At 43.4% G+C, this 72089-nt stretch overlaps 3 long non-coding RNA genes across 4 annotated transcripts; 1 reads left to right on the forward strand and 2 right to left on the reverse strand.

Annotated features, from left to right (window-relative positions):
* Positions 1-18283: 18283 nt before the first annotated feature.
* LOC144295648 (uncharacterized) lies at positions 18284-23697 on the reverse strand. 2 transcript variants are annotated; one of them, XR_013362713.1, is made up of 4 exons: positions 23088-23697; positions 22266-22474; positions 20756-21064; positions 18284-19747 (listed from the first exon to the last, which is right to left on the reverse strand). It is a non-coding gene; the product is annotated as an uncharacterized LOC144295648 (long non-coding RNA). The 2 variants fall into 2 exon arrangements; XR_013362712.1 differs by having other exon boundaries at positions 18284-21064; positions 23088-23691.
* LOC144295649 (uncharacterized) lies at positions 22918-31945 on the forward strand. The gene is made up of 3 exons (XR_013362714.1): positions 22918-23221; positions 31279-31347; positions 31717-31945. It is a non-coding gene; the product is annotated as an uncharacterized LOC144295649 (long non-coding RNA).
* Positions 31946-49066: 17121 nt separating this feature from the next.
* LOC144295650 (uncharacterized) lies at positions 49067-56015 on the reverse strand. Its single transcript, XR_013362715.1, has 4 exons — positions 55577-56015; positions 51337-51667; positions 49690-49904; positions 49067-49131 (listed from the first exon to the last, which is right to left on the reverse strand). It is a non-coding gene; the product is annotated as an uncharacterized LOC144295650 (long non-coding RNA).
* Between the last annotated feature and the right edge of the window lie 16074 nt (positions 56016-72089).

Genomic DNA, 72089 nt, shown 5'->3' on the forward strand with positions numbered 1-72089 from the left:
GCCTCGTCCTGTTTGAGAACTGTGGGCCTTTGGGGGGTGTGGGGAATCACCGCCTCCAACCTTGAATTTCTGCCTCTCCTGGTCTTTCTTCTCTCTATTTATTCTTCAGACCACCTGTCCTCTTTACTGGAGGACATCTCCCTCGGATGACATTCCCAGAGCTGTTTTGCCAGACTTGCCTTTTGAGTGTTAAAGAAGGGTGGGTAAAGGATGTAGAAAATCAAGACAACCTACAGAATGGGAGAAGATATTTGCAAATGACATATCAGATAAAGGGCTAGTTTCCAAGATCTATAAAGAACTTATTAAACTCAACACCAAAGAAACAAACAATCCAATCATGAAATGGGCAAAAGACATGAACAGAAATCTCACAGAGGAAGACATAGACATGGCCAACAAGCACATGAGAAAATGCTCTGCATCACTTGCCATCAGGGAAATACAAATCAAAACCACAATGAGATCCCACCTCACACCAGTGAGAATGGGGAAAATTAACAAGGCAGGAAACCACAAATGTTGGAGAGGATGCGGAGAAAAGGGAACCCTCCTGCACTGTTGGTGGGAATGTGAACTGGTGCAGCCACTCTGGAAAACTGTGTGGAGGTTCCTCAAACAGTTAAAAATAGACCTGCCTTACGACCCAGCAATTGCACTGTTGGGGATTTACCCCAAAGATACAAATGCAATGAAACGCCGGGACACCTGCACCCCGATGTTTCTAGCAGCAATGGCCACGATAGCCAAACTGTGGAAGGAGCCTCGGTGTCCAACGAAAGATGAGTGGATAAAGAAGATGTGGTTTATGTATACAATGGAATATTACTCAGCTATTAGAAACGACAAATACCCACCATTTGCTTCAACGTGGATGGAACTGGAGGGTATTATGCTGAGTGAAGTAAGTCAGCCGGAGAAGGACAAACATTATATGTTCTCATTCCTTTGGGGAATATAAATAATAGTGAAAGGGAAAATAAGGGAAGGGAGAAGAAATGTGTGGGAAATATCAGAAAGGGAGACAGAACATAAAGACTGCTAACTCTGGGAAACGAACTAGGGGTGGTAGAAGGGGAGGAGGGCGGGGGGTGGGAGTGAATGGGTGACGGGCACTGGGTGTTATTCTGTATGTTAGTAAATTGAACACCAATAAAAAAAAAAAATAAAAAAGGATGTAGAAAATCCCACTCAGTCTTGACTAAACCTTTCCAGGGATTTGATAATCCTATTATGGATGTTAGTAGTTGAACCTGGATATTTTTTCTTGGTTCTCAGTTTAACACCCTAATATTCTTCCCCACTACTCTCCCCAGGCCACTAGGAAGAAGGTCATTTAGAGAGAAATGCACGAAAGGGAAGCACAGGGATGGGACCCCAAATATTACTCTTACCTCATAGATTGAACTATAACTTTCAACAGGTTCTGTAAGTTTCCTGAGTGAAGTCTCCTGAGCCCCAGGAGCTGCCTCCGGGATGACGGGAGTGGCAGTTACTCTCTGGGTCTCTTCCACTAGGTGCTGGGCAGGTGCCAAGTCCATTCCTTTCCCTGGTGGTTTGGAAAATCTCCAGAGAAAATTGGTAGAACTAATTGGAAACAGGTTATCATGGGTGTGAAGAAAAGCAGAAGGCGTGCAAACAAGCAGCCGTGCAGTGAGATGTCGGCTTCCGAAAGGTAAAAGGAGCAATGGATAAGGACACAGTGTGCACAGTGGCAGGGGGCTTCCAGGACAGGGTGGAAGGAACCTGGCAGGAAGAGAAAGCACCACAGACTCCTGTTGTAACCAAGCCAGTGCCAGTTTGGAGCATGGGGTTGGCCTCTTGTCCAATGGGGCTGGAAGGAAGCTTGGACAGTGGTGAGAACAGAAGCTGCGGCCTTTCGTGCACACATTGCCACTCAGCTGCTGTGTCATGAACCTCTGAGAGCAGTTTCTTTATCAGCAAAATAGGAATCATATCGTACTAACTGCTGCCCATCCCACCTCACATACTTCTCAGCAACAAGGGCCTCCTGGTATGTAAAAGGACTGCATAAATTCCTAAATTGGGACAAATGAAGAATGGGAGGCAGAAGTTAGTGAAGGCAGAGACATCATGATTGATAGTTTCTCCGACAGCCCCACCCAGGAACCCTGGGGCACTTGCTTGGGTCCAAGGGTTCAATGGGCTGCTTATCTCTTACCAGAAGCAGCAGTATTTGGTGGTAAGTAGAAGCTCTTTGTGGTGGCCTCCAGTGGGAGTTGGCTGGGTCTGCTGAATGGGTCGTCCTGGGGTTGACATTGGCTCTTAGCAACACGCATTTCAAATGCACAATGCATGATTGTGGCCCTTTTGGAATACAGCATTTTTGAGCAGCGGTCTACAGGAAGTCAACTGTAAAATGTTGCTGTGTTCACACTAGTGCTAAAGACATGGGAAGAGAAGCTAATATATTACTGCTAGAATTCTTCTATATTAAGGGGAACCTTGCAATTTACCCCACAGAGCCTTCTGGAAGAAATTAGGATCATTTTTAAGAGACCTGCACTAATGCAGTGGGGCATTCATTCCTTTTATTTTGTTCTTTACACATTTGCAATTGGAAAATTGTATCATCCTGGAATTATTAAGTAGTTTGGGAGAAGGCTTATTTATTTATTTATTTATTTATTTATTTATTTATTTATTTATTTTTAAAATTTTTAAAGATTTATTTATGATAGTCACAGAGAGAGAGAGAGAGAGAGAGAGAGAGGGAGAGACACAGGTAGAGGGAGAAGCAGGCTCCATGCACCGGGAGCCCGACGTGGGATTCGATCCCGGGTCTCCAGGATCGCACCCTGGGCCAAAGGCAGGCGCCAAACTGCTGCGCCACCCAGGGATCCCGGATTATTTATTTTTAAATCTATTTTTTGAGAGCACCTTTCCTTATTTATTTTCATGCTAAAAAAATTACCCTCTTGGAAGCCAAGTGTGTGTGTGTGCACACGTGCTCGCGCTTAAAAAACCTTGGCGTGAGCACGAGAGGCTGACCTTTAGTTTCAGAGGAGGAGGAAGTGCAGTGAGGGGCGGCTGCAGAGGGCATGAGGGAGGGTGGGATGAGTCAGTGTCTTTGCAACGTCCACCAATCCATCCAATGCTGTCTCGGAAGAAGAAATCCTGTCGAAGTGACCACTGTGTTGGTGACAGTATAAGTAGTTCCTCTTTTGAAGTCTTGGTGCTCCTGGAGCTGTGGCAGCAAAGGTCAGCTTTCATAAGCCTCCTTCAACTGCTGACAAGCCATGAGGAATTGTGTTTTCTCTCCATGATGTAGGAGAGTGTTGGTAACTCCCAAGAACCATAGGCTGTAGGAGCTGGACTAGAAGGATTGGAGACGGATGAGTGGAGAGCATTTCAAGGTGGGCTCTCAGTGACCATGAACCATCACTTCAGTTTTTGGCCACTGCCTCTCCAGAAAAGGGGAACACCTACATTCATTATCCGAGAACTGTGGTCTCCTTCTGTGTAGGAGCAGACCGGGTCACCATCTATGGGGCATCCCATGGTGATCTCTCTGCCAATGGAAGGTGCTCTTGGCTGCTTGCCTCCTTCTCCTCCTCTACAAAAACTGTCCTACCCAATGGAAATGGAGGCCTGAGTCTCCTGCTTCCACATTTCTAAAGCTCAACTCATATATATACCATCTTATCCTTGACTTTGTAACAGTAGTGTTGGGAATGGTATCATTCTCACCCTCATTGGTAATGGCAAAGTTAACAAAATGTGCACTTTTTTTCATATAGATCTGGTCCTAGGCACAACACATGAGAGACAGAGAGAGAGAGAAAAAGAGAGAGAGAGAAAGAGAGAGCGTCCTTGGAGGGTTTTACAAAGTATTTGGGCAGTAAATAAGAATTTGGGCATGTAAAGACATGCATTCTTCCTTCAGCATGCCACTAAAACTCTTCTCACCAAGATCGTGACTTCCTAACTGCCAATCCCAGCAAATACTTCCCAACTTTTTTCCTGACTTGGCTGACATGACCTCATGTTTGAACATCTTCCATTAAATCTCTAAGACAGCATCCAGCCTTGGCTTCCCTGCCACCTCTCACAGTAAGTCTGTAAGTCAGTTGCTTATAGGGCACCTGTCTTGTTAATGTCACTGCTCTTTCTCAGAGTTCCACTTTTGGTCTTCTTCTACTCTTCAATTTTTTTTTTTCTTAGCAACTTCATCTTAGGTCAGAGGATGTGATTCTACATTTTCATAAACTTCCCAGGTGTGCTGATTCCCAAGCAGTTTTGGGAATTTCTGGACTTCTTAATTGCTGTGGTTCTTAGCTTCCCCATTTACAAAATGGGGTAATAATGATACTTGCCCTGGACTACTGTTAGGATTAAATAGGTTATATATATGTAAAGCACTTATAAAGAGTGCCTAGCACATAGTCAGGTTTATATAAAGGTCTGGTTGTTCTTATGTTTAGGCAGAGGATGTAAGGAAATAGGAAATAAGTTTTCAAAGGAACACTGAAGTCTTTTTGCAGAGACAGATAGTTATTCCCTAAAATCTAGTCTCCCTTTCCCCCAAATCTCCACAGCTTCCCAGCATTCCTTGCAGCTAGGTATGACCATATAGCTAGGTTTTGGCAAACAAAGGCCAAGTGAAAATGTCTTGTAGCATTTTCTGGAAACTTCCCAACAAGTCAGCCAGCTTGTGCCCCTTGTCCTTTCTTCCTTCTGCTCTTCTGCTGCCTGGAACTTGAGGTGGTGGCTGTCATCTTGAAAGATGAGCATGAGGACCATCTATCAAACTTGGTGGGATAGTGAGCTGGAAGTACATGGGTGCTTGAGGACCTCGTGGAGAACAGTCTCCTTAACCTCCTGCACTATTTATTTACATCTGGACTTTCACACCAGAGGGGTGATAAACTTCTGTCTTCTTAAAGCCACTACTATTTGGGATCTCAAGTTGAATTGCAGCCAACCTAATCTTACCTGATACAGAATGCTGACATAGGTGGTGCATGTGGAATTAGGCACCAAAGGCCAAAATATGTTTTATTTGGTGGACAGTAGAACTACTGAAGGTTTGGGCTAACACAGTGGGAAATGCACTTTAGGAAGGTTAACCTTCCAGCCATGTAATGATAAGGAAAGTGTCCAGAGGTGGTGAGACTAATCAGGAGACTGATTGTGGGCAGGACAGGTGGCAGTGACAGTGACAGGTGGGTGATAGTGGGGAAAATGGAAAGGAGACACTGGATGACAGAATCCATGTTAAAAGAGGCCCAGTGGCACTTTGCAGCAGCCAGGGTGTCTTGGTGAGGATGTGGGAGGGGGAAAGGTGACTTTAAGGTTTTGAATGAGATATTTGGAGGATGGTTCAGTGGTTTGCAGGAACTCTCTTGTACTGGTCTCTTCCCCACTCCACATTCAGTGAGTTCATGTTGGCTTGAAATTGGCCATGGTGGGAATTTGGGAACTCCATGGAAATCAACGAATGCTACAAGTCAAACTCATCCTTTTCCCCCACAGAGTCAGTTTACCAGCACATCACTGGTTCAAGTGCCCACAACCTGAAAGTCAAGAGGACAGGCTGGTTTGTGAGACAAAATGAGCTTCACCTCAGCCATGAAGATTTTACATGTTGGCTAGCTATAGGGAAAGTGGAAGCTAGTTTGGAAGGAAGCACACAGCAATAGAAATGCTGAAGCTACGGGTGTAAGAAATCATTGACAAAGAAAGCAAAAGCCCTCAGGAGTAGGTCCTTTCAGGACTCAGGAGGAAGAGGAGCTAATGGAAACAGAAGAAACAGGTGGAGAGGGAGTAGGGAGAAACAGTTTTGTGCCATGGGAATGAGGAGGGAAGAGAGAGAAGCCAGGAGCTGTAGCGAAGCTGAAGCCAATGACATCTGAGAAGCGGCTGCTGGATTTGGGAGTCAGCGAGCCATCAGAGGGATGACTGTGGAAGCCATATTCCTCAAAACCTGAGCCCAAGAATATAGAGCTAATTTGTACAGCATCCAGCAAAACTTCTAGTGAATCCCAAACTATAGATGAATGCACTTTGATGCATTTTATAAATGCAAAGATTGGAGATTACTTGACCTTGTGTGAAGAAACTGATTTTTAAAACTGCATGAAGCCTGGGCCTAATTCACCATGAGAAGAAAAGTGATCCTGGGTGCAGTGGAGATTGTGTATGGGTTGTATAGCTTGGCGCACCTGGTCATGTTGTTATCCGTTGGCTAAGGAGATGAGCCTGTCTGTATGCAGGGGCTTTGGAGCTGACCACACTGTATGTGCACCAAGACTGCTCTTTGATTTGTAGCTGATGTTGCTGGAGTCTTCTCTCATTGGCTCCATGGCTCGGTCCAATCCTTTGCCTGCAGTGGTCACTTTTTCTTGGGCAGTTCTGTGTTGGCCTCTACACGCTACAACTGTGGTGATGCTTTCCTGCAGTTCACTACCACCAGAATTGTGCATGGAAGTCCTTAAAATACTTCTCTATTTCATTGTTACTTGTGTCTGTTAGGAAGGTAGAGGAATGCAAGAAAAGAGGGAGAAGAAGCAATCATACTTGCAGAATGCCCACTAACTTCTTTATTCATTTAACAACTATTTATTGAGCACCTTTAATTGCCAGACCTTTTATATCCCATATAATTCTTCCAGGAGCCTTTCTGGAAGGTTATCATTCTGTCCATTTTATGGACGAGCACTCCTGTGTTCATTCATTCCTGATTATGTGTTGGAGAGCTGATTGTCATCCAGGCTTTAGGGTGGGTAGTTCTTTTTGTTGTTGTTGTTGTTGAAAGATTTATTTATTTGAGTGAGAGAGTGAGCACATGAGCAAGGAGAGGGGGAGGGAGAGGAGGAGGGGGAGCAGACTCCCTGCTGAAGGGAAAGCCCAATATGGGGCTTGATCTAACGACCCTGAGATTATGACCTGAGTCAGATGCTTGACTGACTGAGCCACCCAGGCACCCTGGGTAGTTCTTTCTTAGCACAGTATAGGTTTTATTCACAGCTGATATATAGATAATGGAATTCTCCAATACTGCATGTAACATCTTCTGTAAGTCCAGTCCTGGGGTTATGACCATGCGTGGGCTTGGACATCGTTTAGAGTTCAGTACCTAATCATGTTTACATACTTGTGGATTCTGCTTCCAGTCACATGCTCCATATAAGCTCTGCATGCTTTCTGTACCTGGGTTGTTGATGTCGAAATATAGAACTTGGAACACTGGCTCAAACTCGCACCCATTTAACTAACATCTATTCATTTAACAAAAATGTCATGAATAAACTCTGACTCTGCTAAGCACTGGGATTATAGAATTGAATTATCATTTGTTTCTGCCCTCAAGGAGCTTGAATGTTAAATAGCAAGTTCAAGATGAGAGTATGTCCTCCTCAGCCAAGTCAAAATCAATGATCAAATACCTAGTAGTTTGTTGTGTCTACCTGTGGTCTCTGAGCAATTTTGCTCTGTGGTTATCCTTACAATATTTTCTCTATTTATTTCATATGACACCAGGTCCCTTGAGGAGTAAGTGCCTTGAGAGTTGGGACTGTGTCTCATGGGACTTTGTATCTCTACTACCTAGCACAATTTCTGGCACATAGGTGTTCACAGAATTAATGTTGACTTAATAAAGTACAAGGACTGTTTATTGATTAATATTAGTATTTATCTTTTATATCAAACATGAGGCCCAAAGATGTTAACTTATCAGTAAATTTGGCACTTGCTAGAATTCAACTCTTCTGAATTCTAAATGCTACTGCTTTACTCTTTACTTATGTAATTTATTTTTGACCTCAGGTATATAGAGTTAAATTCAATATACTTCTTGGGTCATGATTTTCTAAAGTCATCGTGCTGTGCAAGGTCACTCTCCCCTTTGTTATGTTTTATATTTGCCTCTTACTTTTCTCATCCCCTGCTCACTACCCCCTGACACCCACTCTAATTTGTTGTATGCATGCATTTTTGAAGAATAAATGTTTTTTGAATTATGTATGTGTTGCTTGATTTCCAAGCATTTAGACATTTTCTGCTTACCTTTTTTTACTGGTTAAAGAACATACACTGTAAGATTTCAGTCCTTTGAAATGTACTGAATCTTGCTATATGGACTAAGATATCCTCTATATTGGTAAATTTTTCATGCATATTTCAAAAGAGTATTTGAAATATATATATATATATATATATATATATATATATATATATAACATATAATGTATATTTCTGCAGTTGTTGGGTACAGTCTCAGGTCAAGTTTATTAATTACATAGTTCATATTTTTAATATCTTTATTTATTTTATATCTGCTTGGAGAATTGTGTTAAAATCTCCTGCAAAAGTCTATTTGCTTTGCATATTTTGATACTATGATTTTAAGTGATTAAGAATTTAGGATGGCTGTCTTCCTAGTAGATAGAAGCTTTTATATTCATGATATTTCTCAATTTCTAGAAGTGCTTCATGCCTTGGAGTTGATATTGTCTAGTATTAGTACAGCCACACATCAGCTTTCTTAGGGTGTTTGCATGGTATATCTTTTTCATCCTATTACTTTCAGTACTTCTATTTCTACATATTTAAAATGAGACTTTTATAAGCAGCAAGCAAACAAATAATTGGGTTTTGTTTTGATTTCTCAGTCTTTCAACTGGAATGTTTAGTCAGCTTGCATTTACTAGTATTGTGATATATTTAGAATAAGAAATATCATCTTTCTATTTGCTTGAAAGCAAATATTGAAATATATTTTACCTATTCTTTCTTTTTTCTTCTTGTTTGCCTGCCTTCTTTTTGACATTTTTAAACATTCCATTTCTTCCTCTATTATAGTATAGTTTATGTATAAAATAATACATTCTTTTTTTTTTAAACAATGCATTCTTTTACTGTTGTTTAGTGCTTGAGAGGTAACATGAATCTTTGTCAATTTAAAATCTAACATACATTCATACTGTTAGTGTTTTCCAGACAAAATAAACCTTAGAATTGGGGTTAAAACCCCAATTTCAATTTATTTACTATTGTTGTCATGTCTTTTATTTTTTAGAGTGTGGGAAGGGCAGAGGGAGAGGGAGAGGAGAGGGAGAGAGAGATGGGGAGAGAGAGAGAGGGAGAGAGAGAGAGAATCTTAAGCAGACTCCACACCCAGCATAGAGCCTGATGCGGGGCTTGATCTCAAGACCCTAAGATTATGACCTGAGTCAAAATCAAGAGTCAGATGCTTAACCGACTGAGTCACCCAGGTGACCCTGTTGTCATGTATTTTAATTTATATGTAATTTGAACTCCACAAGACTATTGTTATTTGATATTGTCAATGTTTATTTAGGTAATTGCATTTATTATGACTTATGTAAATTGCATTTATTTAGATTTACCATTTGCATTGTTCTTCATTCTTTCCTGCATTTCTGAATTTTTGTCCAGGATCATTTTCCTTTTGTGTAAAGAAAAGCACTTAGTATTTTCATTGGCATTGATGTACTGCTGATATTCTCAGTTTTTTGTTTGAAAATATCTTTACTTTTAAACTTTTTGGGAGATTTTTTTTCTGAGTATAGAATTGTAGATTGGCATTATTTTCTTTCAATACTTTAAAGATATTATTTCAATGGATTTTGGATTCCATTGCTTCCTCTGAGAAGTAAAGTGTCAGTTACCTTTTTTTTTCTTTCTGATTATGTCTTTGGTTTTTAAGTAGCTTCACTATGTGCAAAGATACAGTGTGTGTGTGTGTGTGTGTGTGTGTGTGTGTGTTTCTGGTGTTTGTAGCTTCTGGAGTTTGTGGCTTGATATCTTCTTATAATTTTTGGAGAATTCTCAGCTATTCCTGTCTTTTCCTGGGATTCCACACACATTAGGCCATTTTCTTATATCCTTTTCCTATACATCTATACTTCATACATTCTTTTGTATTTTTCTTTCTTTTGTCTTTCCTTGCTCCAGTCTGGACATTTTCTTCTAAAATTCTCTAGTCAACAAATTCTCTTTTGAGGTAATTTCATTATTTCAGGTATTCTATTTTTCACTTCTAGAATTCATTGATTTAAAAAAAATGTAGTTTCTTAGTTTTTAGCTCTTGGCCAACATTCTCCATCTTTTTTTTTTTTTTTTTAATTCTGAAAATATACAAAGCGTAGTTATTCTAAAGTCAATGCTTAACAACTTCATTATGAGGATTTCCTTTAAGCCAGTTTCTATTGTTTTCCTCTTGGGTCCTTGGCAAATTTTCTTCCCATTTGTCTGGTCATACATATATGTATGTTAAAAAATATGTAATATAAAATTTGCAGGGCACCTGGGTGGCTCAGTGGTCGAAGTCTGCCTTCAACTCAAGGCGTGATCCCAGGGCCCAAGATTGAGTGCTATATCAGGCTCCCTGCAGGGAGCCTGCTTCTCCTTCTGCCTATGTCTCTGCCTCTCTCTGTGTGTCTCACAAATAAATAAATAAAATCTTTAAAAATTACATAAAATCTGCTACTGTAACTATTTTAAGTGTATAATTCATTAATTCCAATCATATATTCTACATCCATCACCACTATCTGTTTGCAAAACTTTTTCATCACCCCAAACAGAAACTCTGTATCCATTAAGAAATAACTCTCCATTCCTCCTTTCCCTCAGCCTCTGGAAACCACTAATTATTTTCTGTCTTTATGTACCTGCCTGTTCTAGATATTGCATGTAAGTGGGATCACACAATAATTGTCTTTTTTTTGTCTGGCTTATTTCACTTGGCATAATGTTTTCAAGGTTTATCCATCTTGTAGCATGTCTCTGAACTTTATATCTTTATAAGGCTGAATAATATTCCATTATATGTTTATATTACTTACATTTTGTTTATCCATTCATCTGTTGATGGTTACTTCTGTTGTTTCTACCCTTTGGCTATTGGGAATAACACTTCTATGAACATTGGTGTGCAGGTATCTGTTTGTATCTTTGTTTTCAATTTTTTTTTGTAGATACCTACAAGTGGCATGAGTGGGTCATATGGTAATTATGTATTTGAATTTTTTAGAGAATTTGCAAACCATTTTTCAGTGTTGCAGAATTTTACATTCCTGCCAGCAATGTAAGAGGGTTCTAATTCCTCTACATTTTTTCAATACTTGTTATTTATTTATTTATTATTTATTCATTCATTCATTCATTCATTCATTCATTCAGTTAAAGCCATCCTATTAGATATGAAGTGGTGTCTCATTGTGTTTATGATTTGCATTTACCTAGTGACTGACGATACTGAGCATCTTTTCATGGGCTTATTGACCATTTCTGTATCTTTTTTGGATAAATATTTATTTAAGATCTTTGCCCAGTTTTTACATTGGGTTGTTGTCTGTTAGTTGTTGAGTTATAGGAGTTCTTTATATATTCTGGATATTACACCCTTATAACATAAATGGCTTGCAAACATTTTCTCAAATTCTGTGAGGTTTTTTCCTCACTCTGTTGATAGTGTCCTTTGAGGCACACATTTTTAATTTTGATGACATCCAATTTATTTTTTCTTTTATCATCTGTGCTTTAGTGTTATATATATATATATATATATATATATATATATATTTTTTTTTTTTTTTAAGATTTTTGTCTTTTTAAAAAGTAATCTCTATACCCAACATGGGGCTCGAACTCACAAGCCTAAGATCAAAAGTCACATACTCCACTGATTGAGCCAGCTAGGAGCGCCTGGTGTGATATTTAAGAAATCATGGCCAAATCCAAGGTCATGAAGATTTGTCCCTATGTTTTCTTCTAAGAGTTTTATAGCTCTTATGTTTATCCATTTTTAGTTAATTTTGTATATAGTGTAAGGTAAGTGTCCAATTTCATTCTTTTGGATGTGGATATCCAATTTTTCCAGCACTATTTGTTGAAGAGTCTATTCTTTCCTCCATTGAATGGTTTTGACCCTGTTATGAGAAAGCAATTGACCATAGATGTAAGGGTTTATTTCTGGGCTCTCAATTCTACTCCATTGGCCTACATATCTTTCCTTATGCTAGTATTGAACTGTTATTTTGTAGCAAGTTTTGAGATTTGGAAGTGTGAGTTTTTCAACTTTGTTCTTTTTCAAGATAGTTTTAGCTACTTGGAGTCCTTTGAAATTCCATATGAATTTTAGGGTGACATTTCTGTAAAAATTGCCATTGGAATTTTGATAATGATTGTATTCAATCTGTAGATCACTTTGGATATTGTCATTTAACAATATTAAATTTTCCAAACCAATGACCATGGGATATGTTTCCATTTATTTAGATCTTTAATTTCTTCAATAATATTTTGCAGTTTTCAGTACACAAGTCTTGTGTTTTCTTGGTTAAATTCATCCCTGTATATTTTATTCTTTTTGATGCTATTGTAAGTGGGGTTGTCTTCCTTTAGATTGTTCATTGCTAGCATATAGAAATGAAAGTGATTTTTTGCTTTTGATTGTATATCCTACAACTTTGTTCATTTTTTTCTAGCTTTAATCATTCTTTAAATTGATTCTTTAGAGTTTTCTATATATTGGATCATGTCATCTGCAAATAGAGATAACTTCATTTCTTCCTTTCCAATTTGGGTGCCTTTTATTTATTTATTTATTTGCTTCTTTATTGCATTGGCTAGAACTTTCAGTACTATGTTGAATAGGAGTGGCAAAAATGGCATCTTTGTCTTGTTCTTGATCTTAGGGGAAAAGATTTCAGTCTTTCACCATTGAGTATGATGATGATAGCTGTGGGATTTTCTATATAGCCTCTCACATGTTGATGAAGTTCTCTTCTATTCTTAGGGTTTTTTTTTTTTTTTTAGTGTTTTTATCATGAAAAGTTGTTGAATTTTGTCAAATATCTTTTCTGTTTCAATTGAGATGATCATATGGATTTATTTCTTCGTTCTATTAATATGGCATATTATAATGACTGGTTTTCTTATGTTGAACCACTCTTCCACTTCTGGGATGAATCCCACTTGGTCATTGTACACAATCCTTTTAATATGCTGTTGAATTCTGTTTGCTGGTATTTGTTGAAGATTTTTGTATCTATATTCATTAAGAGATTATTATCTGTAGTTTTCTCTTTTTGTAGTGTCTTTTTCTGGTTTTGGTATCAGGATAATGCTGTCTTTATAAATTGAGTTTGGAAGTGTTCATCCTCTTCAATTTTTTGGAAGCATTTGAGAAGGATTGGTGTTGATTTTACCCGTAAGCCATCTGGTCCAGGATTTTTCTTGTGAGGGTTTTGATTACTAATTCAATCTTTTTTCTTGTTATGGATTTGTTGAGATTTTCTGTTTATTCTTGAATCAGTTTAGATAATTTGTATGTTTCAAGAAATTTATCCATTTCTTATAGGATGTTTAATATGCTGGCATACAATGGTTCATAGTATTCAGAGAACACAGTGTACATGATTTTTGGAAACTTATTGAAGCTTCCTTTGTGAAATTGCAGCTAGCAGATTTTGGTGAATATTTCATGATTGTTTGAAAAGACTGTTTTCTGTGTTTCAGGTAGAATTGTGTAGATCAAAACTTGAGCTTATCAATTATAGTATTAAACCTTTGAGGGGCACCTGGGTGACTCAGTGATTGAGTGCCTGCCTTTGGCTCAGGTCGTGATCCCAGGGTCCTATAGTTGACCTGGGTTCCCAGGACCCTGGGATCATATCCTGCATCAGGCTCTCCACAGGGAGCTTGCTTCTCCCTCTGCCTTTGTCTCTGCCTCTCTCTCTGGGTCTTTCATGTAATAAATAAATAAAATATTTAAAAAGAAATAAACCTTTGATATTTTACTACTTTTTTGGGATCTATTTGCTCTATCAGTTTCTGAATGAGATTTTTGAATTTCAAACCACAGCTGTTGTTTTATTGCATTCTTTTTGGACTTGTTCTTTTATGTTGTGAGATCACATTGGTGAGTGCACATATATTCACATTCATTTTATCTTCTTATTCTTCTTGAGCATTTTACCAAAGTATAATGTCCCTCTTTACCCATTAAATTCTATTTTGTGGTTATTAATTATGCTGGCTTAGTTTTAGTTCAGGTTTTCTTGATTATCTGTCTGCAAAGACAATAATGCTGAAAATAAGAAATCCAAAACTGGTGAGTTCAACTCATTTACATCTGTACAGTTACATTTATTTATTTATTTATTTAGTTAGTTAGTTAGTTACTCTTACATTAGGATTTAATTCTGTTACTTTATTTTGTGTTTTCTATTCATGCTATTTCACTTTTATTTCTTTTTCTTGCTTCCATTCAACTTTCTTGTGCTGACTTAAAGCCAGTACTTTTATTTATGTTCTACTTATGGCTACCCCTATCATACTCAAATTCATATTTATGTCCTTTATTCCTATAACTTCATAGGCTAATCATATCAGTATTTTCTTGCCTTGAATCAGATATTTGTCTTTATACACTCCTGACTCCTTTTGGCAATTGCTTTTATTAATCCACAATGCCATTTTGACATCATCTGGATTTAATTCTGGATTATTGTGAATATATTTTTCATTTTCTTCTTTTCAAAAATTTTTTTCACTTAGACAACTTTACTGAGTTATGTACTCATCCTTACTTCCAATATCTCATATGTCATTTTCCTGGATTTACCTTTTTTTTTTTTTTTCCCACAGTATTCATTTTGGGTCTATCTTCAAAAAGAGTCTATGTGTGATTAAGCTTTAAGTCCATGTATTACTGAAAGTATCTTTATTTTATGCTTAAATGACAATTTATGGATATGAAATTCTAGATCTGAAGTTCTTTGCCTTTAGCATTTTGCAAATATCTTTTCAATGTCTTCTTCTAGGGTTATTGATGAGGAATTTTTTGTGGATTCCTCTTACTTTGGATATAATCCATTTTTTACTCTTAGAAACTACCTGAATTTTTTCTTAGCCTCTGATGTTCCTAAGTTTCATGTCCATATGTGAGTTATTTCTTATTTAACCCACTTGACACTGCAGGAGACTTTCTATCCAAAGAGTTATGAGTTTATTTCAATTTTGGAAAATGTTTAGTAATAATTTCTTCAAACTCCCTTCTATTTTTTTTCTCTCCTGTTTAGGGATTCCTACTATGTGGGTATTGGTTATTCTACTTCTATGTTCCGTATCTTCTTAAATTTTCGTCATCATTTTCCATCTCTTTATCCTTTATCCTTTCTGAGGTCTACTTAGAATGCCTCTGGACTTAATCTTCTTGTTTAGTAATTTGTTCCTTGGCTGCTCTCCAATCCATGTATTGAGCTCTTTATTTTAACTAAAATACTTTCATCCCCAGTGTGCTGGTTAATTGTGTGTCAACTTGCCTAGGCTATGGCACTCAGTGGTTTGGGCAAACACTAGTCTAGATGTTGCTGTGAAGGTATTCTGTAGATGTGCTTAATGTTCACAAACAGTTGACTAAGTAAAGGAGATGATCCTCAACAACATAAATCAGGCAAAGGCCTTTAGAATACAAATTGAAGGTCCCCAGAGAAGAAGGAACTCTGCCTCAAGATGTAATGTAGAAATTCTGTCAGAGTTTGTAGTCTGCCAGCCTGCCTTATAGATCTCGAAGTCAAGATTCACTTCAACTCTTGCCTGAGTTTCTTTTTCTTTTCTTTCTTTCTTTTTTTTTTTTAAGATTTTATTTATTTATTCATGAGAAACACAGAGAGAGAGAGAGATTTTATTTATTTATTCATGAGAGACACAGAGAGAGAGAGGCAGAGACACAGGCAGAGAGAGAAGCAGGCTCCATGCACCGGGAGCCCGATGTGGGACTTGATTCCGGGTCTCCAGGATCATGCCCTGGGCCAAAGGCAGGTGCTCAACCACTGAGCCACTCAGGTGTCCCTCTTGCCTGAGTTTCTAGACTGCTGGTCTTTCTTGCAGATTTCAGATCTGCCGGCCCCCCATAGTCACATGAGCCAATTTTTAAAGTAAATCTACCCCTCCACCATTGATTTTTTTTTTTTTTCCCCTGGAGAGGCTTGACTGACACACCCATTAACTCTACTTTCTCATTTTTTAAATTTATAACTGCCTGGTCTTTTATAATTTCAATACCCTCCCTTATCTCTTTGAGGATATTTACTCTGCTTCTTTCAGATTCTTTTTCTGTATTCATTAAATCTGCTTCCTCTGGTGTAGGTTGTTCAATGAGCTGTTATTCTTATTTAATGGCTCGTTATTTCCCCCTGTGAACCACATTCCCTTGGGAATACTTCAAGAGCACTTTGCTATTTGTGCTTTTTCCCTAACTTGGTGACCTTGCTCCCCAGGGACCTCTTATCTCTACCTTGGGCTGCTCTGACGTTACCCTTCAATTCTAGTGGGCACTGGGCTGGGCTAGCATTGCTCTGTTTTTATTCCATTTGGATAATGGGGCAGATACTGATCTTCCCAGGCACAATATTGGGAAAAGAAAGGGCAGAAACTGAAAACTTTCCTTGCCGCCCAGGCTCATCCATGACACTGGCTCTCCATTAATGCAGGGTGCCATTTTCTCTCCACACAGTGACCCAGCCACACTCCGTGCTCCCAGGTGAGCCTGTGATATCAGGGTTGGGGCTTCACCAAAATTCCTTCCTGCTCCTGTGGTATCCCAGAGTTTGGTGGGGACGGGGAGGGAAGCAGCGACCCATATTAGCTCCCATCTTATTGGCACCCTTTCACTCACTTGCCTGCTCGGACTGACCAATGGATTGATAGAGGAGCTGATGGTTGTACGGGAGCTTCTGTTTTACAGTGGGGCCAGTAAGCCTTGGTTGTGAGTGGAAACGTCTTATTTCTTCATTCTGACTGGGAAGAGAACCTTGCCAACTCAGCCTCACAGATAAAACTTAATTAAAAAGCTAGGTAATGTGGTAAACCCACAGCAATCTTGTTTTAGTTAACAGATCAAATATGTGGGAGATGGAGGAAGGTGAGAGAGGCAGGACATCTTGTTTTGTGATCGCCTCTGTTGGTGCCACCAGGGACCTGGTGTCCTACATCAGTGGGCAGAGCAGACAAGTGCTTCTGTCCAGGCTTGACTACCTTCCTTGGTCCATGGAGGGCACTTTCCATGCTCTGGGATATGGCTGCTACCACCCACTTAAATGGTGTTACCCTGGATGCCGAAAGATACCTTTATATTTGGGCATCATGCATGTTTACTGTGTAAATATGAGCATGCTGCAAGGTTAATCACTGGGAAGCTCCTCCTTGGAGTTTGTGGAAAATCCCTAGATCTGCTTCCTGTGACAAAGAATTTCTCCTAGAGACCCGCATGAGTGAGGCTGTCTCTTGAGTGAGGCCGTTTGTATTCAGATGAGAATTCCAGGCCATGCTTTTCATAGCGACGCAATGCCCTGGCCCAGATGTAGGCAGGGAGCTGGTGAGCTGCCCAGAGGAACTCCAACACTGTCAGATTTAACAGTACAGAAGAAGTAGGAGCAGATATTTCAAAATTATAATTAAGCTCTGTAGCTGGTGAATGAATACAGCTGCCGGTCATGCAGAATGGGGAGTGAAATGGTTTAGAGAAAGTTTTTATGTCTCAGATAATAATCCTAACAACTACCAGTTGTATGAACTTTGTACCAGGAAAAGTGCTAAGTGTTTACCTGGATTATCTCTTTTAAGGCACCCCAAAAATCATTAGACAGTCATAGTTCTTAATCCCATTAGAGAGATGCACCTATAAAAATTAGACCAACTGACTTGTCCTGTATCACCCAGAAAGCAAGTCTGACTGAGCTGGTCTGGGTGACTCCTGACTCCGGAGTCTTGTGCTGAACCACAAGCCATATTATTGCTCAGAGCCCTGGCTCTCGTGTTTGAAGGGTGGACTGCCCATTATGTGTTAATCAGCATTTCCCTTTAGAAGACTTGCCCTTGTACCTTTTCTGAATTGCTTATTCAATAGGCCTTTATTAGCATAGCATCTGGTTCTAGAGGAGTTAGTGTTAAAAAAGCAGCAAATGTAATGGAGTAGCAGAGACTTTAACAGAGCTCCTTTCTTCTGCTGCCATGTTGGCATTTTGCTCCTGGGCTTCTATTTCGTTTTCCCTTGGCAATGAGCTGGAATACATCAGGGAGGACAGACACTGCCACAGAGTTGCTGCCCCAGGTCAGTGGGTAAAATGGTCAGACCTCTGCTGCCTTGTGGGAGTAAGGAAGCCACAGGTGACCCTCAGAAATTAGCCACTGTTTAGCTTCTTTGAGCCTCCACTGTGATGAGATACAAATTTCACTTCGATTTTCGTTTGCTTTTTGGTTATTTTTCTCACTTGGGTTCTGATGATTCGGGGCTTATGTTTTTGATCTGCTTTACCGGTTCACACGATTTCTTTCTTAAGTGGAGGGAGTAGAATACCTTAAGCCAGGCACCTTTTCTATTTCTCTTAAGCCCAGGTATGTTTATATAGAAATTGGATTATGTGTTTCTTATTCACTTTGGACTTACTCATGTGGACTCTCCTGGACATCTTGAGGAAGCCAGCAAAATCATTCCATGCATTTTCTCTTTGAACCCAGAAGCTGTAGTTAGCCAAAACTAGATGGAACCATTGCTGAGGGTGGAGTGGGGCTGAAGGAGTGCATGGTGATATTGTGAGATTTTATTTTGCAAAGTTGGTCCCAAGCCTACTAAAGCAACTTCTGGCACTTGCTTGGGAATGTTTGAAGAACACTCCTCTAAAGGCAGATCCTGAACACAGGAATGAGGAATAGAGGAAAAATAAATAAATAAACCCAACTATGTCACCTAATAAGATCTGGAACTAAAAAATGTTGGACTTGAGTTTGGGATGAAATTGGAATGGATTCCTTTGTTCAGTTCATCCTGAAAAATATACTTGTACAATCTTCTCTTTCAGAGTCCCTTTCAAGTGATTTGGGGGTTTGTAGGGGGAGAAAAGGCCTCAGTGATGTGATGCCATTTCGATTCCCTTTTCAATGAAAATCTCCACCTTTTTTCAAGAACTAGATTCCAGTCTATGAAAACTCTGAAAACAGTGTGGAGACATCACGGCCTGACTACAGGTGTGAAATTGGGGCAGGCATCTGTTCCTCCCTTTTTCCCTGATGTCTTTTCAAGTCCTCCAAACCAGTTGGGTTAATAAAGAAAGCACTTGAGGTCTGTTAAGCAGTTTTCTCTAAGTTGTAGGCTTTTGAGCCATCCTGGCTGAGCCTTTGCTTGCTGCATGCCGAGGCTGGTCGATTGTCTTGCTAGCTTACAAAAGAGAAAGTAGGTGTCTCAGTGGGAGCAGAGTGCAACCACCATCTTCACGGGGCTATGTGTAAAGGGACGTGAATAGAAGCAGGTTCAGTGGAAGCCTTAGGACTAAGCTTTTTGCTTTTATTATTTAGTTTCCATGGTAAGTCTTTTCAAAAGACTAGGATTACAGTGTCTTTTACATCCCCAGGGTAGTATGAGGAGTGATGCTGTGCATCAGCAGAGGGCTTGAGAGTTTACAAAGCAAGCTTGTGGGTATGGTGCCTCATTTGGTCCTCACAGGAGCCCATTATTGTCATTCCCATTTTGCAGAAGAAGAAATAGAGGCCCAGAGAGGCTAGGTGGTTTACTCCTGGCGGCCCAGAGAGAATGTATCAACCCTCAGGTGCTGATGGAGGGTGGGTGTGGTTTTCTGGGGGTGCTGTGCCTAGCCCAGGGTCAGAGTCATCAGCTCAGGATCAGTAGCCACCCCTGCTCCACCAGCCCAGTTGTGCACCCATGATTAGATGAGTTCTTAAGTGGGAGCAGTACCTGTGGAGGGCATTTGGAAACATGGGGGAGCTTTTTAGCTCAGTCATTTGGGGTAGAGGGAACCATTGATAGCTAGAGATGGGGACCAGGGATTAAATATCCTACCTACTGTAGGACTCTCCCACAACAAGAAGACTTCTGTCCAAATTTTCAATAATATCACTTTCCAGAAACACAGAAGAGCATCATTTTCCTTCTTTTAAAAAATACACATGGAGGGACGCCTGGGTGGCTCAGTGGTTTGAGTGTCTGCCTTTGGCCGGGTGGTGATCCCGGGGTCCGGGGATCGAGTCCCACATCGGACTCCCCGCAAGGAGCCTGCTTCTCCCTCTGCCTGTGTCTCTGCCTCTCATGAATAAATAAATAAAATCTTTAATAAATAAATACATACATACATACATACATACATAAATAATACACACGGAGTTTATACATATGATTATATTTGAGCTAAAGAGATCTCCTCTGCTCAAAGGAGTGTTTGAAAGTGCCTGGGCTGGCTGTCCTTTGTGGTACCTCCAGTTCTAAACTCCTATTACTCTCTGCCTCCTTGTTGCTGGCTTGCCCCAAACGCACCCCAGACTGGGGCTCTGGCCTTTCACTGGTCTGAAATTCTTTTTTTTTTTTTTTTTAGATTTTATTTATTTATTTGAGAGAGAGAGCACAGAGGGAGAGGGAGAGGGAGAAGCAGACTCCCCGAGAGGAGGACCCTGAGATCATGACCTGAGCTGAAGGCAGACGCTTAACAGAATGAGCCACCCAGGTGCCCCTCACTGGTCTGAAATTCTGAGACAGAAACAAGCTGCATATCATAGAATGGGCAAGTGGCTTGGCCTCTGTAGCCGGGACTGAATCTTGCCAGTGTGAATCACTCAGGTTGGAAATCCTAGGCCCTCTCTGCTCAAAAAAGGGGATCTTGCTGCAAATTCTGTGATTCAGCTGACAACCAGTTACAGATGTGGGCGCTGGCTTTCCCCCGCTACCCTGCTGAGAAGACCTGGCACTCACAGATTCTTCCAACTTCTTGAAAGCTGCTATTCTGTGCAGAAAGAGATCTTTCGACTGGAAGTGTTAAAGTTGGGGGTGGCAGGGGAGAGGGTGTTGCACATGCAGGAACCCGTCTGTCACAGCCGTGAACCAGTGAGAGCTGAGATGTGACAGTGTATTCGCACACCCTGAGAGTGAAGCTGGCAGCATCTCAAGCCTCTGATGGTGCTGTCTGCCTCCCCGCAGGAGCTGGGCGCCGCTGGAGAAGCCTGGCAGTCACTTACCAACTCTTATTTACACTTGGTGAGAGAAGGAGGCATTGCTGTGGGTCTGGCGAGAAAGAGAACAGTCTTCAGTGTCGCCTTAAGGACCCTCCCAGACGTCCCTCACGGGGCACACACACCGCACAAGAGCTCTCTGGGGTGGGGATGGTTATTTCTGCTGAACCCAGGACTGCACAGCTTCTTGGCAGTGCAGCCACATTCCCACACGTTTCTGCTGTGCTGAGCGACATCGTCGTGGCTGCTGGCTGCCCTGTGTCTCTGAGTCGGAGGCTGCCTTTTGTCTCCAGGTTCATTTTCCTCTGGGACGACCGCTGGGGTAGGGAGGGGCTAGTAGCGCAGACCCCACGGATGTCCTGCTCATTGTCATACCCTTTTGATTTGACTGGTGCCTGGCACCTAGGAAGTGCTTAGCAGCTCTTATTGAATAAGTATGTTGGAAGTCTAGGCTTCCTTCACACATCTGTGCAGTGCCAATAATCACGTTTTGCTATAAATTCTCCCACCTAGCTGCCTCGCAGACAGAGCAGCATCTGGGCAAGGAGTTTTAGGAAAGAGGGCAGGGGCCATAGCATGAGCAGTGATGGAGCACTGAGGATGATGATCTAGAGGGGACAGTGACTGGGGGTCCCTGAAGCAGTTGAGGTACGGGTGAGGTCACATTTCACAAATACCGCCCGAAAGACTCTATACAGCCTGGCCTCTGCTCCTCCAGGGCACAGGACTGGGACGAGGGGAGGGCACATGAGGCATTTGCTCCAGGCACAAGTTTAAGGGGGAACCAAAAAGTTCTGCTATTAAGATGAATAAAGTTGTAATAAACTATTTTTAAAAATCTAAATCAAGTACAAAATTTAAGGCAGGAACAGTAGCACCAGTGCTTGGGTTAAGCCATCTTATAGCCTGAGGCAAAAGGGGAGAATTGCTCATACTAATCTTGTCTTTATTAAAAATATTTATATTTTGCTTATCATGGATTTTTGCATGAATCTTATGTTTTTGAAATACTGCATTAGAATATATAATTTATCATGGTGACTGAGCTTTTTGGCACCCCTTACTTTTATATCTCAGGTGAATGCCTCACTCTCCTCACCCTAGGCCTAGCCTGGGCCATGCCCTCGGGTCCTCCCACTGTGCCCTGTCCACTGCCTCCATACTGGGCGCCAAATAAGGCAAGTACTTCCCGGCCACAGGGCCTTTGCTCATGCCATTCTCCTTCCCTGGCCCTCCCTTCTCCCTCCACATACCTAGATGGATGGTTCTGTTTCCACCTCTTTTAAATCTTTGGTCCTTTATTTGTTTATTATTCACTGTTCAATCTCTGTCCACTCTAGTGTAGATTCCATGAGGGCAAGTGTTTTATCTGCTGTAGCCTGGTGTATGGTAGATGCTCAATACATAGTTGATGCACAAAAGAATAAATGAATATGTGGAGCAGCTCCACCTATTGAGGAGCCTAAAAGCCATAAGGAGGAGTTTTATTCTGAGGGAGAATAACGATTGTAGGCTTCTGAAAAAAAAAAAAAATCACTGCTTATAGCTACTTTTTACATGTGTAGGCATGATGCTAGGTACTTCTAAGATCTATTTTCTCCTTAAATCCTCCCAGCAGTCCTCTTCTCCAACATTTTACAGATGATGGAAGTGAAACAGGAGGAAGGAACATGTCCAGACACAAGGGTCACAGATTTGCATGTAGAGTTGCCTGAGCTTTTGTGAGGATCCTTGTTTGTAGGAAGCACTGGATAGAGGAGAGAGACATTGGAAGCCCATGGAAAACCCAGGAAGTAACGTGTGGGGTGAGAGAGGAGAGAGGGCACCATGCAGAATGGTTTCCCTTCACCCCATGTCATTTCTCTGCTGCCTGTCCCAGAGAATTAACTCTGGGATGGATGACACAGGCTGACCACCAGTCACTAGAGAGGAGGCCAGGCCTAGGCTGAGAGTGGGGGGCGGACAAGTCAGTAACGCCGCCAGACTCTGTCTGTTGATAGATGAGTGTTCAGATTTCTTTTTAAATGAGATTTTCATCAGATTAGCAATGTCATCTTTTGTAAAAACAAACCAACCTGTCCTTGCTTCCCAGTGCGGCTTATTAACAGGTCCTTGCTGGCAGTGCTTGTATCCCACCGGGCGGTCTGTAGGACCTGTTCGGCCCCTCCGAGGGGCCATGGGACTGTCAGATACAAGGAGCAACCATCAGGTATCCCAGGAAACCTGGCTGCACTGGGGTTCCCTATCTCGTTTCAGCTGCCTGTGCCTGTTTCTTCAGGATGTGGTGGTGGTAACCCCCTCCCAGGGCGTCGTAAAGATTAAAGGAGACACTTTATACAGAGCACCTAGCGGGATACCGGGCACCCAGGAGGGCCCCGCGGATGCTTGTGGCCGTTACTCGTTGTTTACGTTTTCCCTAGTTCTTCGTAGGCTGGGCCGTAGGGCAGTGGGGGAGGTGGAGGGGGAGAGCTGGGAGGAGGCCGCCCCGTCGGGAGGGCTGCCCGGGCTGTGGATGCCCCGACTCTGGCCGCCCCAACAGGCAGGCCCGCATTTAAAAGTGGCAGAGGATGAGAAAACGGCGTTTAAGGGACGCCGTATCTCTAAGGAGTTCATAGCACTTTCCACATGTGATCTTATCAGCCTTGGCCGGATCGCTGGGCGGGAGCTGTCACCTCCATTTTCAAGAGAGCTGGGAGGGACCAAGCCCGTCTGGTTCCTGTTCAGCCCCAGCTCCTGAGCCCCCACGGCAAGCAGCCTCGGCTAGAAGCAGAGCTGCCTTCGGAGCGCCTGCATGTCCGAACATCCCCCTTATCTTAAGCACCTTAATAAAGCAATGCTTTCTTAGGGGGGGGAGTAGAGCTTTCCAGGAAAATTTTCTTGAGATGAATTACTGGAACAGCAACTTCATCTTATTAGAATTAACATGCCCTGGTAGAGCCCACAAGGGGATTTGCTTCATTCCAGAGTCCTGAGGGGGCAAGTTGAGACATGATTAGTCAGTATTCATGGTTTCTGACTAATCCATGGAATCAAAATTATCCTGAATCGTAATTTCTCTCCCTCCTCCTTCTTGTTCTTTTCTTTGCTTTCTCTCTCTCTTTTTAAAGATTTTATTTATTTATTCATGAGACACACACACACACACACACACACAGAGCGAGGCAGAGACACAGGCAGAGGGAGAAGCAGGCCCCATGCAGGGAGCCCGACGTGGGACTCGATCCCGGGTCTCCAGGATCACGCCCTGGGTTGAAGGCGGCGCCAAGCCACTGAGCCACCCGGGCTGCGCTCCCTCCCTCTCTCTCTCTCTCTCTCTCTCTCTCTCTCTCTCTCTCTCTCTCGTGTGTGTGTGTGTGTGTGTGTGTGTGTGTTGCACTATTGACTCGCAGGCACTAAAATGGACAACTCCTTGGGATGAGTTTGGTTAAGAAGAGGAACTGCAGGCCCAAAGTTAGAGCATCACTGGAGAAAGCTCATACCGCATTTGAAGTAGACTTTCGGTGCTCCCAGACTACGAGAAAACAGCTTGCTCTTTGTTTGAAACTGACCCCGACCGCAGACAACATAGTCATCGGTGGCCACAGTGTATCTTCTATCCAGTGTGTTAGGTGGACGAAAGTGACCTTCACGCAGAGGGGTGCTGGGGAGGCAGGATGGAGGCTCAGCGTTGCCGAGCTGTGTCTGGCTTGACCACACCAGCTCATCAACCTGAAAATCAGAAGCAACAAGCATGACTAGGTGGTTGCTGGTCTGTGATCTTGACTGAACCCATTGCGTCTGATGGGCCTCAATTCCTGAAGCCACTCAAGAGTTCTCCAGTTTTAACTGAAGTGTACACTAATCCATTAAATAACCATCATACCATGGAGTTTTATATTCATTTATTCAACACGCATTTTTGTGCCTAGCTTTATAAGAGATGCAAGTAATTTAAGAATGAGGACGGCACAGAACACTTGCACAGACTTTCTCTGATTTAATCCTCACAGCAATCTTATGAGGATGAGCATATATTGCTCCTGTTTTATAGGTGAGGCCACCAAAGCTGGGGGCGAAGACTCAAATTTGCTCAAAATCTCATGTATGGGGAATAGACAGGAATCAAATTCATGTCTTCTGAGAACAAATCACCGAAAAGACAACCAATGTTAATGAATGTTAACTATCTGCAGAGGTACTGACTTCATTGCTTTACATGTAGAGAATAGCATCTAATTCTTAAAAGAATCCCATGCAGTAGGTGCTATTTTTATGATACCCACTTCGCAGAAGAGTAATTTAGGAGAGGAAGTAAGAGACAGAGCCAGCAGCACGCCCAGCTAGGCTGGCTGAGACCTTGCTCCTACTGCCAGCTGCAGAGGCGACCCACTGCTCTCTGTGAGGAGGACACATGTTTGAGTTTCCTTTTGGGAGGAATGTATCGATCTGATCTTTTTGAAATCTCTCCATTCAAACATTTAATGAAAACACGCCACTTTCTGGGCCCACTTTCTGCCTGTCCACAGAAGTGGTCCTTTTCTGGCTGTGAGAGGGCCAATACTAGGGGAGGGGGAGTGTAGTCGGGAGACTGTTCCATTGCTCTCGGTCAGTTGCTTTTGTAGGGGTTTCGGAAGTTGTCGGTGGTGGTCATGGTAACCACCACTACTATTACCACACTACTAACATCTTTTTAAAGCACTTATTCCATGTTAAGCACTTGGCAAACATTAACTCATTGAATACTCAGGACATTCTTATTGGGTAGCTACTGATATTGTGCCCATTTTATAGAGGGGTAAACTGAGCCTGATGGGACCCAAGCCATGGGCACGCTTACTCTGCCAATATGTGGCAAAGTGAGAGTGCCTGATAGACATCAGCATTTCCCACCTCCCTGGGAAGGCTTAGGTAGTCTGCACTGCCTGGTCCAACAGGAGCATCATTCTGAGTGCTGGGCTCTCTCATCAAGATTCAGTCCCAATGAGCTCTCTGCAGGACTATTGGCTCTGCCCAGAGCCCTGCCTGCTCCTGGGCAGAGACTCTTGGGCAGAGACTCTTCAGGGGTTTGGAGGAAGCCTCTCTGGAAGAGCAAATTCTGAGGGATCCTGTGAGAAAGGCACCTGTGGCTGGAAGAGGGGCAAGTGAGGGCAGGTGGACATAGGAGGATGGAGTGACTGTGTCTGTCTCCAAGTGAGGAATTCAGTTTACTTATGAGGAATTCAGTCTACAATTATGCCATTTTTCTGGTCTTATTCACTCAAAGGTAGACATAATTCAGGGGGTTAGAGGGAAAAGGCAGGGTGAGATACAGAGGGCTTATTTATTTGAGGTTAAAAGGGCAGACAATGTATTAAATTGATTAGCCCTTAGGCTGATGTGCCCGCTGAATGATGGTCTGCTCCTCATCTGTATTAGTTTGTTTGGGCTACCATAATAGAGCACTGTGGACAGAGTGCCTTAACAGAAATTTACTTTCTCACAGTACTGAAGGCTAAGGCACCCAAGATCAGGGTGCCAGCAGGGTTAATTTCTTCTGACACCCCTTTTCTTGATGTGTAGACGATGTCTTTACCTCCTCTGTGTATGTCTATGTCCAAATTTCCCCATCTTTTTTCTTTAAGATTTTATTTTATTCATTCATGAGAGACACAGAGCGAGAGGCAGAGATATAGGCAGAGAGAGAAGCAGGCTCCATGCAGGGCCCCCGATGTGGGATTTGATCCCAGGATTCCAGGATCACGCCCTGAGCCTAAGGCAGATGCTCAACCACTGAGCCACCCAGGCGTCCCAAATTTCCCCTTCTTATAAGGACACCAGTACTGTTGGATCAGGGCCTGCCCCCAAAGACCTCATTTTAGCTTAATTTCTGCTTTTTATTTTTTGTTAACAAAACTACATTTTATTGTTATTTTGAGTAAAACTTCTCCTCTGTTCTCCAAGTTTTCTGCACTGTAGTTCTTCTTCTTTTTAAAACTTACCTAATTACCTCTTCAAAGACCCTGTCTCCAAATAGTCCCATTGTGAAAGTACTGGGATTTCAGACTTCAACATTAAAATTTTGAGGGGGACACAATTCAGCTCATAGCCGTAGCAGAGCAGCAGCAGCATTCCCTGGTGAGGGGTGATTTTGGTTTCTCTGAGTCCTAATGAAAATGAGATGGGAGGGCACCCTGGTGGCTCAGCGGTTTAGCGCCGCCTTCAGCCCAGGGCCTGATCCTGGAGGCCAGGGATCGAATCCCAAGTCGGGCTCCTTGGATGGAGCCTGCTTCTCCCTCTGCCTATGTCTCTGCCTCTCTCTCTCTCTCTCTCTCTCTCTCTCTGTGTGTGTCTCTCATGAATAAATGAATAAAATCTTAAAAAAAAAAAAAAAGAAAATCAGATGGGAGAAAGGGAGGCACAGTCAACCTGGCTCACAGACAGGTGGGGAGGGTGGGATAATCTCCTTCACTGCTCCAGCTATAGGGCACCTGGAGACAAGCTGCTCAGGTCAGCCTTCAGAACCGACATGCAGATCTTGATTGTCCTCGGTTCCTCTGATGAACACCGAAAGATCTGTCTGGCTTCCTCCTCCAGCAGGGCTAAAGGGGACAAGAGGAATTGGGGCTAGTTCTGAGAGCTGCAGGCGTTGGACCAGAGGAAGCAGCTGAGATGCTGGAGGCCACACTACTTCTGTCTCCAGGCAGAGACTCGTTCAAGGCTGGGCCAAAGCAGCCTTTGTCTGAGGTCTAAGGGGGTGGTTGGTTTCTTGAGCAAACATCCCAGGATGGGACAGCAGCAGAGAAAGTTCCTTTTCCTCATTTGATGGGGCAAGAGCTGGCAGGACACATTCTCCCCAGGGAGGGGAGTGGAGGATCTGGGGCAGAGGTGGAGAGAGGTGCCAAGTCAGTGGGAGGGAAGCATGAACTGAAGGAATAAGAGAGAGGGGAGGAGACAGAAGGGCCAGTCCAGGCCTGGTCACCAACCCCAGAGATGGGGAAGGCCATCAGATGGCCTTTCCTTGCATTGTCAAGAATCGGACAGCTTGTCATGTGGGGCGTATCACTGGGGCACATGACACAACTTAGGAAATGCCAGAGAAGTTCAACAAGGTTTGGTTTCCAAAATTCAGATACCCTTGGTTTTGAACAATGGATTTAAGAATTGCCCGTGAACTGAAAGCTCCAGATTGCAGTCTTATAAGCTCATCCTTCACCTATGTCTAAGTTACTAAAAATATATACATAGTATACATACATACACATTATATACTATATATGTATATAACGACAGCAATAGATAGATATTTGGTTTGTGTTTTTCTGATTATAAAAATATATAGAGTAGGAAATTTGAAATATATATACATATATATATACATACATACACACATACATACAGAGTCACAGAGGAGAAAATTTAAAATCACCCATGAATTCAGAGATAACCACTGCAAAGATTTTTGGCATCATTTTTATTTGCATCTGCACAGATACATATAAATACATAAACATATATCTATACAAAATTGTTTTTACCAAAGAAATCATTCAAGACTTACTTTTCACTTAAGGGATCTTGAACATTGCCAAGTTTCTTTTCCTTTTTTAAGATTTAATTTTATTTTATTTTTGAAGCAATCACTACCTCCAACATGGGACTCGACTTTGCAACCCCGAGATCAAGTGTTGCATGCTCTACCACCTGAGCCAGCTAGGCACCCCTGCTGACAAGTTTCTATGTCATAATTTATATAGCTGTTTAGTAGTCCATTGCATAGATTTACCACAATCTCTTTAATTCTCTATTGTGGGACTTTTTTTTTTTTTTTCACTCTGATAAAACTTAGTAGACACCTTTCCATGTCCTGCTTATAATTGGTGCACACTTCAGTTTGGGACTTCTTTGAATTTCTGAACCATATTTGTGCAGGAATTGTGCATTTGCGAGCTTAGTTGCCTGAGGGGAATCAGGAGTGTGATCTTGGAGTTCACAGATTGCAGTGGGTATGTCCCAAATTGACCCAGTTTTAATATAAATGAATAGAAACAGTGTCCAGGACAAAAAGTGTCAGGCCATATCTGGAGAATTGTCAAATGTCTGATGTTGATGTTAAGTATAATGGGAAGTGGCAAATTGGAGTTTGGAGAATGCCATAGCATGTGGAGTTCTTTAAGGGATCCCTCAAAGCAGTTCTAAGTTTATAGAATGGGAGCTGCTTTTTTGGCGATAGGAGGTATGGACTTGTGTTTTTTCAGTCATAATGGCCAAAACATGGCAGAAGGAATGCCAGCACCTGACTGGATTTAAGCTCAGTACTTTGTATAAAAGAAGTCCAGATGACAGGTATGTGGCTCCAGTTCCTCAGAAGCCTAGAGTCTGTCTTGTCCATCATCCTTGGTGCCCGGCTTCCATCTTGAAGAGCACTTCATGATCCAACAGGACAACTGGAACTCCAATCATCACACCATCATTTCAGGGAGGGCTGACATTCAGTCTGTAGGCATATGTATGGCCAATTGGTTGTTAAGATGTCATCATATTTCAGAATGAGTGCCATCGCCTCTTCGCATCCCTGGATGGTCTCTGATATTTATCAGAGAGTCAGCACAAGCCACAGCAGGATCTTTTAGAACTTTGCTCAGCGCTAAGGCTGAGGTCCATGTGAGTGGCTGCATATGTTCAAAATCACCCCAGTTCCAAGGAGGAAGAAGGAAGGGGCAAGCACAGGAGCTCCCTTCCCAGTAAGCTAGCCTCCTTTATAGGACCTTGGCCGCAGGCACCACCCACCAGCCTCCACTTGCCGCTCATTGGCCGCCCCTACCGAAATGCAGGCTGGGAAATGTAGTTCTATAGCCGCCAAGAGGTCATCGTTCCAACAAGGATGACGTTCTCTTCCTACAGAAGCAGAAGTGTTGGGTAGGCAACCATATGCAGGAAAAATAAAGGCTATGGTGCCACTGTGGAGGAGGCCCAATCGTTCACAGCTTAGTGTGAATGATGTCCCAAATCAAGCCAGTGACATTTTAGGGAGACAGAATTCTCCCTAATGCGTGTGTGTGTGTGTGTGTGTGTGTGTGTGTGTGAGAGAGAGAGAGAGAGAGAGAGAGAGGAGGGGAAGAGGTGGGTGGGAGGTTGGAGGAGGAGGGGTTATGCAGCTGGGATGTTGGATCTCTGGAAAGGAAAGGAACACACTGCTTTTTTAGTTGTCAGGGAAAAACATGATGCCCTCCTCTGCTGAAACCAACTGCCTAACAAAACTCCTCCTGTAAGTCTTTAAAACAAAAACAAATAAATAAAACAAAAACAAACCTCCCCCCAAAGCTGGTAGGAGTGTAAATTAGAAGGCATTTTGGCAGTATTTAACAAAACAAAAAACTCACACATCATTTGACCCAGCAAATCCACTTCCTGGAATCCATTCTAAGGAATATTCATGTGTCTGAATGAAGATATATGCACTAAGATGTTGACTGTAGCGAGGCCTTCAAAGAGGGGAAGCTGAAAACTACATGGACATCTATCAACAAGGGATTTGTTAAACCAATTTATGGGATATCTATCCTGATGATTTTTTAAAAAATGAAGCAGACTTATTGTATCATCATAGAAAAATCTCCAAAATACGCTGTGGACAGTGGGAGGTGGGTTGGGGGGTGACTGTTAACGAGGCTTTTAGGTTTTAACTGTTTAACTCTTTCAGTTGGAGCATACTCATGAATTATTTATGCAATTAAAAAAACTCATGATGACAAACTAAACTCAAGAAGTCTTTGGAGCAGGTAGCTAAAGCAACACAGCAGGAGGGGTAGGAAAAAGACTTGCAGTTTCAGTACAGCATAAAAATAACCTAGTAATATAATAAGCCTATAATAACAATGATGAAAATAACATGGCAAACACGTAGTTCTATTGGAAAGCAGAACAGTTCTAGATAAGCCACATATATTAACTTATTTAATCCTTGCAAAAACCCTATGGGATTGATGCTATTATTATTTCTGTTGAACAGACTTGGAAACCAGGGTTCAGAGAACTGAGCTAAGTTGCCTCAGGTCTCGCGGCTGGTTCTGACTATGGAGGGCATGCTCTTAATCCCTTGCAGCACTCCCTGGATGCATCTGGAGCGTCACCTGCAGTTTGCAGAGCAATTCCACATATGTGATGTCATTTGTTCCTCAGAGTCCTGTGTTACCACCTTCCTGCTCTGTGCGTGTTTCCTTCTCCTTCCTCATTTACTCCTCATTCCTCCTCACAGTCTCGATTATGCAGATGGAGAGACAGGTGTAGAGAATTTTTTCATCATTTCAGATTCACATGGTGGACATCTTCATTTGGGTTTCCCCCAGAACTGACCCCAAGATGAAGATCTGGCTGCAGGTGGTTTATGTGGGAGAGGGTGGGGATACGAGCTGGGGGAAGGAAGGAAGTTGTGTTCATGACACTCCCTGCAGGGACCTGGGCTTTGTCCTGCCAAGGGCCCTCTGAGACTGTGCAAAATGGACCACCAAAGATGGAGGGGCACTGGGTCTTCATGAGCTGGGAGGGTTGTTCCCCAGTACTTCCAGTCTGCCCTGGCAAGGACCAGGTATACTCCAGGGGCCACACGTCCCCCCCCCCCCCCCACCTAAGGCAGAGGGGATGATGACCTTGGGTGGGCTAGACAGCTATGGGTGGGCCATCCACAGTTTCACCAAGGTTGAGTTGGAGCAGCATCAGGATTCAAACTCAAGTCTGTTTCATTTCAAGGCTCCCAGATTTGAGTCCACACAGCCAGAAACACAAGCTCCAGCTGAGGCCTCTTGCTTGGCCATCCACGGACACCTGGAGGATTGCATCACATGCTCCAGAAGCAGAGCTTCAGTGTGAAACAAAATCCCACAGAGAGCTCACTGGCTGCTTCCCTAACCTGTGACCATGAAAGAAGGGGAGTATCAGCAGGGGAAGATATTGAATAAGCCTTGAATAAATGCCTGTTGCTCCCACCTTTGCTGCCTTTGGTGCAGCCACCCTAGCCCTGTTCATTTTTTTTTTTTTTTAAGATTCATTTATTTGAGAGAGAGAGAGAGAGAGCACGTGCACACAAGAGTTTACATACACAGAGGGGAGGGGCAGAGGGAGAGGGAGAATCTCAAGCAGACTCCCCACTGAGTGCAGCTGATCTCATGACCCTGAGATTGTGACCTGAGCCAAAAATCAAGGGTCGGATGCTTAACAGAGTAAGCCAGCCAGGCACCTCTCTGGTTCTTTTTCTAACACATAAAGCTCAGATGTGGGCTTGTTCAGTTTTTCCTCAGCTTCTTTACTGTTGAAGAGAGGCATTCTGTGTGCCACATCCGATCTCCTGATCTCCGTGCTCCTTAGCACTCACCATGGGCCAACAGGAAAAGCTTTCCCCTTCCTCTTGGTTCCCGCCCCCCTACCCCATGCCTCTCACCCCTACACTGGAGCACACCCCGGAGCATGCATGGGAGCAGAGGCTGCACCATGCTGATGCTGCCACCTGGAGGGCCCCCAGTAAATGCTGTTGATTGAATGAGTGAGAAGATAGGTGGCAAAGGCAGCTCAGCTGGGCAGTTATGGGAGGGATCAGGAGCTCCTGAAAAGAGGCCAGTTGTGGGAGATAGTAGAAATGGGGTTAAAGGGAATGGGAGGGATCTCTCCATGCAAATTGGTTCCAGAAATATTTTTATTGGAGACCTGTGGTCCCTGGTCCTGGCTCCCAACCTGGCCCTGCCTTGTTGGCCAGGTGAGTGGCCTTGCTGGCCTGGGCAGAGAATGACAGGGGTTTGCAAAGCCCAGAGTTCCCTGTCTCGTGTGGGGAGGGGATGGGTGAGTGGTGTGAGCTGTGGTGCCCCAGAGCAGGGAGCGGGCAGGGTATCAGGGCCTCCCTGACGTAGGCAGTCCTGGGCTTCCTGTCTGGGCCCAGGGCTGGGCCCCAAGGCCCAGGAAAAGCTGGAAAACAGCAGGCTTTCTGTTGCTCTGCGTGTGGGCTGTGGGTTGTCTCCTCTGGCAGGACAGGAATTGGCATTTCCTGCCCTCATGTGGCCCTTGGCTCTCTGGGGTCCTGCTCTGGTCTCTGACCCCTTGAGACAGGAACATCCTTTCCCATCGGGGCCCCAAGGATCCTCTATAGCTTCCAGTCACCACATGTTCCCTGGATGTGGCTGTCTTTAACAGCCAGATTGTCTGCTTTTCCTGGCCCCATGGGAAAATCACCACTAGTTTAGCCAGATAGTCAGGCCCTGTGTGCATTACGTCTCTGTCCTCAAACTTCCTCCTGAGGCAGCTGCTATCATTTCTCCCATTTCACAGATTGATACAAATGATGTTCATAATTTATTGAGGCCTTTTCGTGGGCCAGGCAATGTCATGAGCAATCCGTGAATGTGGCAGGCTCTGTGAGAGTTCCTGTGAGCTCGCTGTCCCTCCCGGTGGACGGTCACACCACCTACCCTGATGACAATGACGAGCATGACTAGTTGGGCCATCGGGATGGGACTGCGAGTGACAGGCTCTGCATGGAGATGCTGAGAGCCCTCGTGGGTTCAGGTTCTGCCTTTTCTTCCCTCCTGGCCAGCCTGCCAGGCCCAGGTAGGGGCAGATCCAATGGCTCCTTCCCAGAATAAACATGTGTGGCCAAACCACAAAACATGTAACAGGGGCAAGGCACAAACCTTTGTTGTTGTTAGCCACTGAGATTTGGGAGTTGCTTGCAGTGTGATCTAGCGAAAGGAGGTGGATACAGCCTGCATTGCTGCAGTGAATCCTAAGACCAGCCCTGGGAGGGGCAGGTACTCATACACCCATGTTCAACATTGATACTATAACCCCACTAAATCCTGGCCCAGTAGTCTATATGGCTCCATGTCCACACAGAGTCAACGCTAAAGAAACACGGGACATGAGCAAAACTAATTAAAAGGGAATTTTATTCTTATGTCTTTAGAAGAAAATTTAAAGGCGGTCCAAAGGAAGCTCTTAATGCCATTTCCTCTTCCTCTGCTACCTCCTTTCACCCACAGCAGCTCCCAAGCACTTCGCAGGCTCCCCCCCACCAGCCCTTCCCTTCCTGGGCTCCCCATGGCTCTCTCTCCTCTCTGCTCCTTCCCTGCCTGCCCTAGAGGCAGACCAGTTTTCTTCCTGCTAAAAATGGTCTTGGGAGAGCCTTGCTGGGGGACTCATGATCTACTCCTGTTTTAGGAGAGACGCTTTTGCACCCTGGAGATCACACACCCTTTGACCCCCCAGTCCAGCTGTGGCTCTCAGAGAGACTGGGGGACTTGTTTCCTGCCAACCCCAGAAAGCGAGAGTCCTTGCTCAAAGGAGATTGAAGCTAGAGTATGGGCCGAATTCTCCTTGATGGGCAGGGAAAGAGGCAAAGGCTGAGACAACCCCAGGTTAATAGTATCTGCCCTGTTACATTAATGATGATGATGATGATAATAGAGCAGCTAATATCTGAGAGTTTCCCGACCCCAGGCATTGTCCAAGGGGTTATAGACACATTGACTTCATTTACTCAGAACCGAAGTTCAGAGATGATTCTGAACCCTTGGCCTGTGCATGTAACCCCTTGCCATGTTGTGCTGGTGCCTTTGGATCACTGCTCTCAAGCCTCCAGTGGCTTCCTGGGGCCCTTGCATACACTCTGGCCCCGAGCATGGCCAAGACATCCTTCTCCTAGGTTCCCACGTCTTTCACTGGCTTCATCCCATCCACTCCATGTCTGTTCACGTCCCCCACCTTTCCTTCATGGTGCCAGCCCTGCGGGAGGATACTTTTTGCCTCTGCTCCTGTCGGTTGGCCTGATTAAGGGCATTGATCCTGCAGATCATGTTAGGCTTTGGCCTGCTTCCTCTGGGAAGCTCCCCCTGGACACGAGCCCCCTTGTTTTCCTTGTCATTGCTGTCTACTGTGTCTTTCCAGTTCCATTTGTGTCCCCAGGGCACAGCACAGGCCAAAGATGTAGCATGTGCTAAACAAATATTTGTTTAACGAATGGAGGATTGATGTTTATTTATTCAATTCGTATGGATTGGATTGTTTGGTTACTTGTATTATTTGGTGAAGATTCCTGGCGCATGGTTCCAGGCCACATCTGGATTCGATATCTGTAGTCAGGGGCTGGAAAGCCTGTGATGAACAACATCTTCCTTCCTGCCTGGCACTTGACTTTTTCATATTTGCCACATGAGATGTTTTACCTTTGTCATCTCCTCCAAGGCAGACCAATTTTTTTCCCATTAAAAAAAGTTTTGAATACCCCTTGTCCGGAGAACTCAATAATCGTTTCTTCAAGAGAGACATTTTTCACACTTGTAAAGAAGGCTTCTGTTCACGGCCAGTGATCCATCATCTTCCAGAAATGATGAGATGAGTCCGAAGCCCAGAGAGTGATCTACTGGAGCCACAGATTTGTCACGTCACATTCTCAGGACTTCAGGAACCTGTGACAGCAACATGAATGTCATTTTATCAAGGGGTGAAAAGAATTCTTTTGCAACTTGTAGTTTAAAAAGAAAAACACCTAAAAGGAAAACTAACACAAAATGGCAAGCATTGGATGCCTCACCTGGAGTCTTTCAGGCTTCCAAGGCCGAGGAAGAAAAGCAGGGAGACACATAGCTTCTCATAGAACCTTGGAGTTTGCATGTTTGCTGCATCAGAGGAGTGGGCCACATTCTCTGTGCCTCCCCAGGGTTCTGGGCACTTGGCACAGAGAGGGTTTGGGTGGGAATGGGTGTGGGAGAGGGAGAGGGAGAGTGGGAATGGTCTGGAATCCTGCTCCTTTAGGTCATTTCTGTCCCCACCGATAGATGCTTACTGCTAATTCGGACTTGTGCTTCAGCTAATTTATCCCAAGGACAGATTGGTAAAGGGGCATGATGCACAGCTGCTCCTGAGAGAGGAGATTCTCTCAAGCCCTAGCAATATGCTTTAGTGGATGTATTAGGCTCTAAATCAATAATTCCTCAGAAATTCAGAATTTTTACAAGGATGAACTAATATTTATTGTGTGCCAAGCACTATGCTAGAGATTTTAAATTGGTGGTTCCCAACTGCATCAGAATCACCTGGAAGGGGGATGCCTGGGTGGTTCAGTGGTTGGGCATCTGCCTTTGGCTCAGGGTGTGATCCTGGGATCTGGTCCCGCATCGGAGTCCCTGAGAGGAGCCTGCTTCTCTCTGCCTGTGTCTCTGCCTCTCTCTCTGTGTCTCTCATGAGTAAATAAATAAATCTTAAAAAAAAAAAAAAAAAAAAGAATCGCCTGGAAGGGCTGTAAAACACAGACTGCTGGGCTGCCTCCCTCGAGTCTCTGACTCACTCGGTAGTTCTGAGGTGGGGACCAAGAACATGCATTTCTGACAAGTTCCCAGGTGAGGCTGCTGCTACTGGTCCAGGGGCCACACATTGAGAACTACTGCCTTGCTGTGTTCTTATTCCAGCCTCACAAGAATGGACACCCTTGAAGGTAAAGCACCTAATTCGAGGTTACATTGCCAGTAGCCTCAGAGTGGGGATTCTAGCCCAGCCTGGGCTCATTCCAGAGGCTCTTCTCTTTCCGGTAGCTGCTCAATCTTTCCATTGCATTAATCTGCCCTGGGAACTTTGCAGTAACAAAACCACAAAACCCAATCCCAAATGCATAAAGGACCTGGTCCTCATGTAGCCCACTGCTACTTCTATTTCTCTCAAAGTGACAAGCTAATGAGATTTAAGTGGTATGGCAAGCAAGTAATGATCCATGCCTGCAAATCAAATGCATGGCTGGACTAGGTCTTGAAAGTCTGATTTCTGCCTGGTGGGGAGGTCCCAAGGCCATAGCATATTTTAACGGATGCACAGAGTGATCAGGACTGAGTTTTCAAGTGGCCGGTGGCATGGCGAATTGCCATATTGCTTCCATGTGCCAGCAGCCGTGTTTCTGCATGGCAGGGAGTGTATGCACAGCCCTGGCTCTGCAGGGGCCTCTAGAGTGGCCTCTTGGGAGGCTCTGACATCGTGGAACCTTGCTTAAAAGCTGCTGCATTTATAAACAAGCAGAATGACAGCTGCCAGACAGCTGGGAATCTACAGCCTGAACCAAATGGGCCAGCAGTGTCAGATAAGGAGAGGGGCTTCGTTTTTAACTTCACAAGGCTGAGAGAATGGCATGCGACATTTGGCCTTTCAAATGGCTTCTACACAATGCAGACATCATACCGAGAAAAGTTTACGCATACATATCTATCTTTTTGAGTTGCTTTGGAACCCGTGAACACATGCCCATCAGCTGCATCCTCTTCCATTTCTTTTTTTTTTTTTTTCCTCTTCCATTTCTTGAGCAAGGTTGGCACATCGGCATTGTGCTGCTTGTGATGTGGCATTGACTGTGAGTCAATGGGAGGTGGGTAAACTCCTCAGTGATTGAGCACCATTGTATATATGAAAAGATGAAAATATTCCTAAAGTACAAGAGGTCTCCTTACCTAGAGACAAAAAAAAAGTTATCAGAGGGATTAGGTTCACTTTTTAACATGATTAAGAGATTTTTATGATGTTTCCCTTGCAAAAGTTTACTTCTCAAACAATGACAATGAACTTAAAAAAGATAATAACCAAAAAGATAAGCTAAACTCGATGAAGGGAAATAAGCAACATCTTATTCAGGCATTAAAAATGAAAAATAATCATGAAACAGACTCAAGTCCTTTAAAGAGTGTAGACTGAGTAAAAGCTTGAAGAACTCCTTAGAAGAAAAGTCTTCCAAATAAGGTTAGGAGCTCTGCTGAGCTGAGCCAGGAGAATGGAGACACATATACATTTTTTCAGTGGGAGGAGAAACATGTGCCTCTATTCTGGGTTCCAGCAGAAACCATTCCCTTGGCTGGTGGCTACCACCCTCCCGGGCCTCCCATGACCTGCTTTTCCTTTAGGCTTCTCTGGGGGTGTGCCCTGCCAATTCAGAAATACTGATTTCAGTGTCTGTTGCTTTTTATAAAGCCAGTAATGGATAATAGACAGAAGGACAGAATGACGAGTGTAGATTCGGCACATCTCATTTGCAGGCACGTGAAGAGGACCTAGAGTCCTGTCATCATCCATTTGGCCAGGACACACGATGGTCATCCCAGACAAGCACCGTCAGGTAGTCCACTTATCTCTTTAAGCACAGGAACTTGAATTCCCTCTCAGTCATATTGGACTTTCTAAAAGAGACCACACTACTACTCTGCCTTATGTCTCTTCCTTATAAACAGAAATTATTTATAGTATAGGGATACCTTCCAGAATTACCCTAAAAAGCCCCAGCTTGTCAATCTTTTTCTATTCTCTTCTTCCTTTCTTCCTCCCTCTTTCTTTCTTTCTTTCCTTTCCTTCCTTCTTTCTCTGTTTTCTTCTCTTTCTTTCCTTCCTTCCTTCTCTCTTCTGTTTCTTTCTTTCCTTCCTTCTTTTTCTTTTCTTTCCTTTTTTCTTTTCTTTTTCTTTCTTTCTTCTTTCTTCTTTCTTTCTTTCTTTCTTTCTTTCTTTCCTTCCTTCCTTCTTTTTCTTTTCTTTCCTTTTTTCTTCTTTCTTTCTTTCTTTCTTTCTTTCTTTTCTTTTCTTTTCTTTTCTTTTCTTTTCTTTTCTTTTCTTTTCTTTTCTTTTCTTTTCTTTCTTTCTTCTTTTCTTTCTTTCTGCCAAATTTCCCTAAAAGGAGAAGCAACATCTTACCTTTCTTCTCAGTTACTGTGAGAAGGACTGGGGAGGATGCATGGAGCAGAGGTGGAATGCTAATATCAGGGTTGGAGATTGTTCGTCAACTCATTTGACACACAGTGTGAGTCAGGCAACTCATAATGACTCTTGAAGAAATACCTGAAAAGACATATAGTTTATGAGGGCTAGTGCTTCTAAAAGTAATTTTGTCCAGAAATTTGAGAAAGGGGAACCTCCCTGGGTTTTTTTTGCTTTACGTTCTTAACTATCTTTAGCCCATCAGATTATTACAGAGGAAGAAGGTGTCCCCAGCCAAGCCTTGGCCTTCACTCTTCATTCACCTGGAGTTGGGCATCTAGAAGTGGTCTCAGGAGTGGCTTATTTTCGTTTCTGAGCTGGGAGTGAGGGCTTAGGTGGTGGCAGAGCTGCTGTGGGTCTCACGGGCTGAGAAGGCTGCCATCATGTCTCTCCATGTCTTCCCAGTCAGTTCATTTCCCTTCAACCTGTAGGCCTAGTTTTCTGATCTTCCCACTAGTTGTTTGCCAACTCAGGATTTTCAAACTCAGGCAGTTTTCAATGGCTCTAGCCTGAGTTTTAACAGCAGCTCTCTGATGTGCTTCTTCCCCCGTGTTATTGTTCCTTCCTTGACATTTACAGCCATATTCTGTCTTTGTACATGTTGCTGACAGTCCCTTGTGCTGCACAACAGTGATTTCCGAAGTGGCCTCTAAAGATCACATGAGTTCATCCTCAGAATGGGCTGAGGGAAGTGAGGGCTTCCAGAAACAGGGATGGAGAAGGTCTTCTCAAAATTTTGCAGTCAGTGAAAAATACAAGATCTAAATTCAGATTCCTAGACTCAGAATCACAGAATTTCAGACTGCAAAAAGCACATAGGAAACTTGTGCCATACAGGTGTGGAAACAAGAAGTCCAGAGAGAGAAACTGGTTGGCCCGTGGCAGAGGTGGGGATGTGAGCCATGTGTTCTGATTCTGAGTTTAATGTTCTTTTGCTGCCTTCCTATCTCATTTCCCTTTGATTGCTGGAGTGCTTTCATTTCCAGTGGAACAATTTCTTAATTACTGTGGCCTACCAGTTGGGGCAGAATTAAAAAGGTACCAGCATATTAACATCCATGGCAGAAGCATTTTTAAAAATATAAAACCTAATTAATGAAGGGTCCTGGGAGATTTTTTTCATTTCCCCCTCCCATCCCACTGCTATGCAAAGCTTACCAAAGTCTTAAAAGATGTCAAAAGAACTACTTAACTTTTCACCATGGAAACTATTTGGCAGTTCCAGAATGAGATTTTTTTTTTTTTGTAACATCAAAGAGTATTATAAATCAAAGAAAAAGCATTTTACCTGTTCTCACATTAGAGGGAATAAAAGGAATGAAAGAAAATGTGTGGTGGGGGGTGGTAGGTTCTTATACTCCCTGCAAGAAACTCAGGGTCACTGTCTCTTCATTTGTGTAAGAGCATGTTTGAACCTTGAGCCCAGATTACAGGGTGAACCTTGGCTCCTGATCTTACTAACTCATTACTCCTAAGTTAGCTTTTCTTCCATTTACTCCTCTAGTACTAACACAGCACTTTACAATGTACAGATTACAGCAGGAATTTCTCTGGGCACACAGGGACATTCTGACTTCTTAGCATTTGAAGAAAAACTCAGGCATCGTTTGATCCCTGTGAGTGGTCCAGTTTCATTCGATTCTCACAGAACTCACAGCTTCATTCATTCGCCTGACCAGTGACAAGTTCATTCCTAATCAGTTTTCTTTCTTCTAATAAAAAGCCAACTAAGGACGTTGGCTGAAAGTCAAGAACTTCTGTGAAAACCAGTCATGCTCTGTAGTTAGGGTTGCCAAATATTGCACAGGATATATTTATGCTGAAAAATTATTTCTTGTTAATCTGAAATTCAAATTTCACGGAGTCTCTTGTATTTTAATTTTAATTTGCCAAACCCAGTAACCCTATTTGAACTATGGAATAGATATCCTCTGAAATTTTGTGTTTGGATAAAGATTTTTTGAATAAAATACATTAAATATTTTGAGGAACTAAATGTCAATCTTTTGATAAAGATATGCATAATAAATCTAGATTTTTATACACCTGGCTCGCCTTAGGTGTGGTATACCTGTTTGCGTTTTATAAAATCAGTTTTTAAAAATGTTCATTTTACATATTAGCTGCTGATCACCCTCCCTAAATTATTATACTGGCTTATAATTTGTAGATTCTAAGGCACAGTTTAGAAGTATATCATTGTCCACTCACTTATTTATGAGCACTATGTCTATGGTATAAAATAGGCTTTATTCATGGGAAGCATCCAAAACAGAAGTGTTGCTGTAAGAGTAATTAGAGTTGAATTTAAAAGGATCAGTTTCTCTTTAAGGATTGTCCTAAAACAAAAACAAAAAAGGTTGTCCTAAAAGTCTAAATGAGGGAAATTAGCCACAAATTATACTACCTTATAATTTGCAGACTCCAAGGCACCGTTTAGAAGTATACCATTGTCCACTCACCGTGTACCTCTTTCAGGGAAAAGACAAGCCTGTTGCGAACTTTGTGAGATTTTTTTGAGCTCTGAGTCATTAGCCCAAAGAAGTTTCATCATGGACTTTGGTAACCACAGTTAAGAACATTTATTTAATGCTTACTGTATGCCCATCCATATATGTGCTTCCTGTATGCATTATTTCATCCAGTCCTGATAATCCAGTGAGCTGGGTCCTATTGTCATCTCCATTTTACAGATGAGGAAACAAAAGGCCCTGCACTTTGCCTCTGGTTTCATAACTGGGAAGTGAAAGTGCTAGGTTCCAAACCCTCGTCCATCTCCAGCATGCTTTCAACTGTTGCCTCCCAAGAATGTTTCCTACTGATGGACAAGGTGAGGCTTGCCATGGGAGAATGGCTGGTGTAGAGACATACTGTGAAGAAGGGAGACTCTAGAAGGCCTCCCATAATCAGCTGGCAGAGATCGTTTTTGTAGCACCTCACAGAACGTGGAGACAATTGTCTTTGCTCTCTTAAAAGATGGATTTGTCCATAGCCTGGGATTTCAAGATTTATCAGAAGAAAATCAGAAATTGTTTACAAATGCTTTGATATTAGGGTGTCTGTTGCCTTTGTGTACATAGGAATCACTGGGAGGACTGTATGAAGATTCCTGAGTCTATGCTTAGAGCATCTGACTAAGTTCTAACTCAGCAGTTCTGCACAGGATCTGAAAAACAGACTTGCTGCCTACTGTTTTCTTGCAGAAACCCCTGGTTCCATGTGGGTGCCAGTGGTTACACACTTTGAGAAACCCTGCTTGAGCAGGGGCAGGTTCCTAAGGGGCAGGGATGTGTCTTACCGATCTTTGTATTCTTGAAGCTAGAAAAAGACCCAATACATACACCTAATGTATAGGTGTATAGACCTAATACATGTGACAGGGAATTGAATTACAAGGAATGAGGAATGGGAAGGGTTTCTGTCAACATTTGGGGCTACTGGGAATAACCAATTCTAATTTTAATCATGGTTAAAAAGTTTTCTTCCAGCTTTTATGAGTGCAGTGTTGACTTTGATCTCTAGGTTCTCCATCTCCAGTGGATGGTGGCAAGGGCAGGGGGATGGTGGTGATGAGCATATATTTATATTTATGTTCAGCGAAATCCTTATTATGTCTTATCAGCGAAACCAGGGCACATACTTGTTAGTATGTGAATTTATATCTGTGCCTTCCTCCTTTCCACAGCTGACACGGGAGATTAGATTCAAGCTTTAAGCTTGTAAAAAGCCTTTGAGGGATACCTTTAATGAGGAACTGAGTCTTTTAAACTCAAGTCTAATTACTTTTACAGCAATATTTCTATTTTGAATGCTTCCCATGAATAAACTCTCTTTTATGTCATTGATGTAGTGCTCATCCCTCAATCTCTGCAGAGAGAACACCTAACACATGGCCTGACGGATCGACCCCGATGAGAAAGCCAATGACTCTCTTCTGCTTGAGCAGCAGCCTTGATTTCAAAGATCACCAGGAGAGAAAAGCTTGGATCCCATGTTTACAAGCCCTTGAAAATGTTCCTATCTTTTCTCTGCTATTCAGCCACTTGTTTCTACTCATGGAGACTGACATGCAACCCAAAGCCATAAGCCTTTCAGCATGGTCTCCTATGAGAGCAAAGACAATTGGAAACATGATTGTGTGTATTTTAGTTACATGGCTATATCCTTTTCAATGTCCAATATTTGATGGAAGCCATATGAGCACTCTGGCAATGGCATTTTTACAAATTGGATTTGATGATGTGACTTTAAGGAAATACTTTGTAGATTATCCCATTACCATAGTGTAAAAAACACCTAAAAAGCATCCCAGTTGGTGTAGGAGAAATTAAATCTTAATTTGTTTCCACTAATGCCCACTGCAACACTATTTTATTTTATTTTATTTTATTTTATTTTATTTTATTTTATTTTATTTTATTTTATTTTACTGTTTTTCTGCAGACAGCATATTTTTGGCTAAAGATAGCAAGGCAAAATGGGAAGAGTTCTAGATAAGGAATTAGGAGGGATTCACTAATTTACCAAGCTCATTTGAGCTTCATATTGAAAATGCCTCTGTGTCCTCCTACCTTGATAGAAGCGTGAACTCTGCTCACTGACCTGCAAAGCCTTCTATGAATGTAGAGTGTTAAAATTTTGGTGTCCACACATCAAATAAGTGTGGGTGAGAATATAAGGCTGACGTGTGGGTGGGTAGATGTGGCATGAATGAATTCCTTTTACCACAGGAAGAGACTATGCACCCTATACTCCATCCCTCTAGGATAGACATGGACTGTTGTCATGACCATCCTTTGTATTGGGTTCTGGAGAATGTGGCCAGAAACCTTCAGCTACAAAGATGAGCATAGGGAAAGAGCACAGGTTGTGATCTAAACTAGAGGCCCAAATAAAACAGATACGAGATCTGCCCTGTGTGGCTATGGGCAAGTCACTTAATCTCTCTGAATTCCCATTTTCTCATCTGCAAGAGCCATCCTGCAGGACATCTGGTGTTAGAAAAGACCTTGCACATTGCAGGTGCTCATCAAATCAGAGTTATTAAATTATTAGCAGTGGTTCTTTGGTGTTGGGTTTTAGCTTGACATTTTTGCTGCCATAATCTTTGTTCAATTATTCTAGCAAGTATTTAGTTATACTAAGTCAAACTCTTTTTGATGCTTCTCCATTGGCTCTTCTGTGCTGTGAACATGGTGCACTTGGACCCTTAGATCTTTTTCTCATTTTTAGCATCCAGATGGTTCTCATCAGTATTGGTGAACAGTGATTAAGATGGATGAAGAAAAATAGGAGAAAGGCCAATAAAATCATTAAATCCTTAGAAATTAAGGAACTAGAATCTCTGAGGCAGTATGGGCACTGGTGTCAGACAGCCCAGGTTCAAATGGTGGCATCATCGGCTACTTGCTTGGTGATCTTGGGCAATTGGCATGACTTCTTTAACATCTGCTCATTAATAAAATGGACATAATAATAATGCTTACATAGGACACATGTGGGATACTCATAGAATGATTATAAGAATTAAATGGAAAAATTTGTGTAAAGTGCTTAGGGTAGTGCTGGGTAGGCAGCTATCCTTTGATAAATGTGAGCCAATGTGAAAAAAGTGTAAAAAAGCTGTAGGTAAAAGCTTAAAAATGACTCAAAGACTATCTCCTAGTATATTATGCAAAACATAGAGTGTGATAGAAAATAAGAATAAATTGTAGCAAGACAAATTTAGATCATCATTAAAAATAACATGACTCTAAGGGTGATTAAACACTTGGATAGAATTTTTTCCTGCTTCCGATTTCTTATAGTTTTCTCCTTCCAGTTCTTAGCTTTTCTGGAGCTGCATATTAATAGAATAGCAACCAAAACAAAGCTTTTAAAAATATAGTTAGAGACATTTGCTCCAAATACAACTCACAGCAAATAAAATTATAGTCAATAATACTGTAATTTATAGAACTTAAAAGTGCTCCTGCAGCTTAAACCAGGTTCTGAAGCTTCCACAGGGACTGGCTGGGATCTAGATGTAGCATCAGCAGATGACATTACAGACAAATACACCTACCAGGTGGTGAGATACAGAGGGATAAGCCAAAGAAAACCATCAAACTGAAGAGGGGTTATCAACTGGGCAAGGAAGATGGGTGCCCTCCCTGGTTATGTAACCAGTAGTTGGCAGAGAGTGTACTGGATTCCTTGCATTTGCTGTTTGTTTTTTCTTCATAAGAATACATTCCCAGGAACCTGAAGTTCAGAGAGTAAGTCAAATAACTTCCCCCAGTGGCAGAGTTAAATAGTGGTGTTCAAATGAGGGTTCCTCTGATGCTGCAGGTGGTGTACATAAGGTACAAGCTATAGAGCTACTCTGGGTGAAGGATTAGAAGTGGTACCCAAAGGACGGATGAAGAAGCTCTGAGAGACGGGCTTGGTGGCAGAGCTGGGAGCTGAGCAGGGTTCTGATGATGGGATATCAATCAGGCTCTATGCAGGCAAAAGAAACCTACTTGGGCCCCTTTCATGTAATTGGAAGGATACTGGGGGCTCATGGAACTGAAGCAAAAGCTGAAGAGGAAGAGAGCTAAGGCAGAGGTTCTTCGTGCAAAATGAAGAAGCTAGGAAATAAAAGGTGACCACATTCTCTGTCAGCTATATTGTCAATTCCATAGTTTTTAGTTCTCAGATTCCCTAAACAAACAAACAAACAAACAAACAAAGTCTGATAACAGAATCATTCCAGCAATTTCCTTGTGTTGTCTTAGGCCAGCCTTACAATTTCCTTTTCAGTCGAACGTGTGCCTTCTGAGATGACCACTGGGGAATTTGAAACATAGACTAAGTTTCTCCCGAATGGCATACAGGGTGAAACAGAGGGCAGTGACTTTGGGGGCCATGGTGGTGGGGGAAGAAGTCATGTATGTGAGACGTAGAAGAGGCCCTTAGGTATTTATGGTTGAGGCAGAAGGCAATGTGGGGCTCCTGACAGGTGAGCCCAGTGGATTTGGGGTGAAAGGACATCCCCAATCTTTTTTTAAAAAGATTTTTATTTATTTATTTATTAATGAGAGACACAGAGAGAAGCAGAGACATAGGCAGATGGAGAAGTGGGCTCCCTACAGGAAGCCCTCTGCGGAACTGGATCCCCAGGACCCGGGGATCACGCCCTGCACCAAAGGTAGATGCTCAGCCACTGAGCCACCTAGGCGTTCCAGGCATCCCCAGTCTTGATGAGGAACATTTTCTATAGAGGGATGAGGAAGCAGGGGATGCATCCTTTGGGTTATTAATTATAACTGGAGTTCTGAGCTCTGGTTCTCCCCTGCTTCGTGCTGATTTGAGAGAATTGTAGCACAGCTATCTGGTTGATCAGGCTCCTGGGGCTGTGGAAGACACAGTTTCACCCAGGAGGGTGAGTGACGGGTGTGGTTACTAACAGCATCCTTAATGTATCTGTTCCAGTCAGTGCCAAATGAGAGTAAGCAGGAGCTGAGAGGTTCTTTGCCAGTGTCAGGGTGAGTAGGGTGGTGGTTGGGAGAAGATATGGCAAACCTTGTGTTTGAGCAACAGCAGGTGCACCTGGGCTGTGCTCTAAGCTATTTGTGGTCGGGCTGGTCTCATCTAGGCAAGCAGCCAGGAGAGGTGCTAGTGAGACTGGTGGGAGGATGATGCTTCTCTGCGATGAGGCACAGGGACACCTTCCTTCATGAGCTGCCTCGCATGTGGACACAGGTGAAGGTGTGCCTTGAGAGATCACAGTCACTAATCCACTGTACTGTTGGACCTTCCCCCACTGATTCTGTTAGGCGGAAATCCCCATGTTAATTATCTCACCCACTGGGTCTCAAGCCTGAATCTTCATCAAAATCACCTCGAGTGTTAAGACCCAGTCTGCTGGGTCCCACCCCCAGACTTTCTGATTTAGTGAGTCTAGTGTATGGCCTGAGAATGTGCATTTCTAACACGCTCAGGAGCATGTTAGATGGTGTTGATGCTGTTGTCGATCACATTTGGAAGATCACTGCTCCAGACCTCATTTTCTCAAAGTGCCCAGGGAGCATTCTTGCATTTTTGGGGGGTTGAGAAGGCATTGAACCTGGTGAGCAACCCAGAAGACAAAACCTATTAAAGATCCCAAAGTAAACCCACTGAGGGATGCTGGGGGAAGTGGGGCAGAGGGTAAGCCTTGAGGCCTACAATTTGCCTGGGGCAGAATATGTAACATACTAGTTTTTTTTAAAAACCTTCTCTCTGGTATGCTGTGACAAGGTGATTTCTTTTTGTATGTCATGTGGGGAGATTTCCCGTGGTTTCTGGGACAGACTTTGCACTAAGAAAAGAAGATATGACAGCAAAGAAATCTGCCTTTCATACCCACCCACTGCACTGAGACAGTAGAGGTATTTTTAGAAAATGAGGGGATATTTGCATAGTATCTACAAGGTGCTGGGCACTGTGATAAGTCCTCTGCACACATCACTTATTGCAATTTAAAAAATGTGCAAGGTCTGTACTATTTTCATTTTATAAATGAGTAAACTGAGGTTCGGCAGCATTAAGAAACATACCCAGAATCACAAAGCTAGAAATGGGCAGAGATACGACTTAAAAATATGTACCCCTCTTGTTCCAAATCTGTGTTCTCTTGATTCACTGTTGGAAATGCAGAGATCTCTATAAAAACGTGCAGTTTGAAGAAAACTGAAATAGGACTTAAGTTAAAAACAAGGTGATAGGGCAGCCCCGGGGGCGCAGCGGTTCAGCGCCGCCTGCAGCCCGGGGCGTGCTCCTGGAGACCCGGGGTCGAGTCCCACGTCGGGCTCCCTGCGTGGAGCCTGCTTCTCCCTCTGCCCGTGTCTCTGCCTCTCTCTCGTTCTCCCTGAATGAATAAATAAGTAAATCTTTAAAAAAAAAAAAAAAGCAAAAACAAAGTGATAATGTTCAGGACTAAGAAGGTATTGGCATGAATGAGTGGGAATTCTACCTAAAGGGTTAAAGAGGGTAACGCGTGCTTAATCAGGACCCTTAGAGATGCCTACGTTGTTCCCACTGGTTATTCTAAGGTGTCTTCTCTCTGTCCACTTTTTCCTCAGGTGAGCAAGAGTTTAAGGAAACTCCAATAAGATGCAGGGGACATACCTGAGGAATTTTTTTTTTTATTCATGAGAGACACAGAGAGGCAGAGACATAGGCGGAGGGAGACGCAGGCTCCATACAGGGAGCCCGATGCGGGCCTCGACCCCAAGGACCCCAGGACCCAGGACCGTGCCCTGAGCCGAAGGCAGCCGCTCAGCCGCTGAGCCCCCGGGCGCCCCCACGGGGATGTGCTCGGAGGCCTTGGGGCAGCGCCGGGCGCATGGGCGGAGCTCGGTCACGCCCCGCAGCCCCGCAGCCCCGCAGCCCCGCAGCCCCGCAGCCCCGCAGCCCGCGCCCGCCTGCAGGGGGGCAAGACGCCGATCAGCGGGCACCAGCAGCAGGGGCCAGCGTCCAAGAGGAGGGTGGCTGCTTTCATCCTGGAAATCACCTGAAAAGTGTGGGTTCGGCCTCGGAAGGCAAACACGGCCTCACTGAGGGGAGTCCGCGGGAGGAACTGGGGTCAGGCGAGGGGTGGGGCCGGGTGGGGCCGGGTGGGACCGGGGCCGGCCTGCGCGGGGGACTCGCGGGCCTGCGTGCCGAGGCGGGCTCTCCCTGCCGGCCCCGAAGGCCCTGGGGGCTCATCGCCCTGAGATCCGAGCTCTCTGATTAGACCCCGGACCCCGGACCGGCCCGAGAGACGCCGGGTGGCGAGTCGGCGCTCCTGCCCGTGCCGCAGAGGCGGCGGCCTCGATGCCCCGAGGCCGGGCACGCGCGACAGGCGGGCGGAGAGGACAGGGGGCGGGCTGTGGAGGCGAAGGGGCCGCGGGAAGGGCTGGCGCGGCCCGGAAGTGGCCCCGGCTTCCGGCTTCCGGCTTCCGGCTTCCGGCTTCCGGCAGCAGTGCGGGGCCTGGTAACGAGCAGGCGCCCGCAGAGCCGCGGGCCGCGCCGGCTGTGGTGCCAGGGCGGAGCTGTCTCGGGACGTCGGGTTCCTGTCCGCCCCCGCGGGAGGTGCTGACGGCCGGGGCGGCCCTGCCGCGACTCTCCAAGACTGGCCCTTCGGCCTCCTTCACGTCCCGCGACCACGCGGTGCAGGACTGTTGGCACAGCCCGCAGAGGCCCCGCCCGATGACGGCCTCGCCTTCCCTGATCTCCGAGAGCGGAAGCGAGCGGCCTGGAAAGCTGTGGCGGCGGGCGGCGGGCGGCGGGCGGCGGGGAGGAGGCCGGGAGGAGGCCGGGAGGAGGCCGGAGCTTCCGGTGCCCTCTGGGCATCCCCGTGCTTCTGTGCAGCCTCGACCGAGCCGACGTCCCGCCGTGCCCCAAGCGGTGAGCCCAGTCCTGCGAATGAACGCGGGAGGGGAGTGAGACGCAAGAGCCGGCAAGTCGACCCAAGCAGGCACGTAGCTCAGCGACCGAGACTTCGAGGTGCCGCGTGCCCCCCCGCCCGCTGGCCAGGACAGTCCCAGCGGAGCGAGTCTCCGGAGTGGAGAGGACGTTAGCGACGGAAGGAGGTCTGGGCGGGGAGAGCGGGGTGCCGAGGTGCGCCTGCTGGGGCGCCACTTGGAAACGAGTTGTTAACAGGGACCCAGAGTCTGTGCCGAGGAGGAGTCGGGGACGGCTGTGCTTCCCTTGGGAACCGGGAAGGAGGCAGAGGACGCAGGGTTCAGGACAGTGGGCTGGATGTTAAGAGAACTGTGCAGATCTTGTTGAAGTAGAACCACTGGGTCCCCATCGAAACCTTCTCGCAGGACGAACAGAAACTATGGCTCGAGGGGCCTCTGCCTAGAGAACACCCTGGACCGTTTCTGCCCCCCACGCCCCTGCCCTTTGTCCCCCCCCCCCCCCCCCCCCACTCTCTGGACTGAGAAAATGCTCTGCCAGCCAATCTCACACTACCTGGTTCCTTCAGCTCCATATAAAGTTGTCTTTAGCGTAACCGTGGGCATCTTGGGAACACGTTTGATGACTGGAGTGCCGGGCGTCCTGCTGCTTCTTTGTCCACTGACACACGGCAGCGATTTCTCTTGTCTGTGTGCTGTGGTCTTCCCAAACTCCTCACTGGCATTGCGATCAGAGACCATTCGCAATCAAGTTGGGTCACTGTTTATTAGCTTTAAGAGAAGGTGGTAGGTTAGCCATCCTGGTGTGTTAGGGGAGGAGCAAAGAATGGGGACTTCATTAGGCTCATTTGATGAATTCCTTTTAGGTTTTGCATCCCCTCCGACTATATGTTTGTTCCACAAACACACTCTGAACATCAGTTTTATGCAATGCATTGTCCTGGGTTCTTAGGCCTCGAAAGGTGAAAGCTACCCCAGCAACTCCATTCTTTTTTTCTGCAGCTGGGTTTCCAGGTAGCATTCAGGGAGCTTAACATCTAGTAATGGACAACAGGGCATTTTGCTGAATAACCATAGCGTAAAGCAGAATCTGGTAAGTACACAAAGAGGTGTCTACATTTAAATGCTTGGGAGTTCATAGGAGGAGAGAGTTACTATGCATGTTGAAATTGTATTCAAGGACAAGTTGTACTGAGAGAAAATAAATAACCTATTCACTTCATAGTAATATCATAAATAAAATATTATTGACATAGTGGGCAATACTATTTAGGCATTGCAGAAAAGTCTCATGTATAAATAACTAGGGGTTTATGGAACCACAGGACCTAGAATATTAGCAGCACTGCAGGCAAGCTCAAAAGACATCCAGTTCAATCTCCTTATTTTGTGACTTTACAAACAGATGTCCAGATAGGTTAAGTCAATTGTCCGAGATCAGAGAGCTAGCTTGTGGCCAAGGCAGGAGCAGAGCCCAGGGCTACTTACCAGCTGTTCACACTGGGGTGGTGACATCAGCCCCTGTCCTGGCTCTGCTGAACAACTCCCCTAAAAGACACTCATCCTGTTTGGGAGATTTATATCCTGATCCAGCTTTCTTAAAAGAATGCCATTAAAGCTTTTTGTCATGAATGAAATGAATGTGGGCTGGAGTATGTGTTGCTTCTATAATTATGTTAAAGAAAATATTGAGAAGTTTCAAGCAAAGCTCTGACTGCCTTGTCCCCCCAACCCCCACCTTCACATCAGGTCTCACCTCTGCAGTGTGCCCAGCCCCTGCCCCACCTTCTCAGGGATCTGCTCCCCAACTCTGCAGCCATGTGTCCCCTGCTCATGTGACCCCAGAAGGCAAAGTCAGCTGGTCCGGTTTGTTCTGTCTCTGTCAGTCTCTGTGTCTGTCAGCCAATCTGCCTGTTTGTCCCTCTCTCTCTCTTGGTCAGTGTCTCCTTCACTTGTCTTCTTGTCTGTCCTCCTTTCTCAGTTCTGCTCTCTCACTCTTAGGGAATGCACCATTTTTCTCCCATTACATTTTTACTTCTCTCCTCACTTAATTTCCAGTTTTGGCTCTCTCAAAGAGCTTTAAAAACGAAAGTCAGCCTTGGCCCCAACTCTACATCCTGCCTGCATTGCTGAGCCTCTTCTGTCTCCCTGTTGCTGGTTCACTCTTCCCACAGACCCCGGCTCCTGGCCCCCTGCACTGTACCTGATTGTCTCCATCCACCTCTTGTCCCCTGGCTGGGCAGTGGGGTGTTTCTTCTGGGCCAGTTGTACCAGACCAGTTATTTGTACACAGCAGGGCCATCTGCAGTTGTCCTTAAATTATGATTTATGAGGGATGTTCATGGCTCGGCTTCTTTGGGATCCACTTTGTCAGTCACTTCATCAGAACTCTGTCTGGTAAATTGCCTCTTCTTTCATGATGCCAGCTGTGAGTGACTGTGTCCTCCTCTAACCTTGAGCCCATTGGTTCCTCCTGCGGCACTTCTTCAACTCTGGCTTGGGCCGTGGTGATGTCTGCCCATTCCTTTCTGGCACTAGAATGGAAGCGACCATAGGATAGGAATAAACATGGGAAGGAACTGAGCATCTTAATAAGGCTCTGCACAGTGTCTGGCACACAGATGGCCCAGAATAAAAGATTCTGGCATTGTTTCAGTTGGGCTAATCTGAAAAACTTGCAGGGCTCCTTTTGTAGGTAAAAATCTACTTGGAGGAATAGGGTACAGGTATATGAAAAGTTTATCTTTATGAAATTGAATGGTAAGAACTGTGATGCTACCACCACTGCCATCATTTATAGAACCTTTCTGCCAGCCACCATTCTAAAGCACTATATATATCCTTTATCTGCTTTAATCCTAGCAACCCTTCTAAGGTAGGTACTACTATCTCCTTTTCACACATAAAGAAGTGGAGTCTTAGAGATTGAGGAAGTCACCCATGTTCACAGAGCTGGTAAGTGAAATTAGGTTTTCAACCCAAGGATGTCAAATCTGGTCTACACTGTGGGCATGCCTTGGTAGAATGATGGAGTGAACTTCCTAACTTCTCATTTAACCAACACATAAGAGTGCAAGGTCTCTTTTGAAGCCATTTTGTTTCTAGATCTCTTGTTTATTTTCCTCCTTGGTCTACTCCATGGCATTACCACATAGCTGGTAGTACGCATTTTTTTCTTATTCCAGATTTTCCTTCCAAAACACATCGTTAATTGCCCTGCTTCTAAAGCTAATGTCATACCCTTTGATCCTGCATTGGAATTGTCATTAAAACATCTCTTGGACTCCTTCCCCATGACATTCTGGTAGGGGTTCTTGCAGCATAATTCCACTTGCTGATGTTTTCCCTTGCATTGCATTTGGATGATGAATGGTCTCCTGATGCTCCTAGAATCTGCCTTCTTGCCCTTAGACACTGTCTGCATGAATGGGTCTTCTTTTTCCTTTCTAATGGCCCTGCTTGCCATCTGGAATGGTCTGGGCTCAAAAGCACTTGCAGGCAAAGCAGCTCTGGAAATTTCATTTTGCCTCCATCCCATTGCCCTTCCTTCTCATCTTCTTCACTCTGGCTCCTCCATTCTTTGGGTCTTCTTGTGTTCCCGTGCAGCCTCTGCTGTGCAGAATGGCCCCCATTCTCCAGCTGGTCCTCAGGACCAGTGAAACCTTGTCCAGTCTTTCTTCCTTTTCTTCAAGGCTTCCTCTGAAATTTCCATCACTAGACCTGTATGTTATGCTGTGTGGTTACAGGGATGGATAACATAGTCCTAGAAATCTTAAAAATATAAATAGACTTTATATTTTTAGAGAAGTTTTAGGTTCATGGCAGAGTACCCATATATCCCTGGACCGCACCCATGCACAGCTTGCTTACCCTCGCTATTCCCCATCAGAGTGGCACACTTGTTATAATTGATGAACCTAGATGGACACATTGTAACCACCTGAAGGCTGTAGTTTGCATTAGGGTTCTCTTGCTCGTGTACATTCTGTGGGTTTGGACAAATGTATAATGACACGTATCCACCATTGCAGTATCATTCAGAACAGTTAACTGCCTTAAAAATCCTCTGTGTTTCAGAGGAGGCTGGAACATAAATAATCACACTACAATTTTGACAGTATTGAAGTAGAGATGTGAAAAAAGAGTGTCCGGGCACAGAAGGGGGGCAGCTAACACACAGAAGTCTGGGGTGGGGATCAGGTAAAAAAAATTTTGAGAATAGGAGTCTTGTGAGAATAAAACTCTTGTACCCTGTCTTGGGGCTGAGGGGCCAAGCTGAGCAGAGGCACACAGGCATGAGAACCTGGGCATGTTTGAGGTAACACAGAATGTGGTATATTGATGGTGGTTAAGAGTGAGAACTCTACAATTCCATATGTGGAAATGTGATTCTGACCTCAGCATCATGCTTGCTTTGTGATCTTGGTCACATGACTGAGCCTCTGTCACTTCATCTGTAAAAGGGGATGATAATAGTGCTTTTTTGTAGAGCTGTTCTGGGCATTCAGTGGATGCATTTAATGAGCCCAGGGCCTGGCCTCAGTTTGTGGATCTGAATGTCAGCCAGTGGTGTTGAAGCAGAGAGGATGCTGGGAATGGTGTTCAAAAGGCAGATTGTAAAGTCTCTGGCACCATAGGAAGGAGTTTGGACTCCTTCTCTAAATCAGTGACTTTCAGTCTTGAGGGCACGCAAGAAACACCCAAGACTTTGTTAAAATGCAGATTTCGTAGTGCTTTCTCCAAAAATTGTTTCAACTGGTCTTGGCCAGGGCCCAGAAATCTGCATTTTTAATGGCTCTGATGTGAAGGGTCCAGATCACACTCTGGACTGGGTCATTGGGAGATCAGAATGCTTCTTGTACTATCTTTAGTACAAAACAAACCAAGAGTTGACAGATGCCGAGACTGCAGAGAGATTTGGGACTTTGTTATGGTCAGGCAGCAGATCTGTCAATGGAGCCAGAGCCAAACCCCAGGCAGGCTTCTGGACTCCGAACCCAGGCTTTTTCTTCTTTCTTCAGACAGCATCCGCCCAGTGCCGAATGAAAGCCCAACCAAACCCCTGGCTGCTGCTGGGCTTCAGGTCTGGATGGAACAGCTTGTGTGCCCTGGCAGGCTCAGATTCCATGAGGGACTGCACTGTCAGTCAGCATGTGTGATCAGCACACCTGTAGTCAGCACTGCCATTCTGGTCCCAGCTGCCCTCCCCCTGACTACTCTATAGATGAGTAAAAACACTTCTAAATGTCCAGGTCCTGGAATCTGACTCCTCATAGCTCTGGCAGCACAGATTCTCAGAAAGTGGAGACCAGGAATCCATTTTGGGGAGGGCTTTTTGCAAAAGAGCACAAAGTCCTCGGGGGCAGGGGTTGTCTCATGAGGTGCTTCATTCTGGATGTTGGGGGTACTCTCCGGTCTGCTTGACCTTCAGGGAGGACTATGTTTTATTTCCTTGTGTCCTGCCTGCCCTCTCCTGGTTCTTAATAACTGTAAGAAATTATCACCATCTTTCATATGAGGGGTTCCCTCCTTTTGGTAGCCAGGACAAGTTCTCTGAGCTCCCTGGCTAACTCTCATTATCACCAGGCTTACACCCTGCCCCCACCTTCTCCAAGAGGATCCTGAAGACATTAATTGAGGTTGGTATGCCCCTGGTCATAGAAAGCTGTCCGTAAATCCTGTAGCAGGAGTCCCTACTCTGGTTTCCAGTTTATTCTTAAATCCTCCAAATCAGCCAGCTCCTCATTTTCAAACACAAAAGCTTTGAGTGCTTGAGTAGCCAGGACCTCTTTTTACTTTTTGGCTTTTCCTGGCAGAAATATTTGAGAGCAAATTTATGGAATTGGCTAGATGTTCTCTCTGCACCCTTCCCACCAGTGCCTTTTGGTGTGTATGGGGGACAAGGAGTAAAACCCCATATTAAGTGGCCATGAGGAACCTGAGAAAGGACCAGCTGCTCTGGCCCCAAGTAATGGACAGAGCTTATAAACTAAGTGCTGAGGCAACTGTGAATGCCCTGGCCTCAGAGACCTGTTGATGCTGAGCCTGGGGCTGACACAGGCCCTTGTTGGGGCCAGTTACCATAGCCAGCTTTAAGCTTCTTGGATGCTCAAGGCTTTGCAGAAATGGTACATTAAGTTCCCCAATCCCACTGTGGCCACAAAAGCATAGGCCCAGCCATTTCTGCACTTTTCCAGAGGGACTTGAGAGAGCAGAGGGTCCAGAGGGCTGCTTCTGTTAACTTTGATGGTGACTGGGGTGCCCCAGGAGCAATTGACTCTCCCACACCTCAACCTCCCCCGCCCCCCCGGCCAAATCATTTCTGTTCTCAGGCTGACGCTAAACAAAGCAACCTGGTTCTTTAGATGCATTATCTCAAATCATAACCAGCTGGGGAGCTGTTCACCCAATCCCATTTTACGTACAAAGACTAAATGATTGACCTGGGCAACTGCATAGTTGAGGTTCAGCCTCAGATTGGCGTGAATCCCTTGCTGGTGATGTCCCTCTGCCCAGGATCCCACATTGTGTCATGTCCCCTGGAAGTAGTCAGGTCATTATCCCTGGTGACAAGGAGGTTGCTTGGTAACCTAAACCAGTGGAAAAGCATGAACTGTAGCTTGACAGATTACTCAGGATAAATTGGTCCCAGTCCTGGGCATGTGCCGTTCTGGACATTCCCAGAACTCATGGAATTACTTGGAAAAGAAGGCGGTGGTTATAGGGAATTAGAGCCAAAAGAGAGAGAAAGTGCTGGAACTATATGTTGACAAGAGTTTGTCTAATTAAATATGTAGGTTTTAAATTACACTTGCCTCGTGATTCCACGCCTGCTGCCACCACCACGAGAGGCTTCAGTGCCAGCAGCTCAGTTTCCCTAGCTGTTCACATGCCGGGGAGGGCAGCGCTTGGAGGCACTCACCAGGGGCCAGGGCACTTGAGAGCGGAGTGAACTTACCTTCAATGATCTAGCATGGGGACTTAGAGTCAACATTATTATTATCATAGGTCACTACTTTTGACTCCTGTTTTGATGGCTGATGTTGGCTGTGATTCCCAGAGAACACCTGTCGCGTCATCCTCCTCAGATATCTTCAAGTACATGCTCAATGCCAACCACGTTATGGGTGGGATTAAGGAGTGGGCACTGATTAGATCCGCAGTCTCCAACCCTGATGCACAGCAGAATCTCTGGGAGAACAAACAAACCCTGAACAGTCCACGAACAGACAGAGTCGCAAGTCTTGCCAAGCCCTGAGAGTGATTTAGTGGAGAAATTATGAATTTTTGCCAGGTAATAATTCTGGCACATAACCAGGTTTGCAAAATCTTGAATCAACTGTCTTGGGAAAACAAAGGAATTCTAGGTTTTTTTTTTTTTTCCACCTTTTAAAAATTTCCCATCTTTTGAAATGAAAAAGTAACCTTAACTAAACTTCCAGAATCAAGGTGATAGCAAAATAGCATCATATTTTGGTTGGAAACTTGGAACAAGAGAACCTTGAAGAGAGCAAGAGAACAGGCAGTTTCATAATCATGATGCCATTTGGGTTGAAAGTAGGAGGTCTCAGTAATAATGATAGCTGAGTAGGAATATGAGTGAGTTCCTTCACCTTTCCCCACCTACAAAATGCAGGGCTCATTCTGTGTGATTTCTGAGTTCCCTGCTGGGTTGGAAATTCTGTGATGAGAACCTTTGCACTCCGGAACACCCTTTTATGTCCAGTGTTTTAAATAAGATTATTAGATATTTACTGAACACTTGCTATGTGTCCAGGAATTGAAATTCTTTGAAAAATTGCTTCTGGGGTGGAAAAAAAAAAAAAAAAAAAAAGGAAAGACAGAGACTTGTGAAGCTCAGTGACTAAGAATTTCTGACCTTTTAATACTGCTTTGCTTTCTTGCTTAGGACCATTTTGTGTGGTTCCAGTGCAGGTTGCAGTGAGACAATGGGCTGAGAGCAGCAAACAAATGTAATCTGAGCAGTGGTAACTGTGTTTCTCAGCCCTTTGGATGGCAAATATTGCTAGGTGATAAAAAGCACTAATACATCAGGTGCTAATCTGGTGCTAAAATGCTGCTTCAGGAAAAAACGTATTCCCAGAAAGGAAATGCTGGCGATTTGACTTGACAGCAACAGCTGGAGGCCCCGATATTCATCCAGATAGGAAGCAGGAAAAAAATAAAAAGAAGTCGTATGCTGTATGGAAGAAACTGGTGTGCGCTGTGTCTCTTGGATGTTCTCGTTGCTGAAGGTTTGGGAAGGTGTTGATTATATGGTGTCTCAGCTGCCTTTGGGGCTCGGATTCCGAAATTCTCAGCTCAGTGAAGGGTACTCAGTGCAAGGGTCCAGGTGGGGCTCTTCCAATGGCTTTCAGAGTTGCACAGAAGTGCTGAAGAGGCAGGTGGGAGAGAGATGAGGTGGGGGGCATTGCATGATATCATCAGCAATCTCCTCAAATCAGAACAATTCTACTCCCATCTGCTGTATATACTGAAGATGAGGGGCCAGTTGGCCAGTTGGCAGAACTCACAAGCTCCTTTGGTGGCATTAGTCACCTATTTGGCAAAACAATTTGGACAGAGACTAAGTATTCAGTATGCCCAGCTTGGCTGGGGCAGTGAGTGACAGTGTTTGGGATGAGGTTGCTGGATGACGTAACCAGATTTCCTGGTACAGGGAACTGGGCAGATAGCACATTTGTTACTCCACACCTTCTCCCATGTCCCTGCATGGCTGTCCCATCTTCTAGGGGTGGTGAGGAGTGAGGGTGCAGTCCACATAGGGCAAACCAAGTCATTTTCACAATGGCCCTCTGGGCTAGCTGCTATTTTTCATGACTTTTAGAGGAGAAAACGGAGGCTCAAAAACTTTAAGGATCTCACCTGAGACCACAGAGCCAAAGAAAAGTGTTGGGGAGTCACTAAGGTGTGGGTTCAGAAGTTACCTCCTGGAAGTGACCCTAAGCACACTCCCAAATAGCCTAGGCCTGGAAGCAACCCTAACCTTCTCTGGGTACCATGGAAACCAAGAACCTGGAGGTTGACCTGGCCAGGGCTTCTGAGAAGGAGGGAGGTGCAGGAGTTGGCCTGCTGGTCTTTGGAGGTCTGTGGTATAGTTCATGATAGTTCATAGCAGTGACCTGCTTCAGCTCACAAGCACTATGGTGCTGTGGGATCAGTCTGGGAAGAGAGATCTAGGAAGGACTCCATTTAACCCCAGAGTGGTCACAAACCTCCTGCAAGAGCTGAATGAAAATCCCTCTAGCAACAAACCAGAGTCGTAAACACTGGGCAATGCCATTGATGATATGAAGTGATAAATAGTTGAATTCCCTCAAATTGACAGAGTGCTGGAAATAACTCATTATTTTCCTGGAATATAGGTTGATTCATGATCCTGCAAGGTTTAGGGATCACAGTTTTACTCTCTGAAGAAAGTGTATTGTATGCAGAAGGCACTCCATAAACATTCCCTGAATGAACAGATAGAAAAGGAACAGAGGCAAAGTTATGTAAGGCATTCCTTCCACCCTGGGGTAAACACAGAAGCCTCAACCCCTCAGAAGGAAGCTTTACTAAGAATCAAACACATTTACTTCTAAAAAGTTGTGGAAAACTTGAGGTGATTTTCTTATTGCTTCATACTGTGTGTGTTTTATGTGTCTAAGGTAGGTTTGTTGCTGCTTCAGACCCTTATAAGGCCAACAGTCTACAAAGAAAGGGGCCAGAGTAATAACAGTGGCAACAGATGCCTTCTTTCCATTTTTTTTCCTGGCAGGCCTCTGAGGTGGAGTTTCCCTCTGGTATCGCTCTCAGGAGATAGACCCCAATCCAACCTTACGGTCTGACATCCCAGTGGCCTCACTGAGCCACAGACACATGTTTAGAATTCCTCAGTCAACTACGAGGCGGGCAAAGAAAGCCCCAAGCAAGAAAGGCAGACACTGGGCACTTTTGAACTTACCCTGGGTATTAAAGGAGCATTAAACAGGAAATGGTATGTGAAAACAGCAGACAGAGATTTTAGCTGACTCAAGAGATAGTTCTCCTAGGAGACAGTGGATGCATAGCCAGGTTTGCAGTGTGTGCATTTAGGAGATATTTTCCAGACAAAGTGTATGAAGCCCCACTTATGTGCCTAGTGTCCTCAATATGCAGAATTAAAGCCTTCTACAAAAGTCTGTGGACCAGAGCTGCATCTGTGCCTCCCTCCAGGTGGAGAGATCCACAGCAGGCTCTATTCTTCTGCCCAGGGCTGGCATTCAGCCTGCATGTGTGGGGGTAGGCAGCCTGGTTGCCTCTGGCTCATGTCCATTCTGACTGGTCGATGTCTGTGTTGTACCTCTTGTTGAATATTTTGAACATCGCTCCTGATCATAGGCATATCGTCGGTAATATTGATTAATAGAAAATCTCTAGGCAGTTTCTGCAGACTTCAATTCTTGTCCCTGCTCTTAACCAATGACTTTAAAGAAATGGTAGAAAATACTATTTGGAGAGGAGATAAGCTTGATAAACTAGACTCCATCTCAAGCTCTTCACTTGAATAGTTTTTTGGGTCTTGGTCATAGTGTGTCTTTTCTAGAGGGAGCTTCCACGACTCCTACTCTAGATTATGCCCCTTCTCTGGACCCATAGCTTGCAGTGCTTCCCTAGTTAATACCCTCCTTATACTCCATCATTCCTACTTGTTTTTAGTGAACATCTGTCTTGCTGCAAGGTGCATAGGGTCAAGGATCTCATGGATCCTGGTTACCCCGTGTGCCAGAGCCTGGCACCAAATAGGTTCAGTTAATATTTGTTGAACAAATGAGATGAAATAGGTGTTGAATATCTATTAGATGACAGATGTGATACCTGTCCTCAAGGGGGTGGGTCATTCTTTAGAGGACACAGCAAAAACATCACCATGTGTTATGAGCTTGAATGGCACCTATTCAAGGTGTTACAGGAAAGGCAGTAAAGGGAGCAATGAAGCCACTGCTGGGGGCGTGTGAGGGTGGGTGGTGGGCCATGATATAATGGTGAGAATTGGGGTAAGACTTTCTCGTGAAGGCAAGTCTCAAAGTAGAAACTTGGAGTCTGCCAAGTGAGGAAAGCAGTCCGAGAAGAAAGAACTGCAGATAGAAGTTCAGAGGGTACTAAACAGATGTGGCATATTTGGAAACGGCTCTCATTCAAATTGACAAGAGTTAGAAGCATCAGGAAAAACAAAAATAACAGGCTAGAAAGGTCTTCTGAGGCATGCTGGGGGCTGGGCCCTACTTGCTATATGACAGGAAACTCTTATAGCATTTTAATGAGGGCAGTTAATTTTCTCAAAAACACAGAATGAGTGATAAGTATGGAGAATGGGTTGAAATCAAAGATTCTGGCAGTAGGGCTATTTCCTGTAGGGCAGGTCCTTCCTTGTTGCAGCATTCAAGGAGTAAGGGAGAGGAAATAGTTATAGGTAGTGATGATGTTTCTACATAGAGGGATGAAATCTGTGTCCCGACAGGCTGGGAAGCAATGAGCTGTGATTTAAGACTCTTCTATGACCTCTCTGTGCCTTGGTAACAGAACCTGTAAAATGTAGGGATTGGACTGGTGTATCTGCCACAGCCCTGAACACTAACCTTCTAGAACTCTATGGAATCATAAACTAATAAGATGAAATAAAGCAGGAACTAGTGCTATTTTGCTGGTACGAATAGTGTTGTGGGAACACAAATTATAAGGAAATCAACAGAAATACTGCCTCAGCAGCAAGTCAGCCTGACCAGTAGTGTGAGAGGAAGGCTGGCCAAGAGGAAGAGTGGGGAGAGACAGAGAGGTCCCGCCCTTTGGGCACCAGCCAGGGCCTCTCTCTGAGATTGTACTGGGCTTCACTTTTTCAGAGGGACATGGACAATCAAGAAGGACAAGGTAGCTGGAGTGGTGAAAAGCCCAATGTCCAGATCACAGGAAAACTGAATGAAAGAATTGGGAATATTTAGCCAGGAAAACAGAACATTGGAGGAAAATGTATTCGCTGCCTCCATAGGTGGACAAAATGCCCTTGTGGAAAAAGGTTTTGATTTTGTTGGACTTCAGCAATCAGGCTTAGGACCAATGAGTGGAAGTTTCTAAAACCCATGGTTTGGTCAAACATATGTAAAAAAAAAAAAAATCTACCCACTAAATAGGTTTTTCAAAAATGAAAGCAAATTTTATAAATTTAACTCATTTGCCCATAAACTTTTCATGTGGGAAAGACAGAGTTCTGTTTTGTTTAGTATCAGCCGTATTATATATATCACATATAATGCCTGTCACACATTGCTTGTTTGGCACCTATTTATTTAAAGAGTGAACAAGGAAGGTGTATTGAATGAGCTGTGAACTGTTTTTTCATCCCTGGTATTAAAATTAATGTCTCAATCCTTAGCACTTTTATTTACATCCCTTACCACGTTATATTCTAATTTGTGCTTTCCATCACTCTTTCTACATAGGCTGTGAGCTCACCAAAGTGAGGGGTTGAGTGCTCATTGTGTCTTCAGTGTTCAGTCTAGGCACATGGCAAGTGCTCATTTGAGGAGGGGGCCATCTCATTTATTATTTAAACCAGGACTCTTAAAAAAAAATAAACCAGGACTCTTTAAGAGTGAATGGGGTGCTGACCCAATGGGAACAAGCACCCCAGCATAAGATGGCTCCATGCTGGGCAAACCAGGTTGTTGTAGGTACCCTAATCAGTGAGTGCTGTTGAATGAATATAAAGTGAATGAGTTGAGGGAGCCTGCAGAGGCTTTTCTTCTATTGAGATTAAAAACTGCTCCCTGGGAATTCTACCTACTGGGCTTAGTTCTGTTTGACTAGACGCACAGAATGCATCAAGACTTCCTTTCACGTGGTCTTTAGGTATCTGAATTCATCTCTTGCTTCCCTTGTGCCGAATGTTCTCTCTTCTGGCCTAAACACTCCTAGTTTCTTTAAATACTCTTTTTTTACCTGGAGGTTAGCCCCACTCCATTTGAGGTTCTCTGCTTCTAAATAGGCTTCCATTTGACAAGGTCACTTTGGGTATTGTAGGCCTTGGCCCTTGCCAGTAAGTCTGGATTAGGGGTTCTGGCTGCTGACTCAGAGGCCTTCCCCAAACCTGTCAATAGCTGGGCTGTGCTTGGACTTTCCCTGGATGCAATGTCATTGCCTTGTTCACCTCGTTGATGGTCTTTTATCTTCTTTCTTCTTTGCTGTTTCTTTTCTTCTACTCTCCTTGTTTTCTTATGTCTTTCCTTTTCATTTTTTTTCCTCTAGATTTAATTAATCTTCTCAGACAATGTAGATCACTCTCAGCGTTTCAGTTGCTGTTTATTTTTATGGCAGCGAGTAGGGAGGGGATGTATAGATGATTCTCAAGGGTTCTAAACTTGCAGTGAGAGGCTGAGTGTTCTGCATCCTCTGCGTCCTACTTCTCTCATATCCCCCATGCTGGGAACTTGACAATCTACCAGTAAACTGACTGAGCACTTAAAAAAATAACTGAGAGATACTAAATTTTGATGATCCCATTCCCCTTGCAAAAAATGCTCTATATAAATGTACATTATTGTAAAATTGCTAGAAAGCCCTGAAGAGGGAACTGACCTTTTTCAGGTAAAGTCACATTATACCGTTGAGCTGTGTGTTCCATAAATTCTGAAATAAAACCCAAAGCCTCCAAAAGGTTAATAATCTCAACTAGAGAGGATTTTTTTTTTTTTCAGGAGAGGATGATGGTCTTTCTCATAAGCTTCTAACACTAGGTTAGTAGGTTCAACTGCATTTATAGGGGTAGAAGGATGGAAGAAATTGCATACCATTTTCTCTTTTTTCCCTAGTTTTATTGGGAAATAAATGACACACATCACTGTATAGATTTAAGGTGTACAGCATGATGGTTTGATTTACACGTATTGTGAGATGATCACCACAATAGGTTCAGCTAACATCCACTTCTCATATGGATCCAATAAAAAGTTTCTCCTTCTGATGAAAACTCTTAGGATTTTCTCTTTTAACTTTCCTATAGATCACACAGCATTGCCACCTGTAGTCATCATGTAGTCATCCCTAGTTGTTTATTTATCTTATAACTGTAAGTTTGTACATTTTGATCATCTTTAATTCCTCTCTCTCCCAAACTCCTTGCCTCTGGTAATGGCAAGTTACCAGATCAAGTCTGATCTCTTTTTCTAGGAGTTTTTCTTTTCTTTCTTTTTTTTTTTTCTTCAGATTTCACAGGTAAGAAAGCAATCATACAGTATGTGTCCTTCTGTCTGAGTTCTTTTTTTAAAAAAATGTTTTATTTATTTATTCATGAGAGACACAGAGAGAGAGAGGCAGAGACACAGGCAGAGGGAGCCTGATGCAGGACTCGATCATAGGACCCTGGGATCACACCCTGAGCCAAAGGCAGATGCTCAACCACTGAGTCATCCAGGTGCCCCCTATCTGAGTTATTTCAGTTAGAAGAATGCCCTCCGAGTCGATGCATATTGTCACAAGTGGTAGGATTTCCTCATATTTTTAATGACTGAATAATATGCTATTGTGTGTGTATATATATAAATATATATACTCCAGCTTCTTTATCCTTTTATCCATTGGTGAACACTTAGATTATTTCCACAGCTTGGCCATTGTAAATAATGTTATGAACATGGGGTGCAGATATCTTTTCAAGATAGTGTTTTTGTTACTTTTGGATAAATACCGAGAAGTAGAATACCTAGATCATACAGTAGTTTTATTGGTAACTTCTTGAGAGTCCTCCATACTGTTTTCCATAGCAGCTGTGCCAATTTACAGTCTCACCAGAGTGCACAAGGGTTTCCAGTCTCCTCATCCTCGCCAGCATTGTTACCTCTTGTCTTTTTTATGATGGCCATTCCTGCAAGCGTGAGGTGATATCTCATTGTGTGTGTGTATGTGTGTGTGTTTTTAAGATTTTATTTATTTACTTATGAGAGACACAGAGACATATACAGAGGGAGAAGCAGACTCCCTGCAGGGAGCCCAAGATGGGACTTGGTCCCAATACCCCAGGATTATGCCCTGAGCCAAAGGCAGACGTTCAACCACTAAGCCACCCAGGTACCCCCTCATTGTGGTTGTAATTTGCATTTCCCTGAAGACTAGTGATGTTGAGTTCTTTCTTTCTTTCTTTCTTTCTTTCTTTCTTTCTTTCTTTCTTTCTTTCTTTCTTTCTTTTTCTTTCTTTCTTTCTTTCTTTCTTTCTTTCTTTCTTTCTTTCTTTCTTTCCTTCCTTCCTTCCTTCCTTCCTTCCTTCCTTCCTTCCTTCCTTTCTCTCTCTCTCTCTCTCTCTCTCTCTTTCTTTCTTTCTTCTTTCTTTCTTTCTTTCTTTCTTTCTTTCTTTCTTTCTCTTTCTTTCTTTCTTTCTTTCTTTCTTTCTTTCTTTCTTTCTTTCTTTCTTTCTTTCTTTCTTCCTTCCTTCCTTCCTTCCTTCCTTCCTTCCTTCCTTCCTTCCTTCCTTCCTTCCTTCCTTCCTTCCTTCCTTCCTTTCTTTCTTTCTTTCTTTCTTTCTTTCTTTCTTTCTTTCTTTCTTTCTTTTCTTCTTTTTCTTTTCTTTCCCTGTTGGCCTTTTGTATATCTTCTTTGGAGAAATGTCTACTCAGGTCCTGTGCCCATTTTTTAATTGGGCTATTTGGTTTTTTTTTTTTTTTGCCATTGAGTTGTAGGAGTTCTTTGTATGTTTTAGATAATAACCCCTTATCAGATATGAGTTGCAAATATTATTTTCTATTCCCTAGGTTATCTTTTCATTTTGTTGATTGTTTCTTTTGCTGTGAAGAAGCATTTTAATTTGATGTAGTTCCACTCATTTATTTTTTATTTTATTGCTTGTAATTTAGATGTCATATCTGTAAAATCATTACTAAGACCCATGTCAAGGAGCCTTGTTCCTGTATTTTGTTCTAGGAATTTAATGGTTTCAGGTGTTTAAGTCTTTAAGCCATTTTGAGTTAGTTTTTGTCAGTGCTGTAAGATATGAGTCCAGTTTCATTCTTTTACATGTGAATATCCAGTGACCCCAGCACCATTTATTGAAGAGACTGTCTTTTCTTCATTGAATAGTTTTGCTTTCCCTGTCAAATTTTAGTTGACTGTGTATGCTTTGATCTATTTTGGGCTATCACTTCTGTTCATTGTTCTATTTGTCTTTCTTATACCAATACCATGCTGTTTTGATGACTATAGCTTGAAATTAGGAAATATAATGCCTCCTACTTTGTTCATCTTTTCCAGGATTGCTTTGGTGGGTCTTTGGTGGTTCCATATAAATTTGGAACTGTTTTACTGCTTCTATAAAAAAAAAAAATGCCATTGGAATCTCAATAGAGATTGCATCAATTCTATAGATTGCTTTTGATATTTTAGCCATTTTAGCAATATTAATTATTCCAATCTGCAAACATAGTATATCTTTCCATTTATTTGTGTTTTCTTCAATTTCTTTAATCAATGTCTTATAGTTTTCAGTTCACCTCCTTAGTTAAATTTATTCCTAAGCATTGTATTGGTTTTGATGCTGCTGTAAATGGGATCAATTTCTTTATTCCTTTTTCAAAAATTTCATTGTTGGTATATATAAATTCTATAGATTTTTGTATGTTAATTATGTATCCTGAATTCATTGATTAGATCTAACAGTTTTTTGGGTTGAGTCTTTAGGATTTTCTATATATGAAACATGTCAGCTACAAATAGGCTATTTTACTTCTTCTTTTCCAATTCTGATACCCTTTATTTTTCTTGTTTGATGAATAAACAAACAAGAACTTTCAGTACTATCCTGATCAGGAGTGGTGAGAATGGGCATTCTTGTCTTGTTCCTGACTTAAAGGAACAGCTTTCCTTCTTTTCACCATTGAGCATGATGTTTGCTGTGGGCTTGTCCTCCTTATTATGTTGAGATATGTTTTTTCTATACCTAATCTGTTAAGGACTTTTATCATGAATGGATGTTGAATTTTGTTGAATGCTTTTTTCTGTGTCTAATGAGGTGATCATAAGATCCTTTTCTTTCATTCTGTTAATGTAATGTATCACATTGATTGATTTGCATAGGTTGAACCATCCTTACATCCCATTCCAGGGATAAATTCCACTTAATCATGGTGAATGATTCCTTTTAATGTGCTGCTGAATTCACTTTGCTAGTATGTTGTTGAGAATTTTTGCATCTTTATCCACCAGGGATATTGGCCTATAGTTTTGTTTTGTTTTTTTTCTAGTAGTGTCCTTTTCTGGTTTTGGTATTGGGGTAATGTTGGCTTCCTAAAATGGGTTTGTGAGTATTCTCGACTCTTTGAAATTTTGGAATTTTAAGAAGGATTAATGTTCATCTTTTTAAAAATATTTGGTAACCTGGATTTTTCTTTATTGAAAAACTTTTGATTACTGGGTCAGTCTCCTAACTAGTAATTGGTCTGTTCATATTTTTATTTCTTCTTGATTCAGTCTTGGTGGGTTATATGTTTCTAACAATTTTTTTCATTTTTTTTTCTAGGTTGTCCAGATTTTGGGCATATAATAGCCTCTAATAATCCTTTGAATTTCTGTGATACCAATTGTAATGCCTCTTTTTTTCATTAATAGCTTCATTGATTAGGTTTTTGCTTTTTTCCTTGCTTAGTCTAGCTAAGGTTTTGTCAATTTTTTTTTATCTTTTCAAAGAAATAACTATTAGTTTGGTTAATCTTTTTTATTGTGTTTCTGTTTTCTATTTCATTTATTTCTGCTCTGATCTTTATTACTTCCTTTCTTCTGGTAACTTTGAGTTCAGTTTGTTCCTTTACTAGTTCCTTAAGGCATAGAGTTAGGATGTTTATTTGAGAACTTTCTTCTTAATATAGACATTTATTGCTATAAACTGCACTCTTAAAACTGCTTTTGCTGCATCCATAAGTTCTGGTATGTTGTATTTCCATTTTCGTCTCAAGAAAGTTTTTGATTTCTCCTTTAATTTCTTCTTTTTTATTTTTAAAGATTTTTCTTTACTTATTTGAGAAAGAGTGAGAGAGAAGGAGCAGAGGGAGGGGTAGAGGCAGAGGGAGAATGAGAAGCAGATTCCTCGCTAAGCAGGGAGCCCAATGCAGAGCTCAATCCCAGGACTCTGAGATCATGACCTGAGCTGAAGGCAGATGCTTAACTGACTGAGCCACCTAGGTGCCCCCTTTAATTTCTTCTTTGATCCATTGGTTCATCTTTGATCCAATGTTGTTTAATGTCCATGCACTTATACATTTTTCAGTTTTCCTCTTGTTATTGATTTCTAGTTTCATGCCATAGTGGTATGAAAAGATACTCGGTATGATTTCAATCTTCTTGAATTTGCTAAGACTTATTTTGTGGCCTAACATATGATCTATCCTAGAAAACATTTCACACATGCTTGAGAAGAAAGTGCATTCTGCTATTGTTGGGTAGAATGTTCTGTATATATGTTAGGTGTGTTTGGTCCATAGTGTTGTTCAGATCTGCTGTTTCCTTATTGTTTCTCTGTCTAGATGGTCTATCAGTTGTGGAGAGTGGGGTATTAAAGTCCCCAATTACTATTATATTACTGCTTACCTCTCTTTTTTGCTCTGCTAGTTTTTATTTTATATATTTAGGTCCTCTAATATTGGCTGTATAAATACTTATAATTGTTATATCTCTTTGATATCCTTTGTATTGACTCCTTTATCATTATATAATAATCTTCTTTGCCTTTTTTATCATTTTTTTAAAAGATTTTTATTTATTTATTCATGAGAGAGACACAGAGAGAGAGGCAGAGACACAGGCAGAGGGAGAAGCAGGCTCCATGCACCGGGAGCCCGACGTGGGACTCGATCCCGGGTCTCCAGGATCGTGCCCTGGGCCAAAGGCAGGCACCAAACCGCTGCGCCACCCAGGGATCCCCTTTTTTATCATTTTTAGTTTAAAGTCTGATATAAGCATATCTACCCCTGCTTTTGTGTGTGTGTGTGTGTGTGTGTGTGTGTGTGAGCATTTGCTTGAAATGTCTTTTTCCATTCCTTCATTCTTAGCCTATGTGTGTCTATAGGGCTAAAGTGAATCTCTTCTAGGCAGCATATTGTTGGATCTTGCTTTTGTTTTTTGATCCATTCAGCTGTTCTATGTCTTTCGGAGAATTTAATCCATTTACATTTAAAGTAATTGTTGATAGGTAAGGACTTACTATTGCCATTTTATTCATGTGTCCTGATTATCTTACAGATCCATTGTTCCTTGTTTCTTTCCTGCTGTGTTTTGTGGTTTTTGGCATCATGTTTCTTTTGTGTAGTAACTACAGGTTTTTCCCTTGTGATTACCATGAGGCTTACATAAAATATCTTAAACTTATAACATTGTATTTTAAACTAATAACACTAGGGATGCCTGGGTGGCTCAGTGGTTAAGTGTCTGCTTTCGGCTCAGGGCGTGATCCTGGAGTCCAGGGATTGAGTCCCACATCGGGCTCCCTTCATGGAGCCTGTTTCTCCCTCTGCCTGTGTCTCTGCCTCTCTCTCTCTCTCTCTCTCTCTGTGTCTCTCATGAATAAATAAATAAAATCTTAAAAAAAAAACTGATAACACTGTAACTTTGGTAGAAGTTATACTTTATACTTTTACTTCTTCTCCCCTTCTCATTTTAGGTTATTGCTATTATAAGTTACATATTTTTTATATTGTGCAACTAATAACAGATTGTATTTATGGTTATTTCTACTACATTCATTTTTAAAAACTTTTAAATTAGAGCTGTGAGTTATGTACCACTCTTACCACATTGCAGAATCTAACTATGACTCTATATTTACCATCCCCAGTGATATGTATGCTACCTTTTTGTGTTTTTATGATGTTAATTGGTGTTCTTTTATTTCTACTCAAAGAACTCCCTTAGCATTTTTTGTAAGGCAGTTCTGGTGGTAATGAACTCCTTCAGCTTTTGTTTTTTTGGGGAAAGTCATTATCCCCTTTAAATTTCTGAGGGACAGCTTTGCCAGGTATGAAATTCTTACACTGAATTCTTTGGTCAGGTGAGGGCAATGGTTTCTCTGTGTAGATGGGGAAGCCACGGGTTGTGCTCTCTGTTCATGTGCCACCATATGTAGGCTGTTGAATGGGCTCCATAGTTTCCTGTGTGCTCTGGTTAGATTCCGTGGTCAGATAGGCTGAAGGCTGTATCCAATCATGAGTGGGGCTACCAATTATATTGCCTGCTCAGGTGCAAAAGGAGAAATGTCTCTAAAACTGGTAAAGCTCTTTGCTGTTTTAATACAAGCTGAGCTGATCCATATCCCAAGTTCCTTGGCTAAACAGGGCCACTGGCTTTGCTCCACAAACTCTTGGCTCTGTCTGCCCTATCCTCAGCTGGAGCACCAGTGGGCCACATAGCTTTCGGGTATTTTCACTAACCCTTCTGGTCATATAGAGCTGGAAGGTGCTTTCAAGTTTGGTGGGGCTGTGACTCTGCACCTTGCCTGGGTAGGGGCAAACCAGGCTCTAGGGCCAGCAGAATTCCTTGTTTGAGGCTCCAAATCAGGCAGATCTGCACCACATTGGGTTCTCTGGTGGGAGTGTGCCTTCAGCTTGGTTCTATAGATGAGCAAAGTCACTGGCTGGGGTTCCTACTTGGTAACTCAGCCTGCCAAGATTCCCGAGTGCTGGTTGTTGCAAGCCCTTTCCCCCTCTCTGTCACAGATTCTCAGTGGCTGGGCCCACAAATTGCAATGCCTGTGGTGTGAGATCAGAGTAGGAGCTCCCACAAAGTGACCCAGAATGCTGGTGTTGTGCCCAAGATCGCAAATCCGAGGAACCACCAAGGAGCCGACACCGATGCAAACACACGAGGGTTTATTTACAAGCTCGAGCTTGGGTCCAAGTGTACCCGACACAGCGGAGCAGGGACTTGGACCTGGAGGTGGGTTTCAGCTTAGTTTTAAGGACTGGTCTAGGGGACCTCCAGAAGGGCTGGAGCAATTCCTCAAGTTCTGTTTACATTTTGATATGGGGCCTTCAAGGGCATTGAGCTCTGTTCTTATTTTAATAGGGGCTTCCTGCCACTGGCTTGGGCTCTGTTCTCATTCTAATAGGGGCTTCCTGCCCTTGGCTTGGGCTCTGTTTTTATTCTAATAGGGGCTTCCAGCCCTTGGCTTGGGCTCTGTTTTTATTCTAATATGGGGCTTTCTAGGACATTAAGCTGTAAACTGTTTTCTTCCTGTAACTGAAGTAAGGTAAAGTTCAGCTCTTCTTCACAGGGGCCTGGGATGGCTGTACTTGTGCTAACACTGAACTTAAAGTGGAATGGCTTTAATTTTCTCGGCCTCCACACTGGGGGATCTGGTTGTCCCTCCTGGATTTTCTTCTCCCACTGAAGGAATTTGAGGCTCATAGGAGACCTCTCCACATAGTGCTGTGCCATCCTGGGGGAGGGATTATGCGGTCAGTGTGTAGCTGCTTGTCTTACCCTCTGACGCAGTCTGTCTTGGTCTCTGGTGCAGCAGGGTACTTCAGCCTCATCCTCATGTTTTAAGATTCTCTCACTCAGTGGTGTCTCATTCTTTTTTTTTTTTTTTAATTTTTATTTATTTATGATAGTCACACAGAGAGAGAGAGAGAGAGAGGCAGAGACACAGGCAGAGGGAGAAGCAGGCTCCACGCACTGGGAGTCCGACGTGGGATTTGATCCCGGGTCTCCAGGATCGCGCCCTGGGCCAAAGGCAGGCGCTAAACCGCTGCGCCACCCAGGGATCCCGGTGTCTCATTCTTGTAGAGATGTTAGTTGTTCTTATGTGAGGGAGCAAACTCAGGAACCAAAAATATGTCACTATCTTGGTTACATCAGTTGTCAACATACTATTTTCAACTCCTAAATCATTACTTCTGCTCTGCCTGTTAGGTAGTTGTGGGATTCTAGGAAAGCCATTTCACCTCTCTGGGTTCTGCATTCTCATTTCTACAATGAAGGTTTTGACCGAAAGACCTTTAAAGCCTGTCTGCAGCTCTAGTATTTTATGATTTAACATAAATGTTTAGAAGTAACTGTCCTGTTGGACTTGTAGTGCTAGATACAATGTTTTCTGTGATTGTACATGGCTTACTGTGTAGGGGAATGGCAAGCTTCAGTCAAAAGAGGGTCTCAATAGGATTCTGGAGTCTAGAAGTTCATGTCAAGTCATTGGTTGAAGAAGCAGTCAATATATGGCAGTAGTTTAGAGTGCAGTGGACCAAGGTGCATCTTCCTCAATGTGTGACATTGGATCTACTACTTAAAATCTCATGTGTCAGATGTGGATAATAAAAGTACCAACTTTGAGGGGCTGATGGGGAATTAAAAGAGGTACTATGTAAATGCTGACATGGTTCTTGGGATGTAGTACATGGTCAATAAAAGTTTGCTATCATTTTTCATTTGTGTAGACGATCTCGTGGATGATCTCTGTGGTCCCATCGAGCTCTAAAAGGCTGTAACTTTTATGGCTCTGTGGAAAATGTAGTGGCAGATGGCCTCCAGTATGTTTGGTTAGCTGGAATTTGGAGAATGAGGGCAAAGATCACATGAAAGCTCCAAGCTTATGATAATGGTAAATGCTATTTTTGAGTTATGATACATTTACTAACATAGTGGAGACCTTTTTATTAACCATCCCTCTTACACGCATTTCTGTTCTGCAATCACACTTATATTTTCCCAGGAGGTCGGGGAAGTCAGGGATGCATTTTGTGAAACCCCCTGCTAGAGGCTAAGGAGTTGGGGCTATTAACCTATTAGAAATACACTGCCTGAGGAAAATGATTCCTTTAGTAAATCTGAAATGATCACAAAGGGTAAAAGATCGTATCTGGGCACTGATGGGGAGGAAGCGCTGGCTCAGGGCTGTGTCTGGCCTTACTCACAGTCCAGCTCTGGGTCCAAAGTCCACAAGCCCGAGGC

This window comes from Canis aureus, chromosome 24, assembly GCF_053574225.1.
Source record: "Canis aureus isolate CA01 chromosome 24, VMU_Caureus_v.1.0, whole genome shotgun sequence".
NCBI lineage: Eukaryota > Metazoa > Chordata > Mammalia > Carnivora > Canidae > Canis > Canis aureus.